Source organism: Oppia nitens, unplaced genomic scaffold (genome assembly GCF_028296485.1).
Source record: "Oppia nitens isolate AA-2021 unplaced genomic scaffold, nextdenovo-longstitch-racon4-pilon3 scaffold12_pilon_pilon_pilon, whole genome shotgun sequence".
NCBI lineage: Eukaryota > Metazoa > Arthropoda > Arachnida > Sarcoptiformes > Oppiidae > Oppia > Oppia nitens.
Genome location: NW_026533191.1, coordinates 1,067,529 through 1,139,617, shown reverse-complemented (window position 1 = coordinate 1,139,617; position 72,089 = coordinate 1,067,529). Strand labels below are relative to the sequence as shown.

Below are 72,089 nucleotides of genomic sequence, written 5' to 3'. Positions count from 1 at the left end.
TAAAATAATAAAATTTAATTACAAATTACATTATCGAATTACTATGTTGTGCTTTTTATTGTAATTTGAATATCTAAAAAAATATTCGACATAAAAAAATTTTGTTTTTAGAATAAGTAATAGTATTAAAATCTTTATCTAATTAGTGTCTACTATCCATAAATAACGTCATTTTATTTTTGACTATTTTATATAATGTGTTATTCCACAAGTTTGAAAAACCATAAAAATTTTATTCTTCGACCAATTTTAAAAATTCTTTCTTTCCATAAATTTTCAATGTAAGCTTTACAAAAATATAATTGAAATTTTATTCTATCATTTATAGATTAGGTTCTGACATAGTGGTTTGCAAACATCCCAAAATAAATATGATCACGTGATCAAAATTAAAAATTTAATGTTTTATAATATCACGCGTAAATCATATTTTAATACATTTTTTACAAAATTAATATATCTCACACCATTTAAGAATTATAGCAAAAACCGCATGTGCTAAATATATGAAAACCCCTTTTATATATATATATATATTGTATTATTATTTAAATAAATAATAATTTTGATACTATACTTACAGTTACTAGTTTTAGGTTTATTATTACAATTGCTGTCCACATTTGATCAATCAATTTTATGTCATCGTATTCATCAGCACTATTGTCTAATTTATCGATAGTATTATCCAAACACAATGGAAAAAAACTGGTATCATTATCTACATAGTCGATAATATCGCCAAAGTAGCTAGTTAAATTTAAAAATGGTGAACTATTACAATCAAAATTATTATCATTACTATTTTCATTATTATTATTAGCATCATCATCATTATTATTTGAATTATCTAATTGTTGTTGGTCGATTAAAATTGATTTATTATTATTATTATTATTTTGATTAAAATTGATATTGTAGATTTTACGTATCTTATTTTTCAATTGCAATTCAAATTTGCATAGTGCATGCAATTTCACTTTCATATTGTTAGTATAGCGTACATTATCAACATTATTGTTACTTGGTGATCTAAAAAATTCATCGAAATATCTATGGGAATCATCTAGCTGATTTCGATAATCTATGATGGTCAAATCATAGTTGATTGCTTTATTCAGAAATTGTTGACCAATTAAATTCAGTTTGAAAACTGTTTGCCTATAGTTGCCAAATGTTATGTCTATTTGCTGAATAATATATATTTTTTTTTAATTAAAAATAAGTTATTTTTAAAAATTTTTAGTTCAAAATTTAACTAGTTACATTCTAATAAATATATAAAAAAAATTTTAAAAAAATTAATAAATACATACTGATAATATACTTGATGATCTTTTTGTATTGAATTCAAGGAAATGTAATTTTAATTGATTCCATAGTTGTAATTCAATGTTTGCATATTTCATATATTTTTGTAAAATTTTATAGCATTCTATAAAACAGGATTTTCTTTCAAGATAAATTTTTATAAAAAAATAAATAAAATAAAATTAGAATCATGATGCAAAAAAACAAAACTAATTATTAATTAATTAATTAATAAAATAATTAATTAATTAATTAATAAAATAAATAATTATTTAATTAATAAAATAATAAATTAATTAATTAAAAATAAAAATTAATTAATTAATAATAAAAATTAATTAATTAATAATAAAAATAATTAATTAACAATAAAAATTAATTAATTAATAATAAAAATAATTAATTAATTTAACCTTACCTCTTTTCAATAATCAATTGACAATTAGTCCATCTATCATGTATTAATTTAATTTGTTTATCAATACTAACAACATTCAACGGAACATAAGATTTTTGTTGAATTTTATCAAGAAAATTTTTGATAAAATTTCTCGATTGTGTTAGGTTAGTAATCCTAGAATTATTCTGATCGTAATATTCGTTAAACTGGGAAATTTCCTTCCGGATCATCGAAACTACCCGTTCACTATCCGACATATACATTGCTGAAACCAGTTTATATTCTAATAATTCAACTAGATCCATTGCTGATTGAATATCAACAAGAAAATTATTGATACGTTGCCAATAGTTACCATAACTTTTAATAACTGATTTGATAAAATAATTTTTTTGTTGAATCTCCTTGGTTAGATTTTGAAAATCCATTGATAGTTTATCAGGTAGATAGCGTAAAAATATTTTATGTTTATCGGTTTTCATTTGAAAACTGTTCATGGTAGATGTCCAACAGGATTTTCTTTCAAGATAACATTTTTAAAATAAAAAAATAAAATTATAATTACAACCATGATGCAAAAAATGTATAATTAATAATAAAAAATGAATTAATTAATAATAAAAATTAATTAATTAACAAATTAATTTATTAACTAAGAAATTAATTAACTAAAAAATTAATTAATTAAAATATTAAGTAACTAAAATATTAACTAACTAAAATATTAATTAACTAAAATATTAATTAACTAAAATATTAATTAATTAAAATATTAAGTAACTAAAAATTTAATTAATTAAAATATTAAGTAACTAAAATATTAATTAATTAAAATATTAACTAACTAAAATATTAATTAACTAAAATATTAATTAACTAAAATATTAATTAACTAAAATATTAATTAACTAAAATATTAATTAACTAAAATATTAATTAACTAAAATATTAATTAACTAAAATATTAATTAATTAAAATATTAAGTAACTAAAAAATTTAATTAATTAAAATATTAAGTAACTAAAATATTAATAAATTTAACCCAAACCTTTTTTCAATAATCAATTGACAATTAGTCCATCTATAATTTATTAATTTAATTTGATTATCAACGCAATCAACATTGAACGGTACATAGGATTTTTGTTGAATTTTATCCAGGAAATTTTTAATAAAATTTCTAGACTGAGTTAGATTAGTAATCTTTGAATTATTTTGATCGTAATATTCGTTAAACTGGGAAATTTCCTTTCGGATTATCGAAACTTCCCGTTCACTATCCGACATATACATTGCCGACACTAATTTATATTCTAATAATTCAACTAGATCCATTGCTGATTGAATATCTAGTAGAAAATTATTGATACGTTGCCAATAGTTACCATAACTTTTAATAACTGATTTGATCATGTAATCTTTTTGTTGAATCTCCTTGGTTAGATTTTGAAAATCCATTGATAGTTTATCAGGTAGATAGCGTAAAAATATTTTATATTTATCTGTTTTCAATTGAAATTGATCCATGGTTGATGTCCAATAGTTATAATAGTTTTTCATTGAATCAATAGATGATTGGACCCTGGTCATCGATGATGATGATGATCTGTCATCATGGCATGATATATCGTTTATTTTATTAATAACTTTATTTAGCCAGCTAACTAATTGATCAACTAATATATAAAATAGATATAAATTATTTTTTTTAAATGTTATATTTATAGCTATTATTTTTTTTTAATAATCAAGGTCAACAATTTGTTGTTATTTAAAAATTAGTGACCATGATGTGCAATGTTGTAGATAATTTTTGTAAATTAAATAAGATTGTTATTAGTCATTTTTAATTAATTGTATTTAATTGGCCATATAATATACAGTCGACTATTTTTTTAAATTGTATAAAATTATAAAATTATAGTCGACTGATAATTATTTGCCCAATCATACAATTAATTAATTAATTTTTTAAAAATGACCATTACAATCTATAAATAATATTAGCTACAACATTGTCATCATGGTAATTTTTTTATTAAATCCAATTGTCGACCTTGATAATTTTTGAATTAATTAATTAAAAGCTGTTAAAAAGCTCCTTGATTATATATTTTACCATATTTTAATTTATAATATTGATAGTTGCATTGATAAAAATATTGGACAAACTGTCCCTGATAATTATATTGATAATCTGGGCCCAATTGTATGGATGAACAAGCAATTGGCAGTATATCTAGAAATTTTCCAGATGACCATGTTGATTTTTTATTATCTAGTATATCCTGGCACAATTGACGATTACTATTGCATGGTTCCAATAGATTTTTGATGACATCAATAATATCTTTATAGATAATGTAGTCTTCAAAATTATTTTCTAAACTATAAAATTATATTTTAATTAGGTAAAAATAAAATCATGAATATTATAAATTAAAAAATAAATCATTAATATTATATATTAAAAAAATAAATCATTAATATTATAATTTTTTTAAATCATGAATATTATAAATATTTAATAATAAATCATGAATATTATAAATTAAAAAGTAGATCATTAATAATATATATTGAAAAAATAAATCATAAATATATATTGTAAAAAATCATAAATATTATAAATTTAAAATAAATTATGAATATTATAATTATTTAAAAAAATCATAAATATTATAAATTTAAAAAAAAATATTACCTAGTATCATTAACATTATAATTGAACAGTTCCTCACTGGTAACACCTATGCTATACATATCGGCTGTAATGGTATATTTGGTCACATGATTGACTTCGGGTGCCATATACCGATCGGTGCCCACATGTCTGGTATGCGATTGTTGCCTATAATGATGTTCAATAGCCAGTCCAAAGTCGGCTATCTTAACAAATGTCGGCCTATCGGGCAAACAGCCCGACCCGCGGATCAGTATGTTTGTCGGCTTAATATCCCGATGTATAATCGGCGGCTGTCGGGTATGCAAATAGTTAATACCCGTCAGCAGTTCCCGGAACAATTGGACAGCCATATAGTAGCCCAGCGGTGGCCACATTTCCGTGGGTTGTCTCCGAAAGTATTGGCGCATTTTGTCGACCCCGTCCTTCAGGGTAAACCAACATAACTCCATTTGGATGAATGTTACCCGACTATTGTCGGGTAATAATTCCGACCATGAACAATAATATTTGACCAGGTACACACTGCTAACTTTATGCAGGACCTCTAGTTCACGGTTCGTGTATTTAGGATCCTGGTTAGCTATTAGTTTTAAATTAAATTATATATAAAAATTATAATTTATATAAAAATTAAGTTTATATAAAAAATTATTTTTATATTAAGTAATTAAATTTATATAAAAATTAAGCTTATATTAAAAATTAAGTTTATATTAAAAATTAAGTTTATAAATAAAAATTAAATTTATTTTATTTAAAAAAACCTCATTTATTTTGTTAATAAGACAAAAATTAAAATTTATTTAAAAAAAATTATCTTATATTATACTAGTTATTACATTAACTCTATTTAAATTAGATCAGCGAAATTAAAAAAAAAATTATCATGTTATTATTAATTAATTATTTATATTTAATTATTAATTTTTTTGTAAACTTTTTTTTGTTTCTGATGAAACATATTACACATGTTTGATATATAAAAAAATTTATTTAAAAAATTTCCACTTAAACTATGCTATAAAAGTTATTTTATTATTTTATCAGTCGGTGTTGAATAAAGTATTTATAAAACTATATATATATATATATATATATATATATATATATATCTACAGTATATAACTATATAAATTAATAAAATAATTGTTGTCATTATTATTACTAATAAATGTCTATCAATTTTGGGTCCCCTCACTTTATATATTTATTTATTTATTCAAAAACAAACAAATAGTCTAATATGTATAAATTTACAGTAGTATTTAGAGTATTGTTAAATAAATTATTATTATTAAATAATATTTAAATTATATTGTTTTTTTAAAAAACATTTAAATTTCATTTAGTTTATTAATATTACATGTAATTTATATTGTTATATTATTTTTAAAAAATTATATACCTATTAACAGTAATTTATTAGTAGAAAAAACACACTATAATATACAGTAAATACTAATAATAATAATAAGTAATTTTTACTTACCAGCCAAATGTATGGCTTTAATTGCATAAAATTGTTTATCAGGCAAATATCTAGCTTTAATTACCTGTCCAAATGTACCGGCACCTAATATATCTACCGGCTCAAATTCATTGTTCAATTGATGGCAATCTATAACTAAATCCATAAGTTATTATTTATTTTTTAAAAAATAATCACCCTTGATAACTTTCAATTATTACGAGTTATTATTTAATTAGAATTTTAGTTAAAAAATTAATAATATATAATTATTTAAGTTGAAATTTATATATATGTGAGTGTACAATTAAAATAGTGAAATTAATTTTTTTATTGTTGAATACTTTATAGACTTTTTTATTTTTAGTTATTAATAAATATAAAATTAAGTGATAATTAATAAAAATAAATTACTTTATAAAAATATAAAAAAAGTACTTTTAATAAATATTGAGATATCACACTATATATCCTAAAATTATACTGTATATATATTTTATTTTCAAGTTTATAAGTATTTCAAATATTAATTATAAAATACTTGATTACCAGTATTATAGTATTTATTATATTTGTCAATACAATAGCACAACACAATACTAATTAGTAAATAACTTTTATATGATATGTCAATTAAAATATATATGATAGTATTATTATTATTATTTAAGTATAAGTATGTAATAAATTATAATTTTATTTTTTTTATAAAAATTTATTTACTGTTAATGTTAGAAAACACTTAACTTTAAACCTAATTGAAATAATTGATTATATACTGTATATATATATATACAGGTATAATTATACATAAAATATTATATCATATTAATATTAATTAATCTAAATCAATTAATATTTTTGCATGATGCTATAACTAACACTTTAAAATAAAATAAATAGTTTTACTTGTTTAGATTAAATAATTTAAATCAAAAGTATAATTATGATAATCTATTAATAATTATTTCTACAGTTATTTTAAGTTAATAATAATAATAATTATTTTATATATTAGTTAAAACATAGCAATTGGTATATAATATATATAGAATATTTGACATTCAATAGTGTTATCAGTTCAGACACTATAAACTTAATGGTTATGCAATTGTTTTTAGATATTAACTAAAAACAATAATTAAATAATGATTAAATACTTTATTTTTATTTTAAATAGTTAATAAGAAAATTAAATTAAATTTTTGTATAATGTTTGTTTAATATGAAAATATTTTATGAAAATATGATATTTTTAACACAAAAAAAATTGCAAATAACAATAAACACAAATAAATTAATAAATCATTAAAAATATATTTACAATCTAAAAAATGTCTGATACAAACTGTCGCAAAAATTTAGTTTATTTTTAGTATTAGTTAATTAAAAAATAAATAAATAATTTATTTGTAAAATATTTAGTTAATATATTTTTTTATTGTATACTATTTATAATAGTATATTGTAACTAAATAAATGACATAATTACAATAAAACATTTATTAATAATTTATTCAATATTTTCATATAATGTATTATTATTATTATTATTATTATCATAAAAACAATATATTACAACATAACATATATTTTGCCTATATATGTCTGTATACGAGCGCTGCACCGAACTCGGGTTAGCGGCTGTGAAGGCTGTACCGGCCGTACAACTGGTCGTCAAAATGTAGAGCACTCTTCAATCACATCCAGTTGTCCCACCCAAGTGATTGGCCGATTTGGCCGATCCGGTCGGTACTGGCGTTTCTTGCGCCACCCTTTCCCCAGCACCAGTATAGTTGTATGAATTGTTATTTAACACACAATTTTAATTATAAAATAATATTACTTTATTGTTGAGTATCAAAATTAAATACTTAATACAAAAGTATAAAACTTAGACAAAATAAGTACAGTACAAAAGTACTAAAAACTGTTAAAAACAAAGCAAAAAAACTATTACAAAACATATACGATTATAAAAGACGACTACAATATCCAGACCCCGAGTTAGGGTCGGTTGACTCTTATATAGCTGGAGAGGGAGGTGTGGTATGTCATGCATGGGCTGATCTAAACTAACCAATTATATAATCTTAGCTACCAAAACTATAATATATATGTAATATATATTATTATGTTTTATCCCCCCACAGTTAAATAAAAGCCAACCGTTACAATAAAACAATTATAAAAATATAAAGTTATTATATATATATAGTTAATATATAATTAATACTAATTATCTTATCAATCAGTACAATTATTTCCACTATTAATTAATAGGGGAAAACCTTTAATTACAGCTAAATGTCAGTAATTTAGGTGAAAAACCTATTACATAAATTGGGTGAAGTGGGCACACTATGTCTACACAAAATAAACTGTTTGACCGATTTGACCAATTTGGCCAAATTGATCGCCCTGGTCTATTTAGTTTGACAATCATTTAATATATTTAAATTATACATTAAATGCCAATTTAGTCCTCAAATATACTTAAAACTAAAATTATTATAAAATAATATAGGATATTTTGATTATACAATATAGATCTATAATTTTTGTAAAATTTGCAAAATTGTAAATTTATTTTTTTAAAAAAAAACTTTTTATTTATTTATTAAAGAGATTTTGCAATAAAAATCTATAGCTTTATATAATATAACTAATTAGTAAATTCAGAGTTGAATAAAGTATATTATATTTGTATTGCATATCTAATGATCACATGTTTGGTCAACAATGTAGTCAAACAGTCGATCCCTAATCACGTGAATAGATTTTAAAATTGTTATAATTGTTGACTCAATACTGTTTGCAATACATTTTAATTGATTTTTTTTGAATTAAAAAAACTTTTTGTTTGCTTATTAAACCCATAAATTTCAATTGATTTTTGTTTTTTTTAACAATATTTTTTTTTTGTTAAATTAAACAAATAATATTTTTGTTTGTTATATAAATTTGAATGGATTCAATTCAATCGGTAATTGTGTTGTTATTACTATTACTATATGTATTATTATTATTAATTATTAGTTAAATTAATTATTGATTTTTAATTCAAGAAACCAATTGGTCAGTCCATTAGCGGTCAAACGGATGACCCAAATGAGCACTTACTTCATGAGACAAATGATGGGAAAATTCATGAGACAAACATTGGGCAAACCGACTGTCAATCAGATGATACAACTACTGACCAAAGCGTCGGTGATTTTGGTGACATAACCAGTGGTCAACTCAACGGTCGATCAGACGACAAGACTGATGGCCAACCCGTTGCTGTCATTGATGACAACAGATGTGATCCAAACAGTGCCGAAACTGATGACCAAAATGATGACAAAATTGTTGATGAAATCGGTGACCAAACAGTCGGTATTAATACTGGAGGTATTATTAATGATCAAAGCGACGACTTGGATGACAACCGTCTAGTCATTGATATGGATGTCGACAGAGCTGACAGTTTTGATGTACAAAATATAGATCCGACTGACAACTCAAATACAGTTCCTATACCTCCCATCGGTGTCGATAATCGTAGTGAAGATAACAGTGCCGTCAGTTATGCCGATGTTGTCTATACTTGTAATGAAACCAATGGTTTGTCTTCATGTGATGCCAACAACGGAATAGCCATTGATACCGATAACGATGGCCAGGGTTTGGGTACTACCAGTGCTGACAACACACAACTACGGTATGTATTCAACTGTTATTTATTACAATTTACTTTTTGGTCGATTTGGCCGATTTGGACAATTTGATCAATTCTTGTGTTTTAAACTTATTATACAAAATTATTACTAAACTTTGACTAAATTAATGACAGGACACCCACTCGTAGTCAATCAACAACAGGTTTACCAGTATCTCCGACTCAGGAGGACTTGGATTCACTCAACGATGAAATGTTCGCATTGGCCGTCAATAAGTTAGGAACGTGTGGACGCAATTTTGGTAAATGGATGACTTGTTTCAGTAATGCTTCCGCCAAATGTATCGAAATGGCCAGCAGTCAGATGTCTGGACGGGTTAGTACTTCAATTGATAACTTTATAGCTGAACCCATGGACGACACTGACGTCTCAATGGACCAATCGGGTGATGAATCCGTCGATAACAGAGACACTGGTAATAAACGTAAGCGTATGAATTCTGGAGTACAGGTATTATCTATTTTAGTTCATTATTAGAAATGTTGTTATAATTAGTTTTTTTTAGCAAAATATTTGCAATCGATGTCCTCAATTGACAGCTGATGTCAATAGACCACTTTGAATTACAAGAGTCACTTAATATAGTCGAGTCGTATAAACAGAGATTTGACACAATCGGTGATCAATTGTAAGGTTTTATTATTCACTTATTGAGTATTTTAGTTAATAGTTATTATTTTTTTTAGTAAAGAGTTTACTCAGAGTGTCGGGCCTGATCTGTTAGGTGTTAATTGGCTTAATGATTTGGCCAATGAGGGATCGGCCGATTCTAACAATTTGGACAATTTGAACGATTCAGACGATAACACAGATGTTGAAGACAATCAGGTTGACGGTGGCGATGGAGTTAGTCTGGGAGGCGTTGAGTGGACAAATGACGGTCACAATGTTCCCATTGATCGTAGACTACATATGGTATCACAGTCTAACCGAGCTATCAAATTGGGATCTCATTGGGGTTTAAGTCCCGACATAATTCCCACCGAATCTGGATATTTAGAAACTATTTCTGGAAGTAATCAAAAAGTCATCCAACTGTATGGACACCTGACTAACGCCAACGCAGTTAAAGACAAACAACGATTGTTTGAAAGCTATCAAAAATCGTCATACATGGGATGGGAAGTGTTAACCGGTAGGACTGTTCATCAGTTTGTTTTTTTCCGGTTATACTCGCCTTGTTGTCCCATATGTGGGCAATGTTTGGCTACCGGACCTAATTCGATTGTCCACGACATACACAATCACATGAAAGTAAAGCACTACATGATGAACACCTCGACATTAATTCACGCCAAACTTCATATCTTTAGTTAGACAGTTATTTGTTTGTTTTTTTTGGTATATATAAAAATAATTGATATCTAATTCAAATATACATTTATTTTGTTTAAAAAAAACATTTAAAAATTATTTTTTTTCTCTATTCTTTTAAACAATTAGTCAAAACAATAGTAAATAGTATTTAACATTAATAAAAAAAATCATTATTTAATTTATGTTATTATATATATATCTTAAAAGTTATGAAACTATATTTAGTTAAACCAATTAATCAATTTTGCCAATTTGGCAAATTTTTTTAACTATATTGTAACTATTTTGACAAATATATATGTAGAAAATATATAGAATATTACAGTAAATTATTTTTTTTATAAAAAAAATATTTGTGATAAATTATTTTTAAATATTTTTTTAAGGTTACAAATATAATTATGTGTATAAATATAATGATATAATTATGTATAGATATTATTTTAGTACTAATAAATTTGTTTACTAAATATTTTTTTTTAAATAATTTGATTTACATATTAGTATTATAAATATAGACTTTTTATTTTATTGTAAATCAAACTAAACAATCACATTAAAAAACATTATTTCAATTTAACACACATTATTTTATAACGTTTTAAATAATATGTATGAAAATTATTGTTTAAAAATTATTTTTTTTTAAACATTAAACTGTATTTACAATTTTCATTTAAATTTAATTATTACTGTATAAATAAATCTATAAATATATTTTTTTTGATTATATCTATTTAATAATTTTTTTTTGGTTGTTAATAAATACATAATTAAAAGCAAATTACTTTTATTAGAAATAATATATAAATACTGTAATAATAATCATGTTTTTTTTGTCAATTTTGTCAATTTGGCCAAATTGGCCAATATTACCATGGTTAAATGTTTAATAACATATAAATAAAATTATTATATAATTTAAATTAAAATTATTTTTTTTTAAATAATTCAATTATCGTGTAATTTGATGATTATTTAGATATTTGTTATTTTATTTTTTTTTATTATTTAGTTACATAATTTTATATTTTTTTTGTTTAACAAAAATAGTTATAAAATTAGTAAATTTTATATATATATTTGTTGTTTATTTTGTTATTACTAATTTAAATGATTATTTGATATATTTTTTTTTGTAATTTAAATTATTGTAATTTATACTAATAAAAACACTTGAATATAGTAAAAGATTATAACATCATTATGAGTAGCATTTTATACTATATATATGTTTATAATTATATTTTATAACATATTTTTAAAAAATTGTTTTAATTAGATTTATTTATATAATTAGTATTATATCTAATTTTATTACATAACATTAAATTTTATATTTATATGTCATATTTATGTTTCTACGTATATATCTGTATAAATATCATAATATCTTTTGGTATTTTTATGGCCCACTTCAGATAGATCCCTGTCTCCTAGTAGTATACGCTGCACCGGTACTACTACTATGACCAGCACTAGTCACAGTAATTACCAGGACCATATACTTGGACACTATAACATTTGATAAATTGTATTGGCGGTTTGTTTTTTATGGTATACATGTACACATATGGTATACTTATGGTATACATATGGTATACATATGGTATACATTTTTTTTGTTGATGTAAGTGTGTGTATGTGGATGAATGTGTGTGTAGGTGTGTATGTATGTGCGTATGTTTGTGTGTATGTATGTATGTGTATGTATGTGTATGTATGTGTATGTTTGTGTGTATGTATGTGTGTGTATGTGTGTGTATTATATTTTTATAGAAATATAAATCATTTATTACTTTTTATTTAAAAATAACTAATATTTAGATATAATTTTTAGCTGTAATATTTTTGGTATTTTTTGTAGGTATTAAAATAATATATATATATATTTTTTTTAATTTTCTAACCCAATCGCATTATATTTATTTTGACTTATTTTTATTGTTAATTGTAAGGTAATTATTATTTAATTAGATTTAATTCTACTTATTTATTCAACATTATTATAATCAAAATTATTTTTCATAACCTATTGTTATTTTATTTATTTATTTTTTCATTTACATATTTTAATCTATAGTTTTAAAACTAAAATACAGACTGTTATGTTAGGGCACAATATGACAGTTTGACCAAACCGGCCGATCCGATCAAACTGACCTATATGTCCAGTAGTCAAAACTATCATGTATTAATTTTAAACTCAATTGCCTTTTATTTAATTTTAACCCATTTTTTTAATTCAATTAATTTTTCTAATTTACTCATTTTTTTATTCACTTTTTTTTCATAATTTATTTTCAAATGTGCACTTATTTTTTTCTTATTTCTTATCTAATCAATTTATTTTTCATTCAATTTATTTTTATTTCTTTCATTAATTTTCTTTCTATATTGTGCAGACTTTAGCGCTAACGTCTCACAAATAGTTTTTTAGGCAATATATTACATTTTATTTTAATTAATCGATCCTTTTTTAATTTCTAAAAACAATAGTTATTTTATAATAATTTGATTTAAAATTTTTATTTAATTTACTTTTCAGATCTATAGCGATCAGGCGCTTTTAATATACGTCCATATTTACTGTGTTTTCTAAACGTATTTTGTTTATTAATTACCTTGACAATTGGTTTTTTCTTTTTCTTTTTAATATTATTTTTTATTAGATCTTTAGACTGATTTGTCTGTGTTGGCCAATTTGGACAATTTGACCAATCATTCACTGGCTCAACAGTTAAGTCATTTTCATGTTAAATTTCCAATTCAAAATTCTCATTAAAGTTTGTTAATCTACTAGTATGTACTACTTCGGATCTATTTGAGTCTACGTTAACTACTTTTACCGTTACTGGTGTTATAATTTCTGTTACGGTGAATGGACCAAACATTCGATGTAAAAGTTTTGTACTCAGATTACGTTTCCTAATCGGTGTGAATACCATTACTTTATCACCAATTTTAAAATCTATATTTAGTCTCTTTTTATCATAATAATACTTATTTTTTAACTGCATATCCTTAATGTTTGTATTGGCCAAAAATCTAGCATTTTGTAAATTTTCTTCAAAAAATTCTGGTATTTCATTAATAAATGGTGTTCTCAGCAAAGTATCTATCGGAAGTCTAGCTTCTCTACCAAACAACAGTTTGTAGGCACTAAATTTTGTTGTTTCCTGAGGGGTAGTATTGTGGGCAAAAGTGACATAAGGTAGACTATCTGGCCAATTTTTTTGATCATAATCACAATATTGGGATAACATATTAGCTAGCGTTTTGTTAAAATTTTCAACCAATGCATTTGTTTGTGGGTGATAACTAGATGTACGTGAATGTATTGTATCAAATGAATCAAACAATTTTTGCATTAGTGTTGATGTGAAACATTTTCCCTGATCAGACAATATTACAGCAGGCGCTCCATATATAAGTACTACATTATGTATAATAAAATTAGCAACTGTTTCAGCTTTACTGTCCTCAAGTGCACCAGTGATGACATAACGCGTGCAATGATCAGTACAAACGACTATATGTCTTTTATTATTGTAAGACAGAGGGAATGGACCGAGAAGATCACAACCAATTGTCGAGAAAGGTATGACAGGTGTGTCCATTATCTGACCAAAACCTATAGGTTTCCGCTGTGGTTTCTTTTTTGTTTGACAATCTATACATTGATTGATGTACTGACTAATTGACCGAAACATTTTTTTCCAGTAGTATTTTTCCCTCATTTTTGCATAGCATCTAATAATTCCTAAGTGTCCGCTAACCGGATCGTTGTGGTTAGTATATAGTATGTCTTTACGTAATACTTTCGGTACTAATAATTGATAAATAGGACCAAAACCATTATCAATTTTTCGATATAAAATACCGTCTATTAATTCGAAACTTTTTCCTCCAGATATATACTGGGGTTTGTTTGTAATATTTTCAAACTTTTTAATCACATTCTTACACCATTCATCCTGTTGTTGCAATTCAACTAAATTGATGTCATTTACGTTCAACAACATTTCATCAAAATTTGGTCCAGTTTGGTCATTTTGACCAATTTGACCGATTTCAATGTTAGTTAATTTTAGAGGCGATCGCGAGAGTGCATCGGCATCTAAATGATAAGCACCTGATTTATAGACAATTTTGAAATCATATTCAGCTAATTCAAGTACCCATCGGGCTATCCGTCGTGTCGGACTTTTAGATCGGAACATCCAGCACAGGGAGTGGTGATCGGTAACTATTTCGAAATATTTTCCTAACAAATAGTGACGGTTTTGCTTAACTGCAAAAAATACTGCGAGCGCTTCTAATTCGGTTGTTGCATAATTTATTTCACAGTTATTTAGTGAACGACTACCATATTTAATTGGGTGTTCTTTGCCTTCAATTATATGTAATAAAACATAACCTAATCCCTCTAAACTGGCATCTGTATGAAGTCTAACATCTAAATTTTGGTCATAATGTACGAGTACAGGAGCACTGGACAAACATTTTTTTAAATTGTTTACTGCATTTTCCTCTAATATAGTCCATTGCCACTGTACATGTTTTCTTAATAGTCTCAATAACGGTGAAGCTAATTTGCTAAACTCATTCATTGAATCTCTATAATAACCGCACATACCTAGAAATCTCTTAATTTCTTTAACATTTTTAGGTGATCTAAAATTAGTAATGGCTAATACTTTTTTATCGTCAGGTTTGATACCGTCGGATCCTACGATCCAACCTAAAAATTTTATTTCATTTTTAGCAAAATGACATTTTTGTTTTTGTAGTTTTAAGTTGGCCAATTCGATCCTATCGAACAATTGGGCCAATCGGTCTAAATGTATGTCAAAGTCTGGGGCATATACTATTATATCGTCTAAATAGGCGACACATGTATTGTATCTTAAACCCGCTATTAGCTTATTAACCATGCGTTGGAAAGTAGCAGGTGCACCGGTCAAACCAAATGGCATTACTTCCCATTCATACAATCCATTAGGTGTTATAAATGCAGTTTTAGGGATATCTTTTGATTCGACGGCCACTTGCCAATAACCTGATATGAAGTCTAGGGTTGTGAAAAACTTAGAACCGGTAAATGCTGTCATCAAGTCATTTATTCTCGGCAAAGGATAACTATCTTTTTCGGTTATTTTGTTTAAATTACGATAATCACAACAAAACCTTAACTTTCCATTTGATTTTTTAACCATTACAACAGGGCTAGCATATGGGCTATTTGATTCTCTAATTATACCCGCTTTTAACATTTCGTCAATTTGATCATTCATTACAATGAGATCTTTCGGGCTGGCCCTATATGGTGGCTGATGAATCGGATCATCAGTTGTTAATTTTATATTATGTGTGATTATATCGGTTTTAGTGATATCAGAGATTGAGTTAGCGAAAATGTTATTATATTTTAATAAAAAACATTTAATTTTATCATATTGTTCAACAGTTAAGTTATCGTTAATATTAAATTCAAATGAATCATTATTTTGTGTATCATTGACCGCATCGGTCGATTTGGCCAATTTGGCCGTTTCGGTTTCATGGGTTGCCGTAAGCAATTCAACATTGTCTATATTTTGAACTGTACCTATAGTAGTATTTTCTCTTATAAATACATTTGATGGTAAGGTGTTGATAATAAATACGAATAATTTATTATTCTCATATTTGATTAGCGAATCAAAAATTAATACATTAAATTTGATTTGAAATTCAACACTTGGTTCAAAATATAAATCATTAATACATTTATTTATTGTGTTAACTTCAACCCATCGGCCACTATTTTTAGGTATAGTAATACTGGATTTTATCTTTAATTTACAATCATTATTTACATTATTATAAAAATTATGGTTATAAAATGGAAGTTTTACTAAACTTTGATAATTAGCTTTTAGTTGCTTAAAATCAATATTAAGTTCAGATTTGATACAAAAATCTAAACCTAAAAGTACATTAAATGGTAGGTTATCATAGACTATAAATTCGATTAAATAATTATATTTATCAATTGAAACTGTACAGTTAGCTTTGCCAACCGGTACCATTGTAGTACCGTTGGCTAGTTTTAATATAGGATGAGAGCATAAATTTAAACTTAAATTTTTGAATTTATTAAATTCATTTTTACTAATAATAGATCGGGCGGATCCGGTATCAATTAACATAATATATGGGGTTTTATTTACATAGCCGTCAATTGTTAAATGCATATCTTTAATATTGATTATATAACAGTGGGTATCGGCGACGGCATTAGTGATGACCGCCGCCATCACTCGTTTCCCGAACTGTTATTTTCTTTAGCATTGATTAGGCTTTGGGCTCAGTATTAATATTTTTATTATGATAACAAGTCTTAGCAAAATGTCCAGGTTTGTGACAAATGTCACACACGGGACGCCCATCAACAGTACGCCTATATTGAAACCTGTTACTGTTATCGTTACGATAACCATTGTTACGGAAATTATTGTTATTATAATTGTTGTTACGATAATTGTTATTATTATTTTGTGTTATCATAAAACTTTTTACTAATTCACACAATTGGGCTATCTCTGATTTTGAGTCTGCCTTGGCCGCGTTGGCCGATTTGGCAAAATTGGTCAAAGTATTTGGATTGACATCTGCACTTGGATTAATGTCCCTATTGTTATTTGGTACAGATATTGGTGTTTTAGTACTGTTTTTCGGGTCATTTAATAGCAAATAGTTATAGGTGGGTCTCTGTGAGGCAAGTATTTCAGACTCTTCGATACTTCTGAGTTTTCCTAACAAATCAATGCAAGTTTTGGGTTCAAATACTAAAACCTTTTCTAACATTCCTGACTTTAAGCCTCTCATTACATGAGTTATCTTATCCTGTTCTTCCATATTTGGATTGATTTTATTACATAATCTAATGACATCATAATGATAGTTGGCTACAGGTTCACTTAATCCTTGATGTCTGCAAATGAGATTTGATTGATAGATAGATCTATAATTTTTTGGTCTAAACGCCTCTCTTAAGCCGTCATAAATCTGAGTTAAAGTGAGTGTTCCCTCATAATTGCTATCAATGTCTAGCTTTGCAAATTCTTTATACCACATTTCTGCAGTGGATTTTAAGTGAACTGGTAATCGAAGCTTTTTCATCTCATCATTCCAGTTATTGCATTTACTCACATAAATAAAATGACCGATCCAATCATCTATGTCATTACTACCATCAAATGATTGGGGTGTAATTGATCCGACAGTAATTATTGATCTAAATTCACTTTTGGGTTTAGGCTTTTCTGTACTGTTGGTAATATTTGTAACATTATTTAAATTGTTGTTTACAGTACTTAAATTTGTTCCCATAGAACTATTTTGGCAATTATTTTTATTGCTTTCAATTTGTGGGCTAGTTTGACTGTTTTGGTCATTTTGGCCAATTAGGGGATTGACATAATTGCTTGCATTTTGGCCATTAATTTGATTTAATGGTTCATTTTGTTCAGTTAAACCACTACTATTAACATTAAGACTGTTTTCTGGTGTTAAAACATCTGTTTGTGTGATAGTGTTATTTGAATTTCGTGTTACTGTGTTAACTGTGGGATTAGTTTCACTCCTAGTGAGTGACTGTGATGTGTTACGAGAGCGAGCTTTTCTAGTTTTTCGGGGCATTTTTATTGCTATTTTTATTTAATAAAGTAATTATCTTTTCGTTAATTTGTTTTTTTTATTGCTTTTTTAAATTTTGGGTAAAAGTCTTTTACTCAATTTTAACAAATAAATCTAACTGTTTATTATATCTAATTTCTTTAATGTCTAACTCTACTTTACCGTAGGTGGGATTTACTGATAACATGTGTGAAACATATTCTCTATTTAATAGTGTTTCAGTTTTTGAAGTTTTAAACAATTTAGACAGCAATAAACCCATTAAAACTGTAACATTTAAAGTTAAGGTTTAAAGTAATGAGGAATATTATGCGTTTTTTGGTAATAAAACTAATCTTTATAATTATACTGAATATTCACTATTATTTGAGGCATTTATTGGGATATCTATATGTATTGGTCTTTTATAATAGTAACATTCATATATAAAGTTAAATACTGTTAGCGCAATAGACAGTATAAACAACACTAAGCATATAAACATAGCGCATTAATTTAAGCACAATTGCATTAATTTAATAATCAATAAAATAAAAATTAAGAGTACATACCAATCCATAGTTAGTTCGTGCGAAAGTACTTATAAAATCGATACCACTGCGAACTCCACCAAATACAACATAACATATATTTTGCCTATATATGTCTGTATACGAGCGCTGCACCGAACTCGGGTTAGCGGCTGTGAAGGCTGTACCGGCCGTACAACTGGTCGTCAAAATGTAGAGCACTCTTCAATCACATCCAGTTGTCCCACCCAAGTGATTGGCCGATTTGGCCGATCCGGTCGGTACTGGCGTTTCTTGCGCCACCCTTTCCCCAGCACCAGTATAGTTGTATGAATTGTTATTTAACACACAATTTTAATTATAAAATAATATTACTTTATTGTTGAGTATCAAAATTAAATACTTAATACAAAAGTATAAAACTTAGACAAAATAAGTACAGTACAAAAGTACTAAAAACTGTTAAAAACAAAGCAAAAAAACTATTACAAAACATATACGATTATAAAAGACGACTACAATATCCAGACCCCGAGTTAGGGTCGGTTGACTCTTATATAGCTGGAGAGGGAGGTGTGGTATGTCATGCATGGGCTGATCTAAACTAACCAATTATATAATCTTAGCTACCAAAACTATAATATATATGTAATATATATTATTATGTTTTAATATATATTTATACATATAAATTTATATACTAGTATAATAGCGTAGGTTATACTAAATAATTAGGTTATTTTATTGCTTTTATATTTAATGTATAACTTAAATAATAAGTAATTAAAAAATAGCAATAATAAATTTAAAAATTTTTACCTAAATTACAGTTAAATAAGATTAATACTATTATTATAAGCTAGAAAATTAATTATTATTATAAACTATAATATTAATAATTATTATTATAAACAATAATATTATTTCAAGAAAATTAATTAATTAATTAATTAATATATATATATATATTTAAATACATACTGTATTGTAAATTATAACAATGATATTTATCTTTTAGATAAAATTGTATAAATTCATTATTATAATCATATTTTTGATTATTAATATCAATATTATTTGCAATTAGTTGTCTAATATCACTGATAGTTAGGTGCCATTTAGTTTTATTAGCCAGTACCATTTGACATGTATACCTATCTATTGTATTATGATCTAACATTTTAGCCAAAATTTTATACAAATTATCATATAAAAAACTATTAGTTGAATAAGTTTGTAATCTATAAAAAAAATAAAATAAATAAAAAATTTTATCATGATAAATTTTAATATATATAAGGGACTGCTCACATATTACGTTCGCACTTTTTAGATAAAATACAGACCCCCGCTCTCCCCTATGTTCGTAATTGTTTGCATGTAGTCATTTAAAAAATTACCTTTAGCATATCCCTAACTTCTAACCCCCCCCCCTATCCACCGCAAAAAATAAAATATTCAAATGAGAACGTTCATAAAGTTTCTTTAAAAAAGATATATTTAGTAAATAATTAAAATATTTATAACTTTATTAATAAATATTTAAAAAATTTATAAAAAATAATAACAATAATATTGAAATAAAGAAAATATAAAGAAAATGTTTTTTAAATTATGAGAATTATAAATACAAATACAGTTTAAATTAATTTAAAACATATAATTATTTAAAGAAAATATTAAGCACTTAAAAAAACTATTATTGTATTTATTATAAATTTATACAAATTATATTAATTATTATAAATTACAAATAAATTATTGTATAGTATTTATATATATACAGCAGTGACACCCAATATACAAAAATGATAATTTTTTTTAAACATTTTTTTATAAAGCTATTTAAATTAGAAATAACATTAAACTTTACAATTGTATTTAAAAATAATAATCAATATTACTATTAGTTAAAAATTTATATTAAAAAAATAAACAATAATTTTATGCTATACTATAAAGAAATTTTCATAAAAATTAGTATAAATAAAAATAAAAATAATAATTTCTTTATAGCATTTAATTATTTTTACTAATTAAATAGTTTTTTTTAAATACAGATATATTATAGATTTGATTAAAAATAATTTTTAGTACATTTAAAACAATTTAAATTTTTTTTTTTATAATATATTTAAATATATTTAATATATATGCGATTAGTTGACTACTAGTTAAGACAGATATGCCGATCCACATACCAATAGTACCACCGATTTCATAGATCAGATCATTCATATCCATAGCTAACTGTTCAGTGATTTGTGGCATCAATGAGTTTACGGGTATTATATTAATTGCCGTATAGTTGAGACCACCCGACTTACCCGCCATTGTTGTTGAATAACAAAAAATCAGTCATTATTTTGAAACATCGACCACTTATTTGTTGCAAAAATTTTTTGTTTTGAATAGATTTATAACTAATTGAATTGTTAATAGTTTTCCAATAGTTATTAGTTAACGAAAAGTTTTTATTTAATTTTTTCGGATAAATCTATTAATTGATATTCAATTGGTAAGCAATCAAAATAATTTTAAATACATTGTATGAATACATTTTAAAACTAGTGCTAACTTTTTTGTTGCCATTATATTAAACGATTCAATGGTATGTCTAAATAATTTTATAGATAAATATTGTCCACATAATAGTGATAATTAATTTTTGTTGTTTCAATGTAATCATTATTATTGTTAGTATTGATTATTAACTAAATTAAAATTAATTAATAAAAAATTAATAAAAATATTTAAAACACAATTTATTTACTTACTTTTTTTACATAGAATTGATGTTATAATAATTACTTTAATTTAATAAATATTTACTAAATAAATAGTATATAATATTTTTTTTTATATTTTTTAATAGTAAATTAATAATTATTAATAACAATTATAATAATACTGTTTATAAACAATAAAAATAATAATAATAAAGTAAATTAGTTATTATTAATCTTATTTAACTGTAATTTAGGTAAAAATTTATTTATTTATTATTATTACTATTATTATATACACTAAATATAAAAATAATAAAATAAACTAATTATTTATAGTATAACCTACGCTATTATACTAGTATATAAATTTATATATATATATATTGTTTTTATGATAATAATAATAATAATAATAATAATAATAATAATAATAATAATAATAATAATAATAATAATAATAATAATAATAATAATAATAATAATAATAATACTACTACTACATTATATGAAAATATTGAATAAATAATTAATAAATGTTTTATTGAAATTATATCATTTATTTAGTTACAATATACTATAAATAATACAATAAAAAAAATATAAACTTAATATTTTGCAAATAATTACTTATTTATTTTTTTTAATTAACTAATACTAAAAATAAACTAAATTTAGTGACAGTTTGTATCAGACATATAGATTGTAAATATATATTTTTTTTAATGAATTATTAATATTTTTGTTGTGTTTATTGTATTACTAATTTTTTGTAAAAATAATATTTTCTTAAAATATTTTCCTATAAAACAAACATTATTTAAAAAATACTATAATTTTATTATTATCTATTTAAAACTATAAAAAATATTGTATTATTATTTAATTATTATTGTTTTTAGTTAATATCGATAAACAATTGCATAACCATTAAGTTTGCTGTATATATATATTAACAACTGATAACACTATTGAATGTCAAATATTCAATATTAATGTATTTTATATACAAATTGTTATGTTTTAATTAATATATATAAAATAATAATAATTATTATTATTAACTTAAAATAACTGTAGAAATAATTATTAATAGATTATCATAATTATACTTTTGATTTAAATTATTTAATCTAAACAATTAAAATTATTTATTTTTTAAAAAAAGTGTTAGTTATAATATCATGCAAAAATATTAATTGATTTAGATAAATTAATATTAATATGATATTATATTTTATGTATAATTATACCTGTATATATATTTATACAATCAATTGTTCAAAGTTAAGTGTTTTCAAAAAATAACAGTAAATATTTTATTTTTAAAATTATAATTTATTACATACTTTGAAGTATACTTAAATAATAATAATAATAATTTACTATCATATAAATTTTAATAGACATATCATATAAAAAATAATTACTAATTAGTATTGTGTTGCTATTGTATTGACAAATATAATAAATGCAGTACTTTATATAATTAATACTTGAAATACTTATAAACTTGAAATAAAAATATATATATTTAATATATATATATATATATAGTTTTAGGATGTATAGTGTGATATCTCAATATTTATTAAAAGTATTTTTTTGTAAAGTGATTTATTTTTATTAATTATCACTAAATTTAGTATTTATTGATAACTAAAAATAAAAAAGTCTATAAAGTATTCAAAAACAAAAATTTATTAATTTAATTTCACTATTTAATTGTTTTGACTCTTATTTCAGATTTGAAACCTTAATTAATTATATAATTAATTATCTAAACTATTTTTTTTAATAAAAAAAAATATTAGTTAATTAATAAAGTTATCAAGGTTGAAATTTTTGTTGATGAAAAAAAATAACTTATGGATTTAGTTATAGATTGGTATCAATTGAACAATGAATTTGAGCCGGTAGATATATTGGGTACCGGTACATTTGGACAGGTAGTTAAAGCTAAATATTTGCCTGATAAACAATTTTATGCTATTAAAGCCATACATTTAGCTGGTAAGTAAAAATTTACTTTTTTTTAATTATTTCTAATAAATAATTGTTTAAATATTAATAATAAGTTTTATAAGCATATAATTTGTTTATATTAAAATTAAATAGATAAACAATATAAATTACATGTAATATATTATTATAATAAATAAAATTTATGTTTAAAAAAACAATATAATTTATAAATTATTAAATAATATACAGTTTATAAATATATATATATATATATACAGTATTATATAAATATTATTATATTTTATCGCATACTTAAAGTAAATTAAGAGACAGTCAGTCATTTGATAGACATTTTTTTAGCAATAATAATGATAACAATTATTTTATTATACTAAACACTGGGTTAAATTTATAGTTAATTTATATATATATATAGTTTTATTAATACTTTATTTAACACCGACTGATAAAATTTAAAAAATAATAACTAAATGATAGCATAGTTTAAGTGGAAATTTAAAAAAAATTATTTATTTATATATCATACATGTTTAATATGCTTACTAAAAAAAAGTTTACTAAAAAAATAATAAATTAATAATAATAAACTATTTTATTTTGTTTAGATCTCATTTAAATAGAGTACATGTAATATTATAGTATAATATAATTTTTAATAAAAAAATTAATTAATAATTTTTATATAAACTTAATTTTTATATAAACTTAATTTTTATATATAAACTTAATTTTTATATATAAACTTAATTTTTATATAAACTTAATTTTTATATAAACTTAATTTTTATATAAACTTAATTTTTATATAAACTTAATTTTTATATAAACTTAATTTTTTATATAAATTATAATTTTTATATATAATTTAAATTAAAACTAATAGCTAACCAGGATCCTAAATATCTGAACCGTGAACTAGAGGTCCTGCATAAAGTTAGCAATGTGTACCTGGTCAAATATCATTGTGAATGGTCGGAAATATTACCGGATAATAGTCGGGTAACATTCATACAAATGGAGTTATGTTGGTTTACCCTGAAGGACGGAGTGGACAAAATGCGCCAATACTTCCGTAGACAACCCGCGGAAATGTGGCCACCACTGGGCTACTATATGGCTGTCCAATTGTTTCGGGAACTGCTGACGGGTATTAACTATTTGCACAGTCGGCAGCCGCCGATCATACATCGAGATATTAAGCCGACAAACATACTGATCCGCGGTTCGGGCTGTTTGCCCGATAGGCCGACATTTATCAAAATAGCCGACTTTGGTCTGGCTATTGAACATCACTACCGGTCACAGTCGCATACCAGACATGTGGGCACCGATCGATATATGGCACCCGAAGTCAATCATGTGACCAAATATACTATTACAGCCGATATGTATAGCATTGGTGTTACCAGTGAGGAACTGTTCAATTATAATGTTAATGATACTAGGTAAGATTTATTTATTTTTTTAATTTATAATATTTAAGATTTAGTTTTTTTTAATTTAAAATATTCATGATTTATTTTTTTTTAATTTATAATATTTATGATTTAGTTTTTAAAAATTTAAAATATTTATGATTTATTTTTTAAAAATTTATAATATTCATGATTTATTTTTAAAAAATTTATAATATTCATGATTTATTTTTTTTTAAATTTATAATATTCATGATTTAGTTTTTTAATTTAAAATATTCATGATTTTTAAAAAATTAATAATATTCATGATTTTTAAAAAATTAATAATATTTATGATTTTTTATTTACTTGATTAAAATTTTAATTTTTATAGTTTAGAAAATAATTTTGAAGACTACATTATCTATAAAGATATTATTGATGTAATTAAAAATCTATTGGCACCATGCAATACAAATCGTCAATTGTGCCAGAATATACTAGATAATAAAAAATCAACATGGTCATCTGGAAAATTTCTAGATATACTGCCAATTGTTTGCTCATCCATACAATTAGGCCCACAGTATCAATATAATTATCAGGGACAGTTTGTCCAATATTTTTATCAATGCAACTATCAATATTATAAATTGAAATATGGTAAATATATATATATATATACATATATATATATATATATATATATACAAGGAGCATTTTAATAAGCTTAATTAATTAATTCAAAAATTATCAAGGTCGACAATTGGATTTAACAAAAAAATGACAATGTTGTAGCTAATTTTTTTTAGATTGTTATTGGTCATTTTTTTAAAAATAATTAATTAATTAATTGTATGATTGGGCAGATAATTAAACAGTCGACTGTATATTATATGGCCAATTGAATACAATTAATTAATTAATTAAAAAAAAATGACCAATGACAATCTTAATTAGTTAACAAAAATTATCTACAACATTGCACATTATGGTAGTTTTTTTTTTAATAAAAAAATCCAACGTATTGTTAACCTTGATAATTTAAAAAATTAATTGCTATAAATCAAACATAATTTTCAAAATTATTAGTTTTTTTTAAAAAAATAATTTAAATCTATTTTATATATTAGTTGATCAATTAGTTAGCTGGCTAAATAAAGTGATTACTAAAATAAACGATATATCATCATGCCATGATGATAGATCATCATCGATGACCATGGTCCAATCAATTGATTCAATGAAAAACTATTATAACTATTGGACACTGACCATGGACAGTTTTCAATTGAAAACCGATAAATATAAAATATTTTTACGCTATCTACCAGATAAACTATCAATGGACTTTCAAAATCTAACCAAGGAGATTCATCAAAAAGAATACATGATCAAAACAGTTATTAAAAGTTACGGTAACTATTGGCAACGTATCAATAATTTTCTTGTAGATATTCAATCAGCAATTGATCTTGTTGAATTATTAGAATATAAATTAGTAGCGGCAATGTATATGTCGGATAGCGAGCGGGAAGTTTCGATGATCCGAAAGGAAATTTCCCAGTTTAACGATTATTACGATCAAAATAATCTACAAATTACTAATCTAATTAAGTCTAGAAATTTTATTAAAAATTTTCTGGATAAAATTCAACAAAAATCCTATGTACCGTTCAATGTTGATTGCGTTGATAATCAAATTAAATTAATAAATAATAGATGGACTAGTTGTAGATTGATTATTGAAAAACGGTAAGGTTAAATTTATTAATTTTTTAGTTACTTAATATTTTTTATTAATTAATATTTTAGCTACTTAATTTTTATTATTAATTAATTAATTTTTACTATTAATTAATTAATTTTTACTATTAATTAATTAATTTTTACTATTAATTAATTAATTTTTACTATTAATTAATTAATTATTACTATTAATTAATTAATTTTTACTATTAATTATACATTTTTTTGTATCATGGTTGTAATTCTAATTTTATTTTATTTATTTTTTAAAATTTTATCTTGAAAGAAAATCCTGTTTTATAGAGTGCTATAAAATTTTACAAAAATATATGAAATATGCAAACATTGAATTACAATTGTGGAATCAATTAAAATTACATTTCCATGAATTCAATACAAAAAGATCATCAAGTATATTATCAGTATGTATTTATTTATTATTTTTTAAATTTTATATATCTATTAATATGTAACATGTTAAATTTTTCAACTAAAAATTTTTTTTAAAACATATTTTTAATTATAAAAATTTATTATTTTTTAGCAAATAGACATAACATTTGGCAACTATAGGCAAACAATTTTCAAATTGAATTCAATTGGTCAACAATTTCTAAATAAAGCAATCAACTATGATTTGACCATCATAGATTATCGAAATCAGCTAGATGATTCCCATAGATATTTCGATGAATTTTTTAGATCACCAAGTAACAATAATGTTGATAATGTACGCTATACTAACAATATGAAAGTGAAATTGCATGCACTATGCAAATTTGAATTGCAATTGACAAATAAGATACGTAAAATCAACAATATCAATTTAAATCAAAATAATAATAATAAATCAATTTTAACCGACCAAGAACAATTAGATAATTCAAATAATAATCATGAAAATGATGATGATGATAATAATTTTGATTGTAATAGGTCACCATTTTTAAATTTAACTAGCTACTTTGGCGATATTATCGACTATGTTGATAATGATACCAGTTTTTTTCCATTGTGTTTGGATGATAATACTATAGATAAATTAGACAATGATGATGATGAATACGATGACATAAAATTGATTGATAAAAAAATCGATTATTTAAATTCCGAATCTATTGTCGACAACAACAACAACAACAATGTGAAAGTCGATGATAGCAATGCTGACGTTGATGACAACAATATTATTGTTTACGATTCAATTGATATATATGATGATGATGATGATAATAATAATAATAATAATAATTTTAATAATAATAATAATAATCAAAATAACAATATCTATGACACTGTAGATCATGTGGACAGCAATTGTGATAATAAACCTAAAACTAGTAACTGTAAGTATAGTATCAAAATTATTATTTATTTAAATAATAATACAATATATATATATATATAAAATTTTAAGCATATCATATAATAAGTAACTTATAGTAATTTTTTTTTATAATAATAATGTTTGTTTTATAGAAAAATATTTTATGAAAATAAGATATTTTTTTACAAAATAAAAATAGTAATATATTAAACACAATAATAATCAATAGTAATCTTAATAATAATAATAATATTATTATAAAATTTTAATAAAAATATTAATATCTATCACACAGTAGATCAAGTGGACAGCAATTGTGGTAATAAACCTAAAACTAGTAGCTGTATGTATAATATTAAAATTATTATTATTATTATTATTTATAATAATAATGTTTAATTTATTGTAAATTGTTTATTTTTTTTAATATAGGTTGTTTCTTGTAATTTTTTTTGGATTTTACCCAAAATTAAAAACAATATAAGAATTTATTAAGAATTTATATTAATAAATATATATATTATGATTACTAGTGACTTGATTTCCGAAATTTTATTATAAATATAACTATTTGTTGGGTTAGCAAACTATAAAAACTTATAAATAACTATTTTAATTATTTTTTTAAAAAAATATATAAATATTAAATTGTAAAATATTGAACAAATATGTAATGTAAAAACATAAAAGTTATATATATAAAACTTTATAAAATGTGTAAACTGTTATCAACTCATATAACAGTTTTTTAACAATAGAAATAATTAGTTTATTTATATAAATCATTTTTTGTAAATATGCTTAAAACATTGTGAATTATATATCAGTTGCAAATATTTATAATAAAAAATAAATAACTATTTCAATAACTATTTGACTTTTTTTTAGCAACTATTTAATAGAGTATAAAAAATTATTAATCAATACACTAACTGATTACTGATAATAATAATATTTAATTTACTTTAAAAATAATTATTTTTTGTGTATAAAAATATACAATTAATATATTTTAATCTAAATTTTTAAGATTATATTTATTTAGATATTTTAATAGATTTATTGTTTAAAAAATATTTTCAATTATTTTAATAATTATAAATATTATTTGTGTAATTTTGTTTGTTGTGTAAAAATAATAATAAAATCTATTAATAATATTTAAAATAAAACTAAATAATGTATAATATTATTATAAATTAATTGTCATTAAATAAAAAATATAGTTTTATTACATTTAAATAATAATAATAAACTGTATTATTATATTATTATTTTTTTTTTGAAATATATTTCATAATTGTTATCTTACGTTAACTACTGTACAGTATATTAAGTAATTAATATTAGTTTTTTTTAATGATTCATAATATAATTATATAACTAAAAAAAACTTGACATATAATAATTAATTTATATCTACTACTACTACTACTACTACTACTACTACTACTACTACTACTACTACTACTACTACTACTACTACTACTACTACTACTACTATTGTTTATTTAGTAGTATTTCAGATATTATTTAAAAGTTATTACTAAATGTGTATTTAAAATAAAATAAGTAATTAAAAAATAATATAATTTAAAATCAAGAATATAAATGTATTTAAATTAAAATTATTAGTTAATATTTAAATGTTATAATAATTGTATATTAATATTAAAATTCATATTAACATTAAATGTATAATTTTATAATTTTTTTTTTTGAATTAAGAATATTTTTATTTATTTGCTAAACTAAATTATTATATAAAAACCAAATTGTAATTTTGAATGGTTTTGAAAAAATAGATTTTTCTATAATAATTTAGATAATAATACTGATTTGATACTAAAACTATTGAATACTAGTTTGAAAAATATTTTAATTAAAATACCAGAGGAGTAGCTCTAGAATAGATGATAATAATTATAATAATATTAAATAAAAAATAATATTTAACACCCGGTTTGATGATACGGGTGAAAAATATTCAATAAATACTATCAATACTAATAGCATAACAAACATTGTCTATACAACTAAAACTATAAAATTGTTTGAGACGACCCACTAATCAATGTCTAGATTTAGATAATAATGTATTCAATCGTTTAATATATGGCAACAAAAAGTTAGCACTAGTTTTAAAATGTATCAAAAAAAAAAATGTATTTAAAATTATTTGATTGCTTACCAATTGAATATCAATTAATAGATTTATCCGCAAAAAAAATAATAAAAACTTTTCGTTAACTAATAATTGCCAGAAAAAAAACTACTAACAAATCAATTAGTTATAAATCTATTCAAACAAAATGTTTTCGGCAAATAAGTGGTCGCTGTTTCAAAATAATGACTGATTTTTTGTTATTCAACAACAATTGGGGGGTAAGTCGGGTGGTCTCAACTATACGGCAATTAATATAATACCCGTAAACTCATTGATGCCACAAATCACTGAACAGTTAGCTATGGATATATCAATGATCTGGTCTATGAAATCGGTGGTACTATTGGTATGTGGATCGGCATATCTGTCCTAACTAGTAGTCAACTAATTACATATATATTAAATATATTTAAATATATATATATAAATATAAATAATTTAAAAAAAATTATAAATCTATGTTTGATTAGATTTATTAAATAAAACGTATATTTTTTTTAAAAAAAACCTTTTACTTAATTAATAAAAATAATTAAATGCTATAATTAAATAATTATTATTTTTATTTATATTTATACTAATTTTTATGAAAATTATTTCAAATTATCTACAATTAAGCATAAAATTACTGTTTTTTTTAAATATAAATTTAATTTTTAACTAATAGTAACTTAACTATACTTATAATATTTAATTGTAATGTTTAATGTTATTTCTAATTTAAATATTTATACAAAAAAATGGTTAAAAATAATTATCATTTTTGTCTATTGGGTGTCACTGCTGTATAATATATATAAATACTATACAATAATTTATTTGCAATTTATAATAATTAATATAAATTGAATATATTTATTAATAAATACAATAATAGTTTTTTTTAAAGTGCATAATATTTTCTAAAAAATAATTATATGTTTTAATTTAATTTATATTTTCAAAACTAGTCAAACAACTATTAAAAAAACATAAAGTAATAATAATATTAAATAATAAATAATTTCAACACAACATTATAATTATATATTTATTTTTTTCTGATAATAAGCCAATTGATTGTCAAATAGATGATTACATTGAATATATATTACTGCACTTTATTTTTTTATCAATATATTTATATACATTAAAAAATGTTTATTAAATTAAAAACTACTTTTTATTTTTGTTATTAATATTTTGCTAATATAAATATACAGTATATTTAGTTATTATTATTTATTAATATATCTAAAAAAAATAATGAATAAAATCGGTGGCCGAAAATTTGACAAAATTTGTGATATATGTGGGGATCGATCTCGAGGTTTGTATATTAAAAAAAAACATTAATATATTTTAATAATTATTTATTTTTTAGGCTTTAATTTCAATGCAATCTCTTGTGACTCGTGTCGGGCATTCTTCAGGCGTACGATAATTAATAATCGGGTATTGAATTGAAAAATATTTAAATTAAATATTAAATTATTTTTTTTATTAATAATTTATGTGTTTAACTAATTAGACTTTTATAAATTTATTTAAAAAATTTTTATTTAATAAAAAAAATTTTTAGAGATTTGAATGCAAATCAATGTCAAACTGTTTGATCAGTTATAAGACACGACAAACTAATTGTAAATATTGTCGTTTAAGCAAATGTTTTGCTACGGGAATGAAAAAAGTATTTTGTTTTTTTTATAACTAATTTTAATTATTATTATTTTTGTTATAAATTTTAATAAATTTTTTTTTGATTATAACCAGGAGTTAGTCCAGACTCGACAAGAGATAATTGAAAGAAAACAATTGATTTTAGATAATAATAAACAAAAAATTGATAAAAATTTTGTAAAAATTGATAACATCGATGATATTATACTATCAAATAATAATACTAATAATAATATAAAAATTGGCAAAATTTATACCAATTTACTACTAACTGATACAGAAACTAATGATCAGTTAGTAATAAATAATACAAAAAAATCAATTAAAATAAAATCAGTCGACAATTATGAACATATAGTTCCCCTAATTAGTCAAACACTTATCGATTACAATGGTTTCAATCAATTAGAAACCAATCGTTTGATTGAATTGTTTGATGCATCAAATAATTTTGATTTTGGTTTTACTATCGGTTTAACCAAAAAAAAAAATAAAATCAAAATTACAACAAAACAACAGTTGATGTCAATCGGTACGCCATCGATGGCTACTAATATGTTATCAGTTATGAAATTTTCAAAACAATTGAAATCATTTCAACAATTTTGTGAATCAGATCAGTTGGCACTAACTAAGTGGGCATTATTTGAAATATTTTTAATCAGATTTATGACTGTCTATAATAGTCAATCAAAAACAGTTTGCTATCACTATGATAATGATAATCATTTAGAAATTCACCTGGATCTATTGGATTATATTTGTCAAATTGATTTTAAACTAGTTTATGATAATTATCTATTTAAAATTGTGCCTGAATTGAAAAATGATAAAATTATCTATGATTTGGTATGGATTTTTATTTTTATTATATTATTATTAATATTATTATTAATACTATTATTAATACTATTATTATTAATACTATTATTATTAATACTATTATTATTAATACAATTATTAATACAATTATTAATACAATTATTAATACTATTATTAATACTATTTATTAATACTATTTATTAATACTATTTATTAATACTATTATTAATACAATTATTAATACAATTATTAATACTATTTATTAATACTATTTATTAATACTATTTATTAATACTATTATTAATACTATTATTAATACTATTATTAATACAATTATTAATACTATTATTAATACAATTATTAATAGTAATTATTATTAATGTTATATTAAATTAAATATTATTATTATTATTATTAAAAAAAATTATTTTACTATTTTACTAATTATTTTTTAAAAAATTTTGTTAGATATCAGCAATTATTTTATTTAATCCAAAACGACCTGATCTTAAACACAGGAATTTAGTTAAGTTAGTAAACAAACAGATATTAAATGATTATTAATATTTATTTTTTAAAATATAATTATTTAATTAATATTTTTTTTATTTAAAGATTACAACAACAACTTTATATATATCTATTACAGCGATATCTTCAACATAAATATCAATCGGTTATTGAATCCCAGATAGAAATGTCTAAATATATGAATTTAATACATGAAATGTTTATTTTAAGTCAATTGCATCGTCAGGAAGGGGTCAAAGTGTTTGAGCCTTACATTGAATATATGGCACCTCTTTATCGGGAAATATTTGAAATCTAATTAAACAAAAAATTTATTATTAATTTTTATAATTAGTTTTCTAAAAAAAACTTTTTATATAAAAGTATAATATATTTAAAGTTATTTATATATATTAGTCAACTATACAACTATAGTATTATAATTCATATATTAATGTTAATTATTTGTTTGATATTTAAAGTATAGACTTTATGTTAATTTCAATGTTAGTAAACAAACAGATATATAATTATTATTATTTTTTTAATTAATTTTGTTATTAATTTTAATTATTAATTTTATTTAGTTTTCTAAAAAAAACTTTATATAAGAATATAATATATAAAATTATATATATATTAGTAGTCAACTATACAACTATAATATTATAAATTATAATACTTTAGTTGTATAGTTGACTACTAATTAATAATTTAATAATTTATATTAATGTTAATTATTTGTTTGATATTTAACTATTATGTTAATTTTTAGATATATATATTGAATTTGTTTTTAAATTAAAATTATTTTTTTTGGTATAAAAAAAGTCATACAATTTGTATGTTAGGCTAGAGTTATGTTTTATATGTGTTTATTATAATGTTTATTAACAGATTATAAATGTGTTCAAGGTTTAATTTTTCAATATATAATAACCTTGAATTCAAACATTATAGTCAGCATTAAATAAAATAATATTTTTTTGTTAGCAATTATTAGAAACTTATAGTAAAATAATTTTTTTTCAGACAACATATTATTATTTAAATATTAAATAAAAGTTAAAATTAAAATCACCCTGTTATAAATGATATTTAATATTGCTATGTTATATGTTATAGTAATTAAAATAATTTTATTAATATATTGATGTAAAATATTTTTTTTTAAAAAAATTGTAATTAAAAATAATATTTAATTATGTAATAAATATATAAGTATAATTAGTAAATAATAACTTTCTATAATTATTAATTTATTTTATTAGTTATTGTTTTTAATTCAGATAATTATTTTAATATTAATAAAAATAAATAATTTTGAATAAAAAAACCTTATATATTAATATAAAATAAAATAATTTATTTACTAGCATTTAATTATTAGTTAAAAATAATTAAATTAAATATTGAAAAAAATAATAATCATTATTATTTTTATATTGTATTAAACAATAGACATAATTTAATTTTTTTATTGTTTATTAAAATAACAATGATAATTTCAATATATTTTTTAATATTTACAATTAACAATTTTATTATTATTATTATTATTAAGCATAATATTAGTTTGACTACGTGTATTATATTAATAACATTAATTTTAAAATTAAATTAAAAATTGTATTAATCGTTAAGTATATACTGTATATATATATAAATATATATATATATAAAATAAAATATTTTATATTAAACTACTATCAAAAATCAAACATTAATTTTGTTTTAAAATTATAATTAATAAATTTATTATCTTGTATTTAAAATAGTTTTATTATGCAGAAAAAAATAAAGTGTAAAATAATGTATTATAATTTAGTTTTTTTATTTTTAAAAATTTTTTTGGTACACATGTTTGCCGGGGGGAGTGGGCTATAAAACTGAAATTAATAAAAATTTCTAGAAAAAACTTACTCTGGTATAAATATCTATATATATATACAAAAAAAAATCTAAATGACCATGATAAAAAATAATATATGTTTTATTTTATTGTTAAATACTTTTAATTTTTAATTTTTTTTGGTTAACAGATATTGGTTTTGGTTTTTTACAAATATTGTTAAGCGATAATATCGGACAGTTTTTTTGGTAATTATTTTTTTCTATATTAGTTAACTAAAAAAATTTGTTTGTTTTTTTTAAATTATATATATATACTAAAAATTGATTTTTTAATAACTATTGGTCTATTTTGGTACTAGGTCAATTGTCTACTTTTTTGTTTAGATAATCTTTACAGCAATAAACCAATAGTATAATACCTGGCAATGGATTATATATATATACAAATTTTCGGTAATTAAACTATAAAAATAATAATAAGTATTTATATATATATATATATATATATTTACGTATCTATTTCAGTATATATATATATTCAATATAATATTTAGTATTTTATATTTATTTATTTTTTTTTTGATCACAAATTTCAAAACTATTTTGTTTTTTGTTTTGGTTAGCAAAAGCAAATTTTTTTTTTTAATTTTTAATAGACTTATAATTATTAGTTTAAAAAAATTAATTAATTTTATTTAGAAATATTATATATATAAAGTATACCCGAAATATTGTCATTTATTTTTAGTTTTATTATACATTTTATTTTAACATTTCTAATTGATTTTATTGTCTTAAATATAACTTAAAATAATACCTATTTTTATGTTAATTTCAATATATCAAATACAAACTTGAATTTTCTTAGTATACAATTTATATTATCATAAATACATATACAGTACATATTTTTGGTATACATTGTTAATTAAACTAATATTTGATTTTATAAATATAACTTTGAATTTATGATTATTTTAGTCCAAATATGATTTTATGATTTGTTTAAAAGGGTTATAATCTTAACATAAAAGTATGTCAAAGTAGCCGCTGGTGCGGCCACTTACCCAAACATGTGTATAAAAATAGGACACTGACTGACCATTAGGACAGTCACTCCACAAACACACACATATTACTATACTTTGTTTAAACTTATTTTCATTGATTATTGTAATACTTTATAATTTATATTATTTCAATAAAAGTTACAGTTTTTATAATATCAAAATTACGACTGCAATTATTTAAAAGTTTTTTGTTTAATAATTTATAATATATTTTCAAGCAACTTTATAAGTCGGCAGGATAGTTAATCTGCCTAATAATTATATAATTTGTGACTCAACTATCCAATGAACTTTTTTAAAATCGTGCAAACATTGACTATCATATTGATTGTCATATTTGTCTCATCAGCTTCTGGTGGTATACTTAAAGCACTCGTATCTTACCTCAAAAAACACGCCGTTTCATCAATTGTAACAACAGCAGCCTTTGAAGGAGGACAGGCATTAGTTGAACAACAAATCACCAAATATGCCGATAACACGAAACAGTCGCCGCCAGACACAGACATCCAACACACCAAACATACTCAACCAACCAAACGATCAAAACGCCGATATCCAGCACAACAACGGTCCGGACAGCGATACAACAGAGTTGAACGGCCAGTACTCAACACAACCAACAATCCCAACGCCGATAACAACCAAACAGACCGCACAACACATCCATCAGTTAGAGTCGACCGATTCGGAAGGAGAGGACCAAATGCCCACCTTCTCATCGAAAAGTAAGCCAAAACTACAAGTTTTTAAGGGATGTGAGGACAAGGTTTCAATTGAAAATTGGTTGAAACGATTTGAAATGTTAGCTAAGTTTTATAAGTGGAATGACGAACACAAATCAGTTATGATAGGGAACTACTTAGAAGAAGACTCGTTGAACTGGTATATAGAGTCATATGAAGGCACCGATAGTTTCGATACTCTCAAAACTAAACTAATCAATCGTTTCGGTGTCGATACTGTTGAGCCTATAATTGAATTTGTAAATCTAAGATATGATTTGAAAAAAGGTTTAAAAAGTTATTTTGAAGAAAAGCGCAGATATGGCACTATAGCTAAGCTAACGGTGGATCAAATGATACCACTTATGATTCATAATTTGCATCCAAAAATGTCTGAAGCATTCATTGCTGTAAAACCAAAATCAATGTCTGAATTTTATAATATTGCCAAAACAGCTGAGACTAATTTGTTACGCACTATCAATAAGTTTAACAACAAATCTAATGATAAATTCAATAACAAATCAAAGTATTTTAAGCCTAAGACTGACCAAAACTCAAACAATAATAAGTTCAAACCTAAGCCTAGATATGCTTGCCGTATGTGTGAAAATGTTGGCCAAACAAATAAATTTCATTGGCCTCAGGATTGCCCGACTCGGACCAAACCTAAGAGTGATACGGTTCCCAAACAAATCAATTTGATAGACAATCAGTCTACTGATGAGGAACCGACAGTTAGTTTAAACTAATACAGAGGCCTAGACATAAACCCCTGATCTCTATGTTAACTATAGTTAATAACAAAATTTTAAATGCTATTTATGATCCAGGGTCAAATGTCTCAATTATTAGTAGTAATTTAGCTAATGAATTACAATTAAAAATTTATAAATTTACTATAACAAATAGTTTTAAAACAATAAATGCTAATAATTATTGTTTAGGTCTCGTAAAATGTGTACCAATACTTATTGGGCAAATATCACAAAATTGTGATTTATATGTAATTGAAAATAGCAATTATGATCTATTGATAGGACTTAATTTAATCACATTATTTGCATTAAATTTAACAAATGAATTGAGAGTTTTTCAATGTCTTAAACATAAAGACAATACAATTAATGAGGAAATATTGACTAATTATACACAAAATAATTTAATAAGTAATGATAAGCTCAGACTCAACATTGCTGAGTTTAACAATACAATTAAAATTGATTGCAACAATTTTAGCGCTAAGCAAGCAAATACAATACATTACTTATTATCTAAATATGTTAATATATTTTCTAAACATAAATATGATGTAGGTCAGATTAATACTGAAATGTGCACAATTGAATTAATTAATAATATACCAATTAATCTCAGACCCTACCGATGCTCTCAAATAGATCAACAAACCATTGATACACAAATCAATGAATTATTGAAACATAAATTAATTCAAAAAAGTTATAGCTCTTATTCATTTCCTATTACATTAGCTAATAAAAAGGACGAGGGTACTAAAAGTAGATTATGTATAGACTACAGGAAATTAAATACAGTAACTGTATCTCAAAACTACCCGTTCCCATTGTTTAAAGATATTGTAGATTCACTCTATGATTGTGACTATTTTACTACTCTAGATATCACAAGTGGCTTTTGGCACATAAAAGTCCACAACAATGATATAAAAAAGACAGCATTTGTTAGCACTAGTGGTCAATATGAGTGGCTATGTATGCCATTTGGTTTCAAAAACAGTCCTATGATATTTCAACGTATTATACATACAATACTTAAAAAACATAATTTAATTAAGTATGCAAAAAATTATCTGGATGATATTTTGATTCATTCAAAAACATTTGATAATCATATTATACATATTGAAAATGTTTTAAAAGCATTATTAGCTGAAAATGTTAAACTTAAACTAAGTAAATGTAGTTTTGCACAAAAATCAGTTAAATACTTAGGTCATTATATATCTAAAAACTCATATACACCTATCAATGATAATATAGTATCTATACGTGAATTTCCTGAACCAACAAAAGTAAAACATATACAACAATTTTTAGGTAAAGTAAATTTTTATTACGGTTTTATTCCCAATGCTTATGCTCTATTAGCACCATTGTATAACCTATTAGGTAAAGATAAAAAGTTTGAATGGTCTATTGAATGTCAAAATGCTTTTGAAAAAACAAAACAATATTTAACTAGTTATCCCATTTTACGTATATATGACTCAAACAAAAAATGTATAATATTTTGTGATGCATCCAAAGTAGGTATAGGAGCTGTATTTAAACAAATACAATCTGATGGCAAACTATACCCTATTGCCTATTACTCTAAAAAACTATTAAAATATCAGCAAAATTATGATATAACAGAATTAGAGTGCTTGTCTATAATATCAGCAATTGATTATTGGCATCATTATGTTTATGGTAAACAAATACTGATATATAGTGATCACAACTCATTGAGATGGCTTAAGTCAATTAAAAAACCAAATTCCCGTTTATTTAATTGGTCTCTAAGATTAAGTCAATACGATTTAGATGTAAAATATATCAGAGGTATCGATAATAGAGAAGCCGATGCATTGAGTAGACACCCAGTATTAGAGGCATCGGAAACTGTACCACATATTAAATGCGTTAATTTACTTGAAATGACTGATATCATAGATAATCAAAAACAATATCACAACAATTTGCCTAAAAATACTGTATTAAAAAATAATTTAATTATTAATAAAAAATTAGATATTAATCGTATATTTATATCAGATATATTAGTTGACAAACTTATTGATAGAATGCACAAACAATTTGGTCATATTGGCTATCGTAAAATGTTATACTTAATCTCAGGCGCCTATTATTTCAATGATATGCATAACAAAATCAATAATTATCTAAAGGGTTGTCAAATTTGTATCGCAAATAAAGTGTCGCGCGAACCCAAATATGGACAGTTGTCTCACTTAGGTCCAGCCAAAGAGCCTTTTGAAATCATATCTATTGATACGACAGGTGGCCTATCTGGCTATAACTCAAAAAAACAATTTGTACATGTTGCTATTGACCATTTTACTAGATATGTTTGGACATTAGCATCAAAAACACAACAATCAAAAGATTTTATTAATTTAATTAATTGTATAAAACAAACACAAAAACCAAAACTTATTTTAGCTGATCGTTACACAGGTATCAAATCAAATGAATTTAAAAACTATTGTAATAAAAATGAAATCAAATTAATTTTTATAAGTGTTAATTGTTCTCAAAGTAACGGTATGTGCGAACGCGTAATACAAACACTAACTAACAGATTACGGTGTAAATTAAATGATTGTAACAAAAATATTTGTTGGCCTAATCTATTACATGATATTACAATTGAATATAACAATAGCCCACACAGTGTAACGCATTTCACTCCTAATTATTTATTGTTTGGTATTAAACCATTTGAAACTTTTCAATTGCCGTTAGATATGAACATTGAAAAAGCGAGAAAAATAGCATTTGATAATAGTATCAAAAACCATAATATTAACAAAAAATATTATGATATTAAGCATAAACCTATTGAACTAAATATAGGCGATTCAGTATATATTGAAAATAAAAATAAAATTACTCGTAGAAAGTTAGAGCCGCTAATGGTCGGCCCGTTTAAAGTAATTGAAAAATTATCAAAAATTAGTTATAGAGTGGAATGCGATAAAAAGGGCAAAACAGATGACATATTCACATATCAAAGTTAAGATATGCTTAACCTGTAGGCATGTCTTAAAGACAGGGGATATAAAGTATACCCGAAATATTGTCATTTATTTTTAGTTTTATTATACATTTTATTTTAACATTTCTAATTGATTTTATTGTCTTAAATATAACTTAAAATAATACCTATTTTTATGTTAATTTCAATATATCAAATACAAACTTGAATTTTCTTAGTATACAATTTATATTATCATAAATACATATACAGTACATATTTTTGGTATACATTGTTAATTAAACTAATATTTGATTTTATAAATATAACTTTGAATTTATGATTATTTTAGTCCAAATATGATTTTATGATTTGTTTAAAAGGGTTATAATCTTAACATAAAAGTATGTCAAAGTAGCCGCTGGTGCGGCCACTTACCCAAACATGTGTATAAAAATAGGACACTGACTGACCATTAGGACAGTCACTCCACAAACACACACATATTACTATACTTTGTTTAAACTTATTTTCATTGATTATTGTAATACTTTATAATTTATATTATTTCAATAAAAGTTACAGTTTTTATAATATCAAAATTACGACTGCAATTATTTAAAAGTTTTTTGTTTAATAATTTATAATATATTTTCAAGCAACTTTATATATATATAAGTTGTTTGTTGTTTTATTACCTCTAATTAATTGCTAATTAATTGTATTTTTGTTGTTAAGTTATGGCCAAATATTGAATAGCGGTATATTAAATAGACAAACCTGTATTTAATTTAAACTGCTGTAACATTGAGTAAATTATTATTATTATTATTATTATTAGGTAGGAGATATGGCAATAGATTTTTATTAAAAAATACATACAATTAAATGTTGTCCATGTTTTTGGTATAGGTTTTGGCATACTACCTTTCCCCGGCAAACATATGTATCATATTTGACACATTAACATATTTATATATATGGTACATTTGTTTGCTTGGGAGGGGTGGGCGTGTGTTGCTACAGTATATTTATTATTATTATTATTATTATTATTATTATTATTATTATTATTATTATTATTATTATTATATATATATATTGATTAATTAATTAATTATTAACTGTAATACTAAAATATGTAATGTTTAATTTTATATTTTCAATTATAAGATAATAAATTAAAATAAAAATTTTTATTATTTTCTATAAACACATATTATTTTATACTTGCTATTTGTTTTATACTATCTGTAATTATTATAAAATATAAGTTTTAAAATGTTTATTTTTTTTAAAAAAAAAATTACTTTTAATTTAATTTTTATTATTATTATGTTTGTACTTATTATTTATTGCTAACTTAATAATATATGAATATATAGATTAATTTAACATTTTTTCAATAAAAATAATAATTTTATTTAATATGATTATAATTTAAGTTAGTTGTATAAATTTTGAGATTAAAAAAAGCATATTTTCATAAATTATGTTTTTAAATATTTTTATATACTAGTATATATTATTTATAATAAAAAAAAATCACTATTTAATAACTAAAAAATGTATTAATTAATTTATTTAATAAATATACAGTAAATACTAATTTTTAAATACAATTACAATTAGTAACAAACAATTATTAACTGTGTGTGTGTGTGTGTGTGTGTGTTAGTTAATTATAATTATTTAGTTTATTATATGATTATAATATTATCATTAAAATACATGTAATTTGTTTAATTACAATAAAGTATATATAATTAATATAAAGTTATAAATAGTTTTAATATAATGTATTTACAAAAAAAAAATTACTTGTTTTACTGTATAAAAAAATAGCCTAAAAATTTACTGTATATTTATTTTAGGTAAAAATAAAAAATAATTAAAAAATAATGTATATTTTTTTTTATTTATTTATTTAAATTATTTGAAAACAATTTATTTTATTTTTAACTGGACTACCATTTACAGGGAATGTCACAGTTTTCGGTAACCGGATTGAAACAGGTATGTACAGCACAGTCCATATATGAATACCACCAGCCCTTACCGTCGACATAGCGGCACTCAAAGAATCGGTGAACATTGCCGGGGAACGGTATGTTACACCATTTACGGGTCAGACATTTTTCTTCGCATTGTTTGGGTATGGGTGCGGGTGTGGTAGTTGTCGGCTCAGTAGTAGTAGTAGTAGTTGTCGGTTCAGTAGTGGTAGTTGTTGTCGGCTCCTCAGTAGTTGTTGTCGGTATTGGTGTCGTAGTAGTAGTAGTAGTAGTTGTAGTGGTGGTAGTAGTAGTGGTAGTAGTTGTAGTGGTAGTAGTTGTTGGCGGATCGGTAGGTCGGGGCGCATACTTGCACTCCTGTACCTCCCTGTCGTTACCGTTGAGCATATCGTGTACTTTGTTTAGCAGCGGATTCAAAATGCCGTGTCCTTTGCAACGGCGATCCCAATCGTCATTCTGTAGGGCCCATACCATACCACCTGACAGTCCCATTGATTTCAAATAAATTATCTACAAATAAATGTACGGTAAGTATAGTTGTTTAGTGTCGTAGCTATATAAATGTGTTGGTTATACTGTATATACCTTGCAGGCAATTGATTCCGGATCGTCATAGCCAATAAATACAGTACCATTATAAGCGTACGGTGCCCGATACATTTCATCGTGGCTCAGGTGCCAGGTTGACGGACTACCCTCAATCATTTCACAGATCTACCGGTGCAGGGGATGGGGTTGGGATAGGGTTAGAGGAGATTGATTAGCTAAAAACAACTCAACTCAATAGGGATGAAAAAACATACCTCATTATAGCCGTAGACACCCGGTTCGCCAGTTATCGGACCTGGAGGTGACATACCGCGAGCCGAATCGTGTAGCCGATGATGTTGACTGTCCATCAGTGTCCAGGCTCGGCCATAGAACGGCAAACCCATTACAATCTTTTCGCGGGTCAAACCCCTGTCCAGATAGTAGTGTATCGTATAGTTTACATTGAAAAACGGATAGTCACCGGTGGTCGGATCTTCCGGGCTGTTATATAGGGGTGCATTGTGTCCCAGTTCATCGTCCCAACCGCCGTGATAGTCGTAGGTCATGACATTACCCCAATCAAGCAGTTCGTTCAGCTCAGCGATATGATAGGCCTTATCGATAGTACGATAACCGGGCGATAGGGCGGCCGTCAATAGCCAACCGTGCGGTTCGAAAGCCTCCTTAAGTTCGGCCAACAGATGATTGAAACCGTCGTTATCTTTGGCCTCATCGCCGCCACGCGAACCGGGATATTCCCAGTCCAGGTCCAGACCGTCGAAATCCCATTTGGTTAGAAAGGTGACCACACTCTGGACAAATCGCTGACGGTTTGGCTGCTTAGCCATATCCGAGTACTTTTCCGACCCCTCATACCAACCGCCCAACGATATGAATGTCGTTAACAATGGGTTTTTCTTTTTCAAATCGTTGAACACTTTATAGCCCTCTATGTTTGAAAGATTCATAAATATTATATCCAATTAGTTTATTATCAAAAAAAAAATTACCAAAAAATAATAGGTGTGTCGGGATATATATATATATATATAGGATTGATATTAAATTTAAATCTGTTTTGTTTGTGTTTTTTATATTGTTATACAAAGCATTTAAATGAAATTATTTATTTATTAATTGTTTTTTTAGTATTGATTACTTTAGTGTCAATAATAATAAGGTCTATATATATAATAATGTTATATATATAATAACTTTATAACCCTCTATTGATATATAATATATGATATATACAGTATATAAATAAAGTTAAAAACATTTTTAACTACACTTATCTAAAATATAATATAATATTAACTCTCAGATATACTGATTGTTTGTATACTGAAAAATCATAAACAGTATATAAGGGGGGAAATGGTAGATATATTGGAACAGGTAGGTTATTTAATAATATAGTTTACCGTAATGTTAAAAAAATCCAAATATTATATCCAATTAGTTTATTATCTTTAAAAAATTTACTTAAAAAATAGGTATCGGGATATATATCAATCCTATATATATATATATATATATATAGGATTGATATTAGAAATTGTTTTTTGACTGATGGGGGATAGGGATGGGTATGTTATTTAATAATATATATTTATATAGTTTATTGTAATGTTGAAAAAGTCATATATTATATTCAATTAGTTTATTATCCTAAAAATTTACTTAAAAAATAGGTATCGGAATATATATATATATATAGGACTGATATTAGAAACTGTTTTTTTGACTGATAGGGGGATAGGGATGGGTAGGTTATGTAATAAGTAGGATAGGTAGGTTAAAATTACCGTAATGTTCATCCAGCCATGGATCAAACATTTCCATTTCGTAGGTGGTTTCGTTGACTTTGGCAAAACCATAGTTCAAATGTGTACACAGCTCCGGGTCGATGTTTTCAATTTTGTAGCCCCGGTAGAAAAACCAGGTACCCACATAGCATACAATACGGTGCGGTTTTTTGATATAGTCATTGTGATCTATATTTTTTATAATTATTTTATAAAATTTGTAAAAAAATTAAAATAAAAACAATAATTTAATGTTTTAGTATTTTTATTTTTGGTTAGACCTTAATATAGAAAGTTATATCAAAGTTATTATTATTATTATTATTAGTATTATTACCTCTTTTTTGAACACAACTAACAATTGTTGCCAAACATATGGCAAACAAAATAACCGCAAACTTAGACATCTTTAATTAAAAAAAAAACTTATTTATTTGATGTAAAAAATTATACTAAACTAACCTTGCTTATATATAGGTAATAAAAATTTATATATAATAATAATAGATATAGATATATATATATCCTGTTTAATAACTATATATACATGTATATTATTGAACTTTTATATATATATTTTATTTATTAAATTATTTTAAGTACTATTCCATAATTGGCTAAACATTTTTGAAGTTTATATATATATATTATGAGATTTAAAGTGTCATTATATCGATATATTGTGTGACAGTTATTGAATTCATTGAATTAACATCTAATAAAATAATAATAATAATCATAAGATATTATAAAATTCAATAGAAAAAAAACTTGACTTCAATTACAGTAATTTTTATATCACAAAAAAATATTATTATACAATAGTTTTTTTTGACGTTAAAAATATAGAAACTATAAATATTATCTAATAATAATAATAATTTTAATCCTAATGATAAAGTCATGTCAATAGTTTTAATAAACTATTTATATTAAATTTTTTACTTATAAATAATCAAATATAATACTATTTTTTTTATTGTTTCATAAAAACCTTTGTATTATATATTGTTTTAAAATAATAAAATAACAAAAATATTGATATGAGTTCAGAGAAAACTTTTAATATATACTTATTTTTTATCTTAATATATATGGAATAAAGCCAAAAAAAATTAATAAAAATAATCAAGCAACTTATTTGTTTTAAATATTTTTAAAACATTAATAATATTAGAAAAATAATTACTTTACTAATGTATTTTGTAATTTTTTTTGTATATTAAGTTATTATAAAATTTCAATTATTTATATACATTATATACATTATATAGATATATATTAATAATATATTAATAAGTTTATTAAAAAATATATTTTATAAAAAATATAGTATAAGTGCAATTGATAATAAACTATTGATATATATATATATATATACAGTAAAGTATATATATTTTTTATTATGGGAAACAAACAAATAAAAAACAATTTTCAACACTTGTCAATGTTTTTAGATAATATTATCAGTATTATTAAGTTTTTAATAACAATAAATAAATATTGATTTGATATAAATTATAAAAATGTTTGTATAAGTAATTTGTAGGTTAAAAAAAACTTGTTATTACTTTTAATTTTAATAAACAACTTTTAATAATAATAATAATAATTTTTCTGCAATAATATTATTACTGAATGTTAATAAATAAATCAAATAATATGAATATTAATTATTATTATTTTTTGATAAATTATTTATAAATATATTTATCTATTAAACATTTAGGTAAAGTTTTTTTTAAATTATTGAAGTCAAATATATATATTTATCTAAAATATATAAAACAACAAAAAAAAAAATTTTTTACTGGCATTTATATCATAAAATATTTTATTAATATTAATAAAAATCTATTGTTTTATTAATCATTGTAAATATATTCAAGATATTGTAAAATTTTATTTTATAATTTTTGTATATTTATAGAAAAAAAAATCTTAATAAGAGATAATGGATATATTTTTTAAAAAATTATTAATAAAATATTAAAAGTTTATTTAAACAAATAAACTTAAGATAAATATTACAGTATATTTAAAGTGAAAATAATTTAAGATAATATTAATTATTAAGATACTTATGTGAATTTAAACATATTAAAATTTTCAAAGAAAAAATATTTATATTGTATAAATTATAAGTAAAAATATAAAATTATAAGTAAAATATAATCAGTTTTTAAAAGCTATTAGCATTCACAGTGCAAATTAAAAAAAAAAATTATTTAATAAAATAATATTAAAATAATATAAAAATAATAAATATTTAAGTGCTAATTAATTTATTCATATAAATTATTTTTTTTATAAATTTAATTAAATTTATTAGACATTTCTAATTTTAGAACATTATTATGTAATATAAAAATTTTAAGCTATATATATATATATATTTATGCATTATTTTCAATACTCTAATAGACTCAGTTTGAATTGAAAAATATAATTAAAAATAAATATATCGCTGAATTGTCAGACACAGACAATTAGAATTCAGACAACAAACTTATTTGATTTTAAGTTTATAGTTTAAACTATTTCATCCTAGTTTTGATTATCAATGTTACAGATAAACTATTAATTAATTTACACAACAAAATAATAATATTAATAAAATACAATTAAAAAAATATTATAATTATTTATATATAAATTTTTTTTTGTATTTAGTATTTTTTTATTGATATTAATTTATCAAATACTCTATTATTATTGATAATTATATTTCAGTTAATTGTCTATTAATTAATCAAAAATAACTGATTATTGTTAATGTCATCCAATTGAAAGTGAAATAAATTTTGATTTATTTTATTTTTACATTCAATATAAAAAATAATATATATATATAAAAATAGGACGCAAACATAGTTTATTTAGGGCATTAATTTTTTTTTAATAAAAAAATGTTGTCACTAAATCTATTGGTGGTATTATTGCCACTATTAGGTCAATTGGCTAACAGTGCTAGTCTATCGGTGCCCAAAAGGGGTAATGTTTTTTTTTTAAATATACATATATAATATATATAAATATATATATATATATGTTAAAATGATAATTATTTTTTTTTTAATATATAGATCATAATGATTACGTGAAAAATCCTAAACGTGTTACCTGTTATGTGGGTACATGGTTTCACTATAGGGGCTATAGTCTGGATCAGATACCGGCCCAACTGTGCACACATCTATACTATGGTTTTGCCAAAATCAATGAAAAATCCTATGAATTAGAAGCGGCCGACCCTGAACTGGACATACACTTAAGTAAGTCAGTAATTACAGACATACCGGTGCTCAACACCCACACCCATCTATACCAACATAACATACCGGTGCTCTAACTAGCCCACCCACCCCACCCCATCCCACATAAACTAAACTAACAAGTATATAAAAATATGACATAGCGATGCTCCACACCCAGTCACCCCACCCCACCCCCCATAAACTAACCCAATAAGTAAGTAAAAATATAACATACCGGTGCTCTAACTAGCCCACCCACCCTATCCCCCATAAACTAACCCAATAATAATAAGCTTATATATCTGGCAATAGACGGCTACAAGACATTCAATGATTTACGTCAGAAAAATCCATTGCTATCGACATTCATATCGTTAGGCGGTTTCTATGAGGGATCGGAAAAATACTCGGATATGGCTAAGCAGCCAAACCGCCAGACGTTTATCAAATCGGCCGTCGATTTCCTAAAAAAATACGATTTCGACGGTCTGGACCTTAACTGGGAATATCCGGCCAACAGAGGCGGCGACGAACAGAAAGATAAGGACAACTTTGTTCAACTGGTTCAGGAGCTCAGGGCTGAACTGGATAAGGATGGCTATCTGCTGACGGCACACTTATCGCCGGTTAGATCGACCATCGATAAGGCCTACGATATAGAGAAGCTGAACACACTGTTGGACTGGGCTAATGTCCAAGCCTATGACTATCACGGGAGCTATGATAACGGACTGGAACATCCGGCACCGTTATATAATAATCCATACGATCCGAAAACTGACAGTGTTTTATCTATTAACTATACGGTCAGTTACTATTTGGATAGGGGTTTGAGTAAGGATAAAATGGTACTGGGTCTACCGTTTCACGGTCGCTCATGGATCTTGGAGGATAAGTCACATGTTAGGCTACACGACAGTGCCCGAGGTATGTCACCCGAGTTGCCCTATAGTAAGGAATCGGGTGTTGTTGCCTTCAATGAGGTAATGTTTTTTTTATATAAATTTTTAAATATATGCTTATTATTAACTTATACTATACTCCTATAACACCATCGCCACAACCACCATCACCACAACCACCACAACCACCATCACCACAACCACCATCACCACAACCACCACCACAACCACCATCACCACAACCACCATCACCACAACCACCATCACCACAACCACCACAACCACCACAACCACCACAACCACCACAACCACCACAACCACCACAACCACCACAACCACCACAACCACCACAACCACCACAACCACCACAACCACCACAACCACCACAACCACCACAACCACCACAACCACCACAACCACCACAACCACCACAACCACCACAACCACCACAACCACCACAACCACCACAACCACCACAACCACCACAACCACCACAACCACCACAACCACCACAACCACCCACTAAATAGATATGTAAACTATCATTGGACTACCCGTCCCAATGGCACATGCACTTTGACTGGGACTATGAGGCACCCTATACATACAATGATAAAATATTTGTCGGCTACGATGATATCTATAGTATTGAATGCAAGATAACATACCTGAAAAAAATTGGCCTATCGGGTGTTATGATTTCGGGCCTACAATTTGATGACTACAAAAACGATTGTCGCTATGGCCAGTACTCCCTAACCTATAAAGTACAGGAGCTGTTGAACGGTTTGGGTAGTATGACACACGAGTGCGCCTATCGTCCGCCACCGCCACCCGATCCGACAACTCTGCCGCCGCCGACCACACCGACTACACATCATACAGATCCGACACTACCGCCAACATTGCCTCCGACAACAACACCTATACCTATATCGGAACGGTGTGCCCGACAGTGCGGCAAACGATTGTGGTGTAACATATCGTTTCCGGGTAATGAACACAAATTCATTGCCTGCCGGGACATACCCGATAAGGGCTGGTGGGAGACCTATTTTGATTGTTCAGTCCATACAAAATTCAATCCCCGCACCGAAAACTGTGACATTCCCGACCTATAGATAGATATATATTTATATATATATATATAACTAGCAATCTATAGATTATTATAATAAATAAAATTATTATTATTAAATTTACAGTAAATATTATAATTGTTGTAATTTTTCAAATGATTTATATATATTTATTATTATTTAAATTTTTTATTAGTAATCAAGATTTAATATGATTTATATATATATATATATAGAGTTACAGATATATTGATAATTTTTTTTTGTACAGTAAAACAAGTAATCATTTTAATTATTATTATTATTAATAGTTGTATTTTTTTAAAAAAAATGTGTAAATGTTTTCATACAAAATAAACAAATTATTATTATTTATATTTAGTGTTTCATTATTCATTATCACTATATTTTTAAAATTTATAAATACATAAAATAACTATTAATATAAACTATAAATAAAACTATTATTGATTATAGTGTTATATATATATATATATATAAATTTATATTAAATAAGTTGAAAACTTTCCTAATAGTTTATTGATAATAAATTATTAATAAATTATTAATAAATTTAAAAAAAAAAATTTATTTAATGCTTAACTTGAATAATATTATAAATATTTATTACATTAAATTACTTTATTATTATTTTTTAATTTTCATCAATTATATACAGTGTATAATACTTGTAAGTTACAAATTGTAACTTTAATAAATATTATTTTTTTTAATAAATATTATTTTTATTTATAGATTGTTGGTATTGTTAACCACATATAATGTTTTATATAAGGTTAAAATTGCACATGTATGTTTAAGGTTGGTTATGTTTAGGTTGGCCCATATTTGCACACTTGTACCTTACTATCTTTACCGTTGAGCATATCATATACTCTATGCATTAGTGGACTGATACCCATTTTGCATCTATTATCCCAGTCATCATTTTGCAGCGCCCATACCATACCACCCGACAGTCCCATAGCTTTCAAATAGCTAATCTATATATATACACAAAAAAAATATCAGTATAAAACATATATATAAATTATTAATTAATTTTTTTTAAGCTAGCTAAGTTAAATTATAACTAATTTTTAATTAATTAACTTAATTAAAAAATAAATTAATTTAAAAATCAATTATACTTTGCATGCAATACTTTCGGTGTCGTCATAACCGATAAATAGGTTGTCATTGTAGGCATACGGTGCCCGATACTGTTGATCGTGGCTCATGTGCCATGTGGTTGGACTATGTATTATCATTTGGCATATCTACCCGTCAACCCAACCATTTAATAAACAATTGTTATAATTACTATAACACACACACATATATACCGTATATATACCTCATTATAGCCATAGATACCGTCTTCACCGGATAGTGGACCGGGAGGTGCTACACCTTTAGATTGATCGTACAGATGATGGTGTTCCCTATCAACCAGTGTCCAGGCTCTACCATAGAATGGTAGACCCATTACTAGTTTTTCTCTGGTCAAACCATGGCTCAGGTAGTAATTGACAGTATAGTTAACATTCAGATAGGAATAGTTTCCCGATTTCGGTTCATTAGGACTGCCATATAGGGGTGCATTGTGTCCCAGTAGGTCATCCCAATAGCCGTGATAGTCATGCGTCTTGATGTTAGCCCAATCTAATTGGTCGTTGAGTTGGCCAATATGATAGGCCCTGTCCAATGTTGTATAGATAGGCGATAGGGCGGCCGTCAATAGCCAACCGTGCGGTTCAAAAGCTTCCCTGAGCTCAGCCAACAAGCGATTGAAATTTTCGATATCATTGTCCACATCGCCGCCACGCGAACCGGGATATTCCCAATCCAGATCCAGACCATCAAAATCCCATTGGCTAAGAAAGGTGACCACACTCTGGACAAATCGCTGACGGTTTGGCTGTTTAGTCATATCCGAGTACTTTTCCGACCCCTCATACCAACCGCCCAACGATATCAATGTTGTTAACAATGGATTTTTCTTTTTCAAATCGTTGAACACTTTATAGCCCTCTATTGGTGGATAATATATGATATAAATAAAGTTAAAAACATTTTACTACACTTATCTAATATAAAAAAAATTAACTCAAATATACTGATTGTTTGTATACTGAAAAATCATAAACAGTATATAAGGGGGGAACTGGTAGATATATACAGAACAGGTAGGTTATTTAATAATATATATATAGTTTACCTTAATATTGAAAAATCCTAATATTATCATTAAGTACAAGCATTTAAGTAAAATTATTTATTAATATATTTTTGTGTGTGTTAATTACTTTAGTGGCAATAATAATAAGGTCTAAATTTATAATAATGTTATATTATATAATAACTTTATAACACTCTATTGATATAAATATAAATACAGTTACAAAATATTTTGCTACACTTATCTAATATAAAAAAAATTAACTCAAATATACTGATTGTTTATATACTGAAAAATCATAAACAGTATATAGGGGCAACTGGTAGATATAGAGAGAGGACAAGTAGGTTTAATAATACATGTATATATATGATATATAGTTTACCGTAATGATCGTCCAGCCAGGGATCAAACATTTGCATTTCGTAAGTGGTTTCATTGATTTTGGCTACACCATAGTTCAAGTGTGTGCACAGGTAGGGATCAATGTTTTCTAGTTTGTAGCCCCGGTAGAAAAACCAGGTACCAACATAGCATACGATACGGTGAGGATTTTTTGTATAGTCATTGTGATCTACAGTATAGTTGAATTAGTTGATACCAAAAAAATAATAATAATTACTATTAAATGATTTAACTATACAATTAGTATATAATAAAAATAATTACCTCTTTTTGGGACACATGTGACCAATGCTACCAAACAAATGCCAGAAAAAACTATTGCAAACTTTGTTGACATTTAGGTATAAATTAAAATAAATTAATATTTAAAATTTTGAATTATTATTATTATAAAATTAAAAACAATATATATATATATATATATATAGGATATTTATTTTATGTATATGTCTACTTGAAATATACATATATAGTATAAATACAGATCCGGCTTTATTATTAGTAAATTCAATAATAATAATAATAATAATAATTTTATCATTTGATTATAACAATAGTTAAATTTAGTAGCAATTATTAATAACAGTATATAATTTTCAAATTTATTATTTCACAAATACAGGGAATTGTTATCAATGGATAATAACTAATATAATTGTTTTTTTTTGTGTTGTAATTATTATATTAAATATCAAAAAAGCCTAAACTATAGACTATACTCAATATTATGATAAGATTATTGTTATTATTAATACAGTATTTTTTGTGTTATATTGTTTGTCTTATTTTAAAAAAATTATTATTAATTTTATTTATTACTGTATGTATTAGTATTAAAAAATTAATGATATTATCTTAAATTTTTAAGCCATATATTTAGAGTAATTAATTATAAATAAATAATAACATTAATTACATTTAATTAAAAACAAAATAATTTTATATTTAGTTTTAATTTATTATATTTAAGATAAAAATTTATTAAGTAAACTTATTTATATCTATGTGTATTTTTAAAATAAAATAAATATTATAACAAAAAATAAATCAATGATACAATTAAAACTTTTTATCAATTAGTAAAATTAACTAATTAAAATTAATTGAATAATATTAATTATAGTATATTATTTATATTTATTTAGTAACTGTACCTGCTTATATAAATAAAATTTAACTTTTTTTTAATTAATAAATAAAATTTAAACATAATTTATTATTTATAACAAATAATAATGCAATTTGTTTATTTTTATTAATTATATAATAATAATAATTAGTTATTAATTATAATTAATGGTATTTACAAAATTAATATATAAAAAATTATATAATAGATTACTTGGTTTTACTGTATAATAAATAATTAGATTATTTTAAATTTAAAAAAAAACAATATTTTTTATGACATTTAAAAATATTATGTTTTTTTTTGAAACCGATTATTATTATTATTCAAAAAATAATACTAATAATAATCACTGGCAGGGAATGTCACAGTTTTCCGTACGGGGATTATAGCATGTATGTAGAGCACAGTCAAAATAGGTACCCCACCAGCCCTTATCGGGTACATCACGGCATGCTATATATTTGTGTACATTGTGGGGGAACGGTATGTTACACCAGGGTCGTTTGCCGCACTCTTCGGCACATTGTTCGGCTATGGGTTTCGGGCTGGGTGTCGGTGTTGGCGGTGGTGTCGGTGTGGGCGGTGGTGTCGGTTCGGTTGGTCGGGTATGCGGTGTCGTGGGTGTTGTCGGCGGCGGCTGAGTAGTTGGTTCGGGTGTCGGTGGCGGCCTATAGGCACACTCGTGTGTATCCCTGGCCGGACCATTCAACAGGTCCTTGACTTTGTTGGACAGGGAGTATTTGCCGTATCGGCAATCGTTGTTGAAGTCATCATTTTGTAAAGCCCATAGTACGGCACCCGATAGTTGCATTTTTTTCAAATAGGTAACCTTACATTCAATACTATTGATATCATCGTAACCGACCCATATGTCATCGTTGTAGGTATAGGGGGCCTCGTAGTCCCAATCGTAGTGCATATGCCATTTGGACGGGTCAGTCATAACCATTTTGCATATCTATTCAAAAAATAAATATTTTTTTTAATTATATATTTATATATATATAGATAATGATAATTAAAAGTTTAAATAAAATAGTAATATATTGTCTATACAGTTAAATTTTAACAGCTAAGCAAGGTAAACTGTTAGTATACATTACTAAATATTAGGTAAGTTATATACAGTATACAAAGTACCTTGCTAAAAAAGTATTGCATAATATTAAACTAAAATTTAAAAACTTTTTAAGTATCATAAACTCTATATATATATATATATATATATATATATAGATAATGATAATTAAAAATTTAAATATGAGTAATATATTGTGTATACAGTTAAATTTTAACTAAGCTAAGCAAGGTAACTGTTAGTTTACCTAATATACATTATATTAGGTAAGTTATATACAGTATATAAAGTACCTTGCTAAAAAAAGTATTACATAATATTAAACTAAAAAGTTTAAAAACTTTTTAATTGTCATAAACTGTATATATATATTAATTAGATTAAAACTGTTATATAGTATAGACACTAACCTCATTGAAACCGATAACACCGGGCTCCCGTGTATATGGCAATGCCGGTGACATACCTTTGGCACCGTCATACAAATGTATATGACCCTTATCCAGTAGACTCCAGGCACGCCCGTAGAATGGCAAACCCATAACCAGTTTACTCTTATCCAGACCATTGGCCAGATAGTAGTTGACCGTATAGTTGACCGTAAAGTACGGATAGTCACCCGATTTTGGATCTTCCAGTCGATGATAAAGGGGTGCATTATGTCCTAAAAAGTTTTCCCAACCACCATGATAGTCGTAGGTCATAACATTGGCCCAATCCAACAGTTTATTCAGCTTCGGTATGTCGTAGCCGATATCGATTTTCGGTTTACCCGGCGATACGGCAGCCGTCAACAGATAGCCGTCTTTATCCAACTCAGCCCTAAGTTCTTCGACCAGATGTATGAAATTGTCTTTATCTTTGGCCTCATCGCCGCCACGACTGCCCGGAAACTCCCAGTCCAGGTCCAGGCCGTCGAACTCGTATTTTTTGATAAAATCGACGGCCGATCGGACAAATCGTTGCCGATTTGGCTGCTTAGCCATATCCGAGTACTTTTCCGACCCCTCATACCAACCGCCCAACGATATGAATGTCGTTAACAATGGGTTTTTCTTTTTCAAATCGTTGAACACTTTATAGCCCTCTATGTTTGAAAAATTCATAAATATTATATCCAATTAGTTTATTATCAAAAAAAAAATTTACCTAAAAATAATAGGTGTGTCGGGATATATATTGTATTGATATTAAATTTAAATCTGTTTTGTTTTTTTTATAGATATACTGATTGTATTGAAAATTGAAAACACTTTATAGCCCTCTATTGATATATAAAATATAAATATATATATATACAGTATATATAAATATAGTTACAAAAAAAAATATTTTACTACACACTTATCTATAATATAATATATAAACTCAAATATACTGATTGTATTGAAAATTGAAAAACAGTATATATGGGGGAACTGGTAGATATATTGGAACAGGTAGGTTATTTAATATATAGCCCTCTAGTTTTTTCTTATAGATACAAAATATTAAATAAAATTATTTATTAATTAATTTTTTGTTTGTTTGTTAATTATTTTACACTGGCAACTAATAAGATCGATATTTATAATAATAATAATAATGTTATATATATATATAATAACTATAAATATAGTTACAAAAAAAACATTTTACTATTACACTTAGCTATAATGTAATCTATATATATATATATATATATATATATATATATATATATATATATATATATTAACTTAAAAATATACTGATTGTGATACTAAAAAATTGCATACTAAACAGTATATGGGGGGGGACTGGTAGATATATAGGAACAGGTAGGTTGTTATATATATAACATATATTTTTAATTAATTAAAAAAAATCAATCATTTATACCAAAATGTATATCAAAATTGTCGTCAAAAACTTGCATATCGTAAGTGGTTTCGTTGATTTTGGCGAAACCGTAGACTAGATGTGTGCATAGTTCGGGCGGTATGTCTTCAATTTTGTAGCCCCGGTAGAAAAACCAGGTCCCGACATAGCATACTATGCGCATCGGATTTTTTTGGTAATCATTGTGATCTAGGTTGTTTTTTTAAGTTTTTTTTTAGTAATTAGTATAAATAAAAATGTTAATTATTATTATTAGATATATATATATATACCTCTTTTTGCAACCTTAATGTTGGCACCGATAGCCAATGTGACCGTCCCCAGTAGGACCAGCACAACCAGTTTAAGGACAGACATTATTATTATTATTATATATTTTTTTCAGCTATACCTATACTAACAATAATGTGAGCTTAGCTAGATCAATTTAGCTAGCTTATATAGAGATTAGTTTCCTATTAGTTCACATATATAATATATTATCTTATTAGTCATATATATCTTATTAGTAATTTTTTTTTTGTATCAATTTTTAACTAAATTTTTTTATACTGTATTTTAGTTTTTTTTTGATAAATATTGTCAATCAATCAGAGATAGAGAGAGAGAGAGAGAGAGAGAATACAATTATATAAATATTACATTATATGTCTTAATATTTTTTTTTATAAAAATAACCTTGATCATAGTTTATAAAAAAAAATGTTTGCCAATTACAACAGTTACATAGATTTATTTAAAAAAATAATATAACAATAAGTGCACTTGAAATCAATTGATAATTTCCTAGAAATACTCTACTTTTTTTTAGTATTAATTAATTAATTATTAAATGTATTTCTTATGAAAACTTTTAGTAATTTAGCAATACTTTTGTATTTAGTTGAGATCATTGGCAACACTATATCCTATTTTAATTATTAATTATTTTTTAAAAAAAAACTATTATTTGTTTATAAACTATAAAACAAAAACTAATAAATACTGTATTTAAATATTTTATAAATAGTTGAATTTAATTTATTAGATATTTTTTTAAAAAATAAATATATTGTTAATATATAATAATACTATAAGTTTATAATACATGTATATTATTACTAATGTATATTAAATATAATTATATTTTTCTAATATAATAGTATATATAATTTATATACTATTATCAAAAAAAAAATAATAATTCAAAGTTTAAGTAGGGTAACTTTATCAATTTTTTTGACAAAATATTTCTAGTATATGTATTTAAAATATATTAAGTCAATAGTAAATAAAATTGACAATTAATTGATTTATTTATTAAATATATTTTTAGCAAACAAAAAATTAGCCATTAGTCACACAATATGTATTATAATTATATTTAATTTGTATATTATTTTATATTCATATATAATACTAATTTTACTAATATCTAAATAATAATTTTTTAAAAAAATAAATACAAACATTTAAATGTAATTTGTTTATTTTATTTAATTAATTTATTGCTAATATAATAATTAAGTATGTATTTACAATAAATTATATTTATAAAATAAATTTCATAGATTACTTGTTTTACTGGGTATATACTGTATATATATTAATATATAATAAATATATAATATATATATATGTATTAATATTATTTTTTTTAAAAAAAAACATATTAAAACCGGGTATTTTTTATTTAACAGGAAATGTCACAGTTTTCCGATCGGGGATTATAACAAGTGCGTGAAGCACAGTCAAAATAGGTACCCCACCAGCCCTTGCCGGGTACATCACGGCAAGCGATATACTTGTGCTCGTTATGTGGGAACGGTATGTTACACCATTCACGTTTGCCGCACTCTTCGGCGCATTGTTCCGATATAGGTTTCGGCGACGGTGTCGGTGTAGGCGGTGTCGGCGGTTCAGGTGACTGAGTGGTACCGGTCGGGATAGTTGGCGGTGTTGTCGGTTCGGTAGACGGTGTCGGTGGCGATGGCGACGGTGTCGGCGGTATAACATATATACATTCATACGAGTCTTTTTCTTTGCCATTCAGCTGAGCGTTAACTTTGTTCAACAGCGGACTGACGCCTCCTTTGCATCGGTTATCAAAGTCATCGTTTTGTAGGGCCCATACCAACCCTCCCGAGAGTCCCATCTCTTTCAGGTATTTTGTCTGAAATTTTATTTTTTAAAATTAAAAATTGATTTTTTGTTTGTTTGTTTTTATAAAAAACTAACTAACTTTGCATTCAATACTATGGATGTCATCGTAGCCGACAAATATTGTTTTGTTGAAAGCATAGGGCGATTCATAGTACGGGTCATAATGGGTGCTCCATTGTTCCGGGTTAGTCATTACCATTTTGCATAACTATATGCCAAACCCCACCCCCCACCCCCAGCCAACAAACAAACACATAAAAAGAGAGAGAGAGAAGGATTAAAATATGAAATATTAGGTTAATATAGATTGATATAACAATAATTTTTTTTAAATAATATTATAATATATAATAGTTTAATAATATTATAAATAATATAGGGTTATAATATATAATGTATAATAACTACTGTATATTATTATTATTATTATTATTATAACTATATTATTAATTATAACAGTAATAACAGTATTATTAATCACAACTATAATAATAATACAGTAATGTATAAAATAGTTTACCTCATTGTAGCCGAAAACTCCCGGTTCGCCGGTAAACTCGCCGGCCGGTGACATACCACGGGCCGGATCATGGAGATGATAGTGCTCTTTATCGGTCATAGTCCAGGCTCGGCCATAAAACGGTACACCCATTACCATATTCTCTTTTTTCAGTCCCTTTTCCAGATAATAATGGATAGTATAGTTAATATTAAAGTACGGATAGTTTCCGCTTTTCGGATCCGACGGACTGTTAAACAAGGGGGCATTGTGTCCCAGTTCATCATCCCATCCCCCATGATAATCGTATGTCATAATATTGCCCCAATCCAACAAATCATTTAGCTTATGTATGTCCTCGTAAGCCGTATCTATAGTAGGCTTACCAGGGCTCAGGGCTGCCGTCAACAGATAGCCTTCTCTATCCAATTCAGTCCTGAGCTCTTCCATCAATAGATTGTAGTTATGTTTATCGCTTAGTTGGTCACCGCCACGATTGCCCGGATATTCCCAGTCGACGTCCAGGCCGTCAAAGTTGTATTTGTGAAGGAATGTCGACACACTTTTGACAAATCGCTGACGGTTTGGCTGCTTAGCCATATCCGAGTACTTTTCCGACCCCTCATACCAACCGCCCAACGATATGAATGTCGTTAACAATGGGTTTTTCTTTTTCAAATCGTTGAACACTTTATAGCCCTCTATGTTTGAAAAATTCAAAAATATATATATATAGAATTGATATTAAATTTAAATCTGTTTTGTTTTTTTTATATAGATATACAAAGCATTTAAATAAAATTATTTATTAATTAATTTTTTTTGAGTATTAATTACTTTAGTGGCAACACTTTATAGCCCTCTGTTTTGTTGTTTGTTTGTTTGTTTTTTGAGATACAAAAAAAATTATTAAAAAATTAATTTATTAATTAATTAATTGTTTTTTTTGAGTGTTAATTATTTTACTGTCAATAATAAGGTCTAATAATTATATAGTAATGTTATTTATATACCCAGATAATGCCTAATTAAAAGTTGAAATTTGAGTAAGGTATACAGTTAGTATACAGTTACCTAATATTTAGGTTGAATTATACATATATATATAAAGTACCTTGGCTAAAGTATTACTGTACATATTACTAAAAATTTAAACTTTTAACTTGCATAAACTGTATAACTGTATGTAATGTTTATATACTACTATATATATATATAGGGAGCTGATAGGTTGGACTGTTAGGTAGTTATAAATATTTAAATTAATAGGTGTTTAGTTTTTACCATAATGTTCGTCCAGCCACTGGTCAAACATTTGCATTTCGTAAGTGGTTTCGTTGATTTTGGCGAAACCATAGTTCAAATGTGTGCACAGGTAGGGGTCGATGTTTTCCAGTTTGTAGCCCCGGTAGAAAAACCAGGTACCAACATAGCAAACGATACGGTAGGGATTTTTTTTGTAGTCATTGTGGTCTAATTCAATTTTTTATTATATAAAAATTTATAAACATTATCATTATTATTATTGTAATAATAGTATTAGTATTAGTATTAGTAGTATTAGTAGTATTAGTAGTATTAGTAGTATTAGTAGTATTAGTAGTATTAGTAGTATTAGTAGTATTAGTAGTATTAGTATTAATAGTAGTAGTAGTAGTAGTAGTAGTAGTAGTAGTAGTAGTAGTAGTAGTAGTAGTAGTAGTAGTAGTAGTAGTAGTAGTAGTATTAGTGGTAGTAGTTGTAGTAGTGGTAGTAGTAGTAGTGGTAGTAGTAGTAGTAGTAGTGGTAGTAGTAGTAGTAGTAGTAATGATAATAATAGTAGTAATAATAATAATAATAAAACAATAGTAGTATAGTTACCCCGTTTGCCTCTGACCGCTCTGCCAGTGGTTACGGCTACTAAAGCCACCAAAAATATAATAACAACAATACTAAGCCTAGACATCATATATCGCCCGGTGCTTGCAATACAATGTGTCTGAATACTACATATATTCAAACCTAAATAGACTTTTATAATTTTTTTTACAATAATATTGTTTTTTAATTCCTGTTCAAAATTTATCGATAATACTGTAATAATAATAATAATAATTATAAGCCATTGAATATTAATTGTGTATTTTTTTGTTGTTGATATAAACTTGATATTTCATTGAAAAAATAAATAATATCTATATACAGGTATAGAAATTGTATCTATATAATGTTAAATAATAATTTCGTAATAATAAACGAGCCTGATATATTTACTTAAATATATATATATATATATATATTATTATATAGTGCCCCACATTTTAGATTAGATACTATAATATTATATATATATATATATATTATTTTATTGCATTTACATTATATTTATTATTTTATATTATTGACACTATAATCTATTATTAATAATTATCTAGTGATATAAGTGTCATTATTAATCAATAATATTATATATATATATATAAGTTACCTAGAGTATTTCAAGTATAAAATATATATTTTATATATATAATAGTATATATATATATAAGTTCTAGGAATTATATTAGGTTTAATTTTTTTTTAAAAATATATTGATTATTTTCAAATAGACACTTGTGTTTGATGTTTATTGACACATATTATAGATTATTATATTTACTGTAAGTTAAATTGATTAAAAAAAATATATCATAAAAAGTCTATTTAATAATTAATGTAATTTTCTTTTATGACATAATATAGTTAAATAATTATATTTATTTTTTTTTTAAAATTGTATTTATATAACTTTATTAATTTTTGCTATTATTAAAAAAAATTTATTAATAAGCATATTAATTATTTGTTTTTATTTAATATTATAAATTTATCATATATGTTACAAAAAAATAATAAAGTAAACAATAAATATTTTATTTATAAATTAAAAATATTTATTAATGTTTATAACTAGAAATCTTATCAAAATTAATAATAATAATAATATTACTATTAAATTGTTACTTATCTATTGATAGTTTAGTAAATCAAACATTTTTTTTTATTAAATAGGATTTAACACTTAAATATTACATTTTATTTATATATTACATTTTTTTCGATAATATAATTGAAATACAATATACTGTTTAATATAATAAAATAAATAATAATAAAATTACGTCAAAATCGGTTTATTTGGAAAAAAATAAAGAAAATATTATATTTACAGTAAATAAGACAATATATTATACAGAAAATAAATTATTTTGATTTAATACTTAAATAACTTAACTTAAAAAAAATAAAAATAATTTTAGTACTATATTAAGATTATTATTTATAGTTTTTTAAAAAAAACAATTAAATTAAAAAAAATTATGTAAAAATAACATTAAATAAAAACAATTTTGTTTAATAATAAAAAATTTGTATATTTTTTCTTTGAAACAAAACTTATTTATAAAATTTATTATAAACAATATTAACTTTTTATAATAATAATAATTATTATAATGTAATAAAGTAATGATAGTAAAATAATTTATTATATCAAACATATAATTTAATAGTGTTTAAAATAATTAGTTTAAAATATATATTTTTTTAAAAATTCAATGACGTAAAAATTGTAAATAAAATTTAAAAAATTAATTGAATATAATGTTAATAAAATATATTAAAGTTTAATAAATAATTATAAGTACTAAGTTTTCTAAAATAATATATTAAGTTCATTTAAATAATAGTTTTTTAAAAAAATAGACAACAATAAGTTTAAAGTATTTTTATTAATTATTAATATTCAGCTAAATTATTAGTTGAATTAATAACATTGTTATAATAGCACAAATAAATTTAGCAATTAAACAATTTACAGTTTATTATTAAGTTTTAATACTAATACACGCAAATAATTTTAATCAAATAATTTTATTAATACATTATTTAAGATATACAAAAATAATTATAATTTATTAAATCAGTATTTTTGCTTAAATTTGACAAAATAATAAACAAAATATAAATTTAAATAACTAAAGTGTATTTTGTTATATATATATAAAGCATTATTTAATAGAATTTAGTAATTTTCATATATTCACGAATTCCTGAAAGGAATACGTATATGCATTCTAAAAGTCTGTCCGTCTGTCTGTCTGTCCCACGAGGACATAGGTTCGAATCCAGGCTCCGCTACAAAATTTTTTTTTGATTTTTTTTGGTTTTTTTTTTAAGTTAATGAGATCGTATGGGAATGCTTTTGAAGCATTCTCAACTGTTTTTTTTTTATTTTTTTTAAATTTTTTCCTTTTTTAAGTTAAGGAATTCGTGTGGAAATGCTTTTAAAGCATTCTCAACTGGTTTTTAATGAATTATTTTTATATTTTAGAAAAAAAAATCAATTTATTTTATTACAATTGTATTTTGTAATTAAACCGGTCAATAAAATTTTGCAATAAATATATTGATAATATAGTACATAAATAAATTAAAATATATATATATAACTGACACAAGAAAAAATTGTCAAAAAAATATATAACTAATTATTTTATAACTATTTTATTTCTATTGTTAAACAAATAGTATACATAAACATAACAAAAATGTAATTTTTTAAAAAACAATCATATCATACATTATATATCTATTATTTTTTACAAATGAATATTATTATTATTATTAACTAAGCTATAAAAATATCTATTTTTTAAAAATTTACAAATTTAACATTTAATTAGCTTTAATTAAAGTTATTTTTAATTTTTTAAAAATAATTATTTACTTAGTAATTAAACTATTTATAAATAAAAATTAACAAATAATATAATTTTATTTTAATTATCATAACTATTGTGAAGTTTTAGAAAAAATATATATATTAGTTAAGTTTATTTTGTAAATTAATTAATAAATTAATTTAAAAAAAACTTAAAGAAAAAGTAAAGTTTTTTTTTAATTTATTAATTTATTCAAATAAATAAATTAATTAAAAAAAACTTAACTAATATTTTTTCCATAACTTGACAAAGTTATTATAATTAACAAAATAATTAATTTAAATAATAAAAAAATTATAATAAAAATTAATTTAAATAATTAAAAAATTATAAAAAAATTAATTTAAATAATAAAAAAATTATAATAAAATTTAATTTATATAACAAAAAAATTTTATCATTAATTTTTTTAGTACCATTTCATCTCCTGTTTCCACAGCAACTCCAATCCCGTTCCCGTCCATTCAGTGGCCACTTTCTGGTCAATCAAATCGCTTTCCTGTTTAGTCAACTGCGACCGCCAATTGCCGACTAAACCAGTTTGTATACGAGGGTCGCCCGCATACGTACCGCGCATAGCACCGATAGACGACAACCTAACTATACGATCTAACAATATTTCATGGTTGCCCTCTGGGCTGACCATCACATCCGACAGTTTACGTACATATTTATCGCCTAAAAACTTGGCTACAGTTTCGATAGCCAAACGCGGATCCCGAACCATATCTTCGTATAATAAAACATGAAAATTCTGGGCATCCCTGAGCTGCCAATACTGACGGACAAACTGAAAATAGTCGCCATAATATAGGGGATACTTGTGCTCAATGAAACACAATCGGAAAAAGTCGTGTACGTCGTGGACATCCCCGTCCTCTGGTAGCCAACCATTATCGCTGATATACTTATACTCTGAACAGACAACATCTTTGGGATTTCTGAGTGAAAACAGATACCTGGCCTTCGGATTGATAGCCATTGAATCGGTGGTCAGGTGTGTCATAATATGGCAAAAATCATCGCCCAGTTGACTATCGATAACCTGTTTGCCCGATCGCTCCAATCGTATACTATTGTTGACTATACTGTCCGATTGCTGGCCATCCGATTTCAACAATCGGATAATATAGCCGATCCAGTTGCTACCCGATCGGGGATAGGCTACTTGAATGCGGTCGCACTCCCGGTGCTCGTAATCCATGGCCCATTCGACACATTGATGGGAAATAATTTTGCAAAAATTTCGGCCTCTAATCGTATAGGTATCGGTTATCATTATTATTATTATTATTATTATTATTATTATTATTATTATTATTATTATTATTATTATTATTATTATTATTATTATTATTATTATTATTATTTTGACCAAGTACAATTTTTAATAATAACAAAAATATACTGTATATTTGCTATAATATTTTTTTTATCTATAGTATAGTATATTTAATATTAACTAAATTATTATTTTATTATTTTGACCAAGTACAATTTTTTTCAACAATAACAAACAAAAATATACTGTATATTTGCTATAATATTTTTTTAAGCTACAGTATATGATATTTAATATTATATTTTAATAAAAATATTTTTGTTTAGACTTTATATAAATATATGAAAAAATTCATATATTAATCATTTTTTGGAAAATTACCTAATTAATTAAATATATTAATAATAGATAATCATTATTATTTTTTTCATATAAGGAGTCAGTCAATTAATGTTGCGTCGCGTAAAACTTGAATAACTTTTAAACGGTTAGAGATAATTTAATTCTGTAAATTACATTTAAGAATATCATATCGACCACACTTAATATACACACAATCACAAAACTAGGGTGACCAGATATACAAAATATCGGGACCAACGCAGGACACTATGCTAAAGGCAAAACTACAACTGGCAAATTTATTTTGACAATTAAATTTTGTAGTCAAGAAATAATAGTTTAATAAAAAAAAAGAATCATCAAAATCGGATTGGTAGTTTTACTTTTATGGTTTATTAAGTTTGTCATAAATCATATTATATAAAAGAGTCAAATATAAAAATGACGTAATTTATGACATGTATATATTTATTAGGTGGATTTTTTAATTATATTACTAATTCTAATAATAAAATTTCAATATGTCGATTAGTTTTTGAAATAATCGATTTTCAATAAAAATTTTAATATCAAATTACGATAGTGTGATTTATATTGAAATTCAATTATTTCGAAAACTAATAGACATATTAAAATTTTGTTTTTATAATTAGTAATATAATTAAAAAATCAATCTAATTATCATATACAAGTCATAAATAACGTCATTTTTATATTAGACTATTTTATATAATATGATTTATGACAAACTTAATAAACCATAAAAGTAAAACTACCAATCCGATTTTGATGATTCTTTTTTTATATTAAACTATTATTTCTTGACTACAAAATTTCATTGTCAAAATAAATTTGTCAGTTGTAGTTTTGCCTGTAGCATACTGTCCTGCGTTGGTCCCGATATTTTGTATATCTGGTCACCCTAGTTTTGTAATTGCGTGTATATTAAGTGTGGTCGATATGATATTCTTAAATGTAATTTACAGATTTAAATTATCTCTAACCGTTTAAAAGTTATTCAAGTTTTACGCGACGCAACATTAATTGACTGCCTATTTATTTTATATAAAATAATAATAATAAAAATGCAATAATTAAAAAAAATACAAAAATAATCAATAAATCATCGATAAGATTATTAACATTTTATTATTTTATTTAGTCTAAAACAATATAAATATTTTTTTTGTCAAATCATCAAGTTAATATTTCTATTATATATATATAATCCATAAACAAAATTTTCAACTTACAAGTTTTTAGTTAAATAAACTTAAACAATAAAAGTGTAAATTATTTATATAAATATATATATTTAAAACATTATTCAAAATTAAATAATTTATTATAAAGATAAATGAGTAAATGTAATGATAATAATCATTTATATTTATAAATTATTATTTAATATATATATTTTTTTGTATTAAACAATAAACACCAAGGTTCAATAGGCATTGACAATGTTTGTTTTTTATCGGAAACTTTATCCAAAAGTTTTCATCTAATTTAGCATAAAATCTGAAATAATTTTTTTATACATAACAATATTTTTAAAAAAAACTATTACAATATTATTAATATGTTTAATCAAAAAAAAATTCAATAATAATAAAATTAAATTAACATCTATTTATAGATAATACAATATATGCCAAAAAAAACAAATTGCAATAACACCAAAAAAATTATTTATTTATTTTTTTCTAAAATTTATTTAGCAATAGATTATTGCTTATAAAAATTGATACATAAACTGTATATTAATAAAATGTATTTAGACAATTAGATAATATAAAAAATAAATATAATATGTATTATAATATTTTATAAAAAAAATATTTATAAATAATTACTGTATTATTATGGATTGCATTTTTTTACTGTACGTTTAAAATAACATATGTAAAGTTGCATTATATAAATAAAAAAAATTATTTTCAACTATGTAATATATATATATATATAACTATTTGATAAACTACTATACATATACACTAAAAATAACTTGTATTACTATAACAACATATAGTTTTATAATTATTTTTAATATAAAATTTTATATTAAAATTTTATTACTTATACAGTATAATACTATATCAGTATATTATCTATAGATAGTTTAAACAAAATATTTTATTTAAAAAAAAAATAATAAAATAATATAAACTAATTTTTTAAAAAAAAATTGTTTATTATTTTTATTTTTTGTGGTTAAAATCTATATGAATTTTATTTAATGATGTAAACTGTTGTAAACAAAAAAATAATATGTATTTATTACTATTACTTAATGAATAAAAATAAAAATTAATTATATATTTATATTAAAAATAAATGATTTTTTTCGTATTTAATTTTTAAAAAAAGAGTTTTACTTAAAAAAATTACTAAATTTTAACAGTACTTCAAACTATTTCAAAATAAAATTTTTGTTTTAAAAAAACATAAAAACTATTAATTAATTTAAAAAAAAAATATCAAATAAATTTCTGCCATAAAAACTCTAATCCCGTTCCCATCCATTGGTCATCGATAGCCTTATCTATTGTTAAACTTTGTTCATCAGTTAAATGGTTTATCCAATCGCCTACAATACCAGTCCTAATACGTCCATCATTTTTATAGGTATTTTTCATGGCATCCATAGAGGACAGTCGTTCAATTAAATCTAACAGAGTTTCATTAGGATTAACACTATGGGACAGTAGTCGACTAAAATAGTTGTCACCTAAAAACTTGGCAATAGTTTTGATGGCTTTCCTCGGCTCCTGAATCATATCTTCGTATAATAAAACTTGAAAATTATTGGCCAACCCTTGACTTAGCTGCCAATAGTCGCGAACCCATTGAAAATATGATCCAAAATACCAACTATTTTTCACTTTAGTATTATTTATAAATCTATTGATTATATATTGAAATTTATTTTCATCATCAATAATATCGGGTATTAACTGGATATCCATTGAAAAATAATACAACGAAACCAATACATCCTTCGGGTTTCTAAGTATCAACAGATACCGGGCCTTATCATTGATAGGCAATCGGTTTGCCGGTAAATGTGTGGCCAATACGGTAATATCCCGATGCTGTTGTCGGGCCAGTATATCCCCGACATTATGTTCCAGCCAATAGTCGGTCATATTGTGTTTGTCCTGTCGTTGGCCATCCGATAGGATTAGTTGTATGATATACTGTACCCAATTCAAGCCCGACCGGGGATAGGATAGTAGTATACGATCGCATTCCCGGTGCCGGTAGTCCAGTGCCGGTTGAAAACGTTTCCACATATGACTGATTGATTGATTGATTGATTGATTGATTGATTGATTGATTGATTGATTAATTGAATATATTATTATCAAAAAAAAAACTGCTGAAAAAAACTAAATATTATAAATTATATATATTTTTTTCAAATAAAATAAATAAAAATATTTTTTTTATGTTATCTCTAGTATAACTGATAGTAACACTGATATTATTTTATTACTACTACATAATAATAATAATAATAATAAATGTTATATATATTAAATAAAACAAAAAAAATAGGTTACATTAATTAATTTTTTATTTATCATATTGTATTATACAGTAACTTATATATTGTTATAGTCTATTGAAGTATTTTAAAATTATAATAAATTATTTATTAATATATTTTAATAGTAGTAAATTATATTAGTTTTTTAATTTAGTATATTTTTTTGAAAACACATATTACATGAAAAATAATATATTTTTTAATATTTAATGATAATGCATTTATTTAATTGTTTATTATTAATTACTATTTTTTTAAAAAAATATTAAATATCACCTAGTCATAAATATTTGTTTAATAACATTTCCTGGACTAGAGTAGAAATCCAACAAAAATAAAACTAAATAAAACGGTTTATGGTTAGGGTTTTATTTTCATGTATTAACAAACAATCAATATTTTTAATTACTTCCTTTAATTAATTAATTATTTTAATACAATTAAACTTAAATTTATTAAATACTGTATATATAATACATATTTGTCAATAAATACAGTACTTTATTATCTAATTGTTATCCAATAGCGCCTAAAGTTATATAAATATAAGTTTATATCATTGACTATATCATTGAAAAAATAACAATACTGTTATAATGTCAATATTTATTTATTTTAAAATTATTTTATTTTATTTTATTAAAAAAACTATACTAATGTTATTTATTATATTTATTTAGTTTTATTTATAATTGAACAAAATTTTACCAAGGTGGCGCTATTTATTATTATATTGAATTTATGATTTTTGCATTTTATTTTTGTTTTTTTAATATAAAATAATTAAAAAAAATCATTTTATTTATTTATTATTATTACTTTTATTTTGTAAATCTAGTTTGATATTTATTTTTATTTTTTATATTAAAAAGTTATTTTTTAATTAATTATGTATATTTTATTTTATTTTCTAAAAATATTATTTATAAATAATTAATTTAGTCATTTAGTCAATTTAATTTATTTTTATACTGTATAAGCTTATCAAATATATATATATATATATATATATATATATATATATTAAAGTATTAACGATATTTAGATTAATATATATTTTTTTGTATTATTAATTTTAAACATATTTAATTATAAGTATTATTTATTTTTATAATACTATACAACATTATTGTATTTAATTACTTTTATTTTATATAAATATTAATTTTGTGGCTATTATTATAATATCTTAGTTACTAAATAATAATAATATTAATATTATTAAATTAATAAAATCAATTATGATTATGTATTTAATTCATAAATATTATTATATACCATAAAACTGCAATAATTTATGATCAAAATGTGTTTACATTAGTGTAGAAATTATTTCTATAATCTATAAAACAGTTTATTATTTTTATTATATTTGATAGAAAATTTATATTTTTATTATTAATATTCATTATAAATAATGATGACATTATTAAAAGCAATTTATTTTTCTAGACATACAAAAAATTATTATTTGGATTACATTTGCACCGGTGTCTCAAAAAAAAAATTAATATATGAAATAAAATTAAATTTTTTGTTTGTTTGTTAGAAGCCATAGAAATATAGTTTTTTTTGTGTGTGTGTTATTAGTATAACATTGACATTATTTACTAGTAATTATAATTTTATTTATAGATTTTTGTATTCAATTTTATTAATATATGTTATATACTGTATGTGTCAATAAATGTATAGAATATTCTGTGTGTGAAAGTTAGTTGTATTTTAGTTTAACTTTATTTTAGTTGACGTTTATTATTCAATTTAAGTGAAATTATTATTATATTTTGATACTAATAATAAAATATTTCAATTCAATATTTAATAGTATTATAAATCATCTAATAATAAGTAACATAAGTTTAAATCTTTAAAATATAGTCATATTTATTGTTTTTAAATATTAATTTAAATTTTATGATTGATAATTAAATAAAAAAAATATATAACTAAATAAAATATTAATAAAACTAATTATTATTTCTTAATTTAATTATGTTATTCATATAATTGTAATTAAAAAAATGGATTTAACAAATAATAATAATAATGATATTAATGATAAAATTATTAATTTAAAACATAATAATAATACTAATAATAATATATCTAATAGTTTTGATGTTAGCATTAATTGTATAAAAAAAGATAAGTCTAATGATGTTATTTATCACAACAAAAAATTTTTGTTAAACAAAAAAATTATTAACAAATCAAATAATGATATCAAACTTATTGACGAAACAAACATCACTAGTAGTAGTAGTGTTAATAATACCGTTACTGACACTGATATCGGTGACGACGGCTTCAATATAATGATAACATTTCATCGGTTGGCCGGTATTTTATACATTGGTTACAATGATGATGATGATAGCACCCGTGACAGTAGCCGTTACGGTAACTATCTGCTACTAGTATACGGTCTACTAGTATGGGCACTGGTA

The 72,089-nt window shown here is 23.8% G+C and overlaps 5 protein-coding genes across 5 annotated transcripts in view; 2 read left to right on the top strand and 3 right to left on the bottom strand.

Annotated features, from left to right (window-relative positions):
• LOC128956774 (eukaryotic translation initiation factor 2-alpha kinase 1-like) overlaps positions 1–6,032 on the bottom strand; it is a 7,174-nt gene extending 1,142 nt beyond the window's left edge. Inside the window, exons 1-3 of the mRNA XM_054302493.1 lie at positions 5,888–6,032; positions 4,474–4,978; positions 609–750 (exon numbers count right to left, since the gene is read on the bottom strand). Coding sequence (XP_054158468.1) covers positions 609–750; positions 4,474–4,978; positions 5,888–6,032 — 792 coding nt within the window. The remainder of the gene's footprint in view (positions 1–608; positions 751–4,473; positions 4,979–5,887) is intronic.
• Positions 6,033–23,694: 17,662 nt separating this feature from the next.
• On the top strand, positions 23,695–25,261 carry LOC128956763 (eukaryotic translation initiation factor 2-alpha kinase 1-like). The gene is made up of 2 exons (XM_054302481.1): positions 23,695–23,839; positions 24,696–25,261. Exons 1-2 carry the CDS (start codon positions 23,695–23,697, stop codon positions 25,259–25,261), a joined length of 711 nt encoding a protein of 236 aa, XP_054158456.1.
• A 17,339-nt stretch (positions 25,262–42,600) lies between these two features.
• LOC128956752 (probable chitinase 10) lies at positions 42,601–61,757 on the bottom strand. Its single transcript, XM_054302470.1, has 23 exons — positions 61,581–61,757; positions 61,005–61,193; positions 59,742–60,421; positions 59,301–59,429; positions 58,757–59,231; positions 57,352–57,447; positions 57,080–57,268; positions 55,630–56,306; positions 54,492–55,099; positions 53,630–53,655; positions 53,274–53,324; positions 52,990–53,178; positions 51,780–52,456; positions 51,574–51,702; positions 51,259–51,426; positions 50,227–50,394; positions 49,483–49,893; positions 45,647–45,670; positions 45,522–45,591; positions 45,185–45,373; positions 43,649–44,325; positions 43,431–43,559; positions 42,601–43,355 (listed from the first exon to the last, which is right to left on the bottom strand). The coding sequence occupies exons 1-23, from the start codon at positions 61,666–61,668 to the stop codon at positions 42,801–42,803; spliced, it is 6,594 nt and encodes a 2,197-aa protein (XP_054158445.1). The 5' UTR covers positions 61,669–61,757; the 3' UTR covers positions 42,601–42,800.
• On the top strand, positions 48,025–50,505 carry LOC128955120 (chitinase-3-like protein 1). Its single transcript, XM_054300763.1, has 4 exons — positions 48,025–48,178; positions 48,271–48,459; positions 48,754–49,424; positions 49,874–50,505. Exons 1-4 carry the CDS (start codon positions 48,094–48,096, stop codon positions 50,462–50,464), a joined length of 1,536 nt encoding a protein of 511 aa, XP_054156738.1. The 5' UTR covers positions 48,025–48,093; the 3' UTR covers positions 50,465–50,505.
• Positions 61,758–64,871: 3,114 nt separating the features above from the next.
• Positions 64,872–69,382, bottom strand: LOC128956742 (uncharacterized). The gene is made up of 3 exons (XM_054302459.1): positions 69,033–69,382; positions 68,592–68,990; positions 64,872–65,715 (listed from the first exon to the last, which is right to left on the bottom strand). Exons 1-3 carry the CDS (start codon positions 69,380–69,382, stop codon positions 64,872–64,874), a joined length of 1,593 nt encoding a protein of 530 aa, XP_054158434.1.
• Positions 69,383–72,089: the final 2,707 nt, after the last annotated feature.

Coding starts and splice junctions, on each gene's coding strand:
- LOC128955120 (XM_054300763.1), top strand. CDS start 48,094: ATGTTGTCACTAAATCTATTGGTGGTATTATTGCCACTATTAGGTCAA. Junction 48,179..48,270: donor TCTATCGGTGCCCAAAAGGG/GTAATGTTTTTT, acceptor TTTAATATATAG/ATCATAATGATTACGTGAAA. Junction 49,425..49,873: donor GTGTTGTTGCCTTCAATGAG/GTAATGTTTTTT, acceptor CCCACTAAATAG/ATATGTAAACTATCATTGGA.
- LOC128956763 (XM_054302481.1), top strand. CDS start 23,695: ATGGATTTAGTTATAGATTGGTATCAATTGAACAATGAATTTGAGCCG. Junction 23,840..24,695: donor TAAAGCCATACATTTAGCTG/GTAAGTAAAAAT, acceptor TAAAACTAATAG/CTAACCAGGATCCTAAATAT.
- LOC128956742 (XM_054302459.1), bottom strand. CDS start 69,382: ATGTGGAAACGTTTTCAACCGGCACTGGACTACCGGCACCGGGAATGC. Junction 68,991..69,032: donor GATATCCAGTTAATACCCGA/TATTATTGATGA, acceptor TATAATCAATAG/ATTTATAAATAATACTAAAG. Junction 65,716..68,591: donor TGGATGGGAACGGGATTAGA/GTTTTTATGGCA, acceptor CTATACGATTAG/AGGCCGAAATTTTTGCAAAA.
- LOC128956752 (XM_054302470.1), bottom strand. CDS start 61,668: ATGATGTCTAGGCTTAGTATTGTTGTTATTATATTTTTGGTGGCTTTA. Junction 59,232..59,300: donor TCCATAGTATTGAATGCAAA/GTTAGTTAGTTT, acceptor ATAAAATTTCAG/ACAAAATACCTGAAAGAGAT. Junction 51,427..51,573: donor CCGAAAGTATTGCATGCAAA/GTATAATTGATT, acceptor GTATATATATAG/ATTAGCTATTTGAAAGCTAT.